Here is a 72,089-nt window from a genome sequence, read left to right on the forward strand (position 1 = left end):
TACAGGGACCCGTCCCATAGGTAAAAGAATGTCTAACTGGATTCAAGTGTCCGGATAGCCACGGGTGTCTAGATGATGAGGGTTCATGATACTCTAAAGGAATGGAGGTAAATTTGGGAGTTATGTCCGTAATCACCCAATTAGCGGGGGTTGTGAACTCACTACAACAAAAACCCTCATAGACATCGGTTTTCCACCGGTGTCTATTTCATTTTCGACCGATGTCTATGAAGCCGATGTTAAAAGTCTGCCATTTTAGACATCGGGTTAAAACCGGTGTAGTATCACTTAACGACACCGGTCTTCGAATCGGTTATTAACCGGTATAGTATCACTTAACGACACCGTTTCATCAACGGTGTAAAACCGATATAATATTGTATGTTAATAACACCGATTTTACAGCGATGGAAAACCGATGTAATATATATATTTTTTAACAGCACAAATTTGATTTCCGAAATAATGAAAAATCGACAATAATAAAAAAAAATGCACAAATATTCACAAATTATACAAATATTCTTCATTCAACAATATCCATAAAATACACAAATATTCACAAAATATATAAATAATCTTCTTACAACAGTATCCATAAAATACTCAAACATTCTTTTTACATCAAAAGCTAGCTAATAGATATCAAAATCAAGGTAGAACATTCTTTTAACACATCAAGGTAGAACCGTACTTCAAATGTAATCTAACATGCATTCAGCCCACTCGAACCGTACTTCATCAATTTCAACTCTGGAATACTTGAGATTTGTAAACTGTAAAAACACATAGATCCATCATATGTCAAATAACTAAAACAAATGTGTACATGTATCAAATAAAATAGAATACTGAGTTTTTAAAGGCTGCTGTGGAAGATAACAAATATAACATAGAATCTAAAACTTTCATATATGACACTTAGTATATGCTGCTTAGAATATAACATAAATAATTTGCTCCTTCTAATTCAAGTGTACAGATTGATGAGGAGCAGTAGACAGAGTGCAACAACCACGCTAGTGTTACTGGCAGAGCAAAGAATTGCCATCTGATAAAAAAAAAATGTTCTAACATGAGCAATGCTCCAATTCGATCTAAGAAATTCCAAGAATAACAGAGGAACTCAGATCGACCTGCAAGGAAAAGATAAAGGGGAAACACTTGAATGCTTCTGATATGGAAAAAAGGTAGTGGAACACAAAGAAGGGAGATCAGATACGTAGAAAACTCAAAGAAAAACTAGTTTTTAAGAGATGAAATGTAGAATTAGACCACAAGCATAGGTTATCAGATAAGTTCTGCAGTGACTAAACACTTAAGGAAAATGTCATATCAGATATCTTACATTCAAACAAATTTTGCCGTGAAAACTGGAAAGCTAGGTATTTTCAAATGCTGTGCTTTCCAATACAAGCTAAAAGATATGTGACCTCGTGCGTGTATTTCTTGAGGGGAATGGTGAAAGCACGACTGAGTCCAAGATCCGCAACTTTTAGCATCATAGTCTTACGGTCGATTAAAAGATTGTGAGGCTTAAGATCCCTGCAAAATTAAGGAGCAAATTATTCAACAAGATCTTATCTTTAACATACTGAAACAAGATGGTGAATGAGTTTTTTCCAACCTGTGCAACACTCCATGACCATGACAGAATGAAATTCCTTTGCAGAGTTGATACATCAAAATCTACAGCAAGAGACCTTGTGAGAATCTAAAAGTACCATAATTTATCAAATATTTAGTGTCCTATCCCTAGTGGAAGCAAAGAAATTTTCTGCCCTAAAATTCATGTTGTTGATGCACAATTGACATCTTTTAAAGAACCTTTCAAGAAACAGAGAGAAATCATGATGCTCTTCAACAACCTCTTGGTAACGAGGATTTCAACAAATTTTGATGCATCATATTGGGTGGTAGAAAAAAAAATCAGCTCTTAAATTAAATTTTACCTTAACAGTCATTGGTGGCATCATTTCATGGCTCTGGCGGAAACTTATGATGTACTTTTTCAGATCCGTGAATTCACATAAATCTTCCTTCATTCTTAAACCTCATTAATCTAAGCAGCATGGAGGAGGCATGATTATAATTAAACTTCCACATAATCAATAGATGTGAATTCACATTCTGTGATCCGAATACATTAACACTAATTTATTGAAAGGTTCATTGAACATGAGATTGAAAAGGAACATGAATTCTTACAAAAAAAAAACAATGCTCCAGCTCAAAGGAGGTGCAAAATGTGGGCTAGAGAGCACCTCGAACCTTGGCCTGCATATTCCTTGACCTCTTAGATATAACTACAATCTTGGTAAAAATTAAACAGAATCAAAACAAAAGGAATAATATTTATCCAACTCCAAGGCATCAAAAGAAAATCAGAATATCAATGGAAAAAGTAACACATGAACAATAGAACAATGTCATAACCAATTCCAAGGAAGCCCACATATTACTATAATGGCCTCAAGTAACTAACATGAATTACTGATGATATACCGGCATCAATTAAACAAAAGATATGGCAAAAAATTTCTGGACGTGTACAAGAAAAATCTTGCAAATTTTAAAAAAAAATTGAAAAGTGTCAGAAAGATCAGCATGTACCTGTTAAAGCAAATGTGCCACCAAGCACGGCACATAGCCGAGTTAGGAAATGAAGAAAACTATGTCGTTCTTCTCTTATTGTCACCGTAATAGGTGACAGATCATACAAGAAGAAAACAGCTGTTCAAAGGAAAATGGAAAAATGGGGTTAAAATTCTACCCAAAAAAAAAAAAAAATCATTTTGTATGTTAAATCAGTATGACGCTTGAGACATTGACCTGGCCATGACCTATCAAAGTCACGCATTGACACAAAGTATTCTGTGACAGAAAACTAGTTTGTAGGCAACACTTATTTAGAGAGGTATCTGTATTCCGTTGGAACAATCTGCATTGAATTACCAATTAACCTCTTTCTTGTCTTTTAGAAGGAAAAGGTAGTACTACAAGATTGAATCTAAAGACAATCGAAAACTAGTGTTCTGCATATTATATTAAGTAAAAGAGCAAAATAAAAAAGGTTATAGATCACTACACAAACTGTGTAGAAAATAAGATGTGGCTAGAGTTTGACAAAATCATAACAGACTAAGTAGTAATGTAAACGCCAGGACGTGAGGTTTAACAGTATATATTTATCTCACTACAGGGAGAGTAAATTTCTCAGTTGAAATCACAGAAAAATACAAGTAAATGAGTGCTACTTTTGCTAATGCAGGTTAATCCAATAAATGAAACCAAAAACGGTAGGTTGAAAAACCAAAAGATAAAATTTTTGTTTAATGAGATATAAGAAAAGCCTCAGATGTCAAGAAAAAAAAACATCCTAGTACAATCATGCAATTAGATGAAAGGGCAGAAACAACCTTTATATAATACTTGAACGTTCCACTTGTATCATCTAGTATCCTTGCATTTCCATTAAGAGGATTATGGATCCCTGGATACTTTGGTCCAAAAGACAAATCATGAATCACATGACTTACATTCACCTAGATCAATATACGAGAACGGAAAGATATTAATATGCACGTTACTATAGGAAGACATTGAATCTACTAGCATAGTTGGATCCATATAGAGTCTCTTCCTTTGACCAACTCCACTTAGTTGGAGTCTCTTGCTTCGTACCAAGGGGTGTTAAAAATTAATGAAAAACCGTTTGGATCTAGCAACAATTGTTAATTTAGCTATTTGATGACTATTTATTTCTTCATGAAAGTTTGGATCTTTCTAATGAGAAAATGCCACATGTATGAATGCTTCAGAAATTTCAAAATTAACCTTGCGAAATTAACAAGAAATTGAGATTTGATAGGTCATGAAAAAGATTATGAACATGAAATTGAATCTGATTTAACATTATTAGACGTTCAGGAAGATATTTACAGCAGATCAAATTCAAGCAGCTGGTTTTGATTGAACATCTTGCCCCTGTTTGAATCTATATCTACAAGAAGAGGAAGAAGAAAGGCGCTTTGGGGAGGAATAGATTCAAGAGAAACATGGACAAGATGTCGATCCGTGAAACTCGTTAAAAAAAAATTTGCACCTTTGTGCCAATTCGAAACAGAAGAATGTCGACGGAAACAATCAAGAAAGGCATTGAAAAGCTCCGCAGACCACTAACCAGATCGCGAGCATCGTGAGGCAGAGCAGCACGTCGACGGTGGCTACGATCTTCACTCGGCGCCACCACAACTTAGTCGCGCGCTGCTGCCCCGTGAGCCTGGAGCTCAAGCTCCGGCTCATTGAGATCACGCCGCCCGGAGACCCCGGGAACGCCTCGATCTTGAGGGCTCCATCGTTCTTAGACCCGTTCCTGGGTTTCCCGCCGGATCCGACCCGGAGGACCCAGTTGAGCACCTCTCCCTCGATCTTTCCCTTCCTGTGAGCGTTCTCGTAGGCCTCGCGTAGGCGCTCGAGGAAGGCGAGCATCTCGGCGTTGTCGGCGCCGGCGTCGTCGTCGATGGCGAAGAAGGTGTAGCCATCGCGCATTAGGAAGCCGAACGTCTTGTCGGCCTCGGTGTGGGACCTTTTTCTCCCAAAGGAAGTTCCTGATCTCAATGCAGCTGTTGTTGGGAGTGATGGAGGCGTTGATGGGAAAGTGGGCATAGACCAACCGCATTTTGTAGCGGTACCCCTTTGTGACCCCCGTGATCAGGTTATCGATGTGGCTTAAGGAGGTGCGGATGGCGGCCGTAGTCTTCCGAGATCCGAACCAAGCGTCCACCTTCAGCTTCTTCCCGCCCTCAATGAGCTCGAAGTCGAGATTGAGATGCTTGAAGTCGCGGGTGAGCTTGCCACGCGGGCCCTCCACCTCCACGATCTTAGCGTTCACCTTCACAGTGACGCCCTCAGGGATATCCATCGTCTGCGAGGACAGGATGGTCTTCATCTTCGCCGGCTGTCTCACGATCCGCCGCTGACTCGAGAACGAACGAGTAGAGAAACCCTAGTCCTACTCAAAACCCCTCAAAAGAATAAAAGCTTAATTTAACAAGAATAAAAGTAAATACTAAAAAATATTAATAGATCTACACCATCACCTTAATTTAACAAGCTTTAAACCCCTCAAAAGAAAGTCTAGCCATCAAAACAACCAGTGCAAAGAAATTCCAACAAGGAACTAAAAAATCCCAACAGATCTAGCCCAGAGCCGACCGATTTCCTCCAAGAAAACACTAAGAAACAAGCTAAGCACACAAGGATCAACAAGGGATCACCTTTGCGTTTGACGAGAGCCGCCATGAGTGCAGACGACGAAGGAGCAGCCCCGAGGAGCCAAATCCGAGCACCAACAGCGAAAACAGCAACGGAATCAAGATGATTTCCGGGGAAAAGTCCGCCAACGAATCAACGGAGAAACCAGAAAGCATGAGGAGAAGAAACCCTAAGAGATGGAGCAACCCGCAGGAGGGCAAAGACAGAAGGGAGAGGAGAAGAGAAGGGGAAAGAGGATATGGATGTGGTCGTTTGGGAAAGCGGGGCATTCCGCAGACCTCACAAGGGAGGCGTGTGTTGATCCTGATCGGGAGAGGATGGGCGTCGATCTAGGAAGGGGAAGGACGGCGCGATCTAGGAAGAGGAAGGTTTAGGTTTGGAGGGAAGAGGGAAGTGTTGTAAATTTTGGTTAAGTATTGGTGGAAAAATTAAATTATTTTATTTATCATAGACACCGGGTTTTAAAAACCGCTGTTAAAATCGGTGTCTATTAACGAAAAAAAGGCGCTCATAGACATCGGCTAAAAAACCGATGTCTATGGGCGAAAATCTGCCCTCATAGATATCGGTTTTTGGAAAAACTGGTGTAAAATACTCAAAGACATCGGTTTTTGCTTAAGACCGTTGTTGTTCCACCGATGTCTATGAGGGTTTTTCTTGTAGTGACTGTAGTACATTTAGGATGTTGTAGAGGTAAGGGAAATCCATTCCTTTTAGGAAAGGCAAAAATGTTCTCATCTTGGCATATCATTCTCATGGCAAGACATATATTAATATCGATTTTGTAATTTCCATGAGTAACAGCTAAACCATCGAGTTTGTAATCTAAATTTAAAGCAATCTAGGTTATCAATTTGCCAAAAACTATTGATCCTAAAGATGCCTTCTCAAATCTCGTAAGTGTTTGCAAAAAATATAACCCGATATCAAAGTTAACTTTATTTAACATTCCCCAAAATGAATAGAGATCCATCTTTCTAACCACCCTGTCACTTTCTCCTTGATCAAAAATAGTTTTACTCATCCCATGGTGAAGGTAACAGAATACAGGATTTTGCATGTGGAAAGCTTTAGATCGAGAAAGGTCATAGGGTTCATTTAATTGAGTAACTGAATTTCAGAAAGTAATGCTATTGAAATTATAGTCAAACTTGAGAGCTCCTCCTGTAGGTAGGCCAAAATAATTATTGAAATCACTTAAAGTCCACTGAAATTCTTGATTCATTAGTCTAAAGCTGATTTTACCATTATAATCTTCATCAAAGGAAAAGTGTGTCTATATTGAGCTAAAAAGCTCTAGGGTAAGGCAGAGATAAGTAGGTTGGTGCGAGTACATCATGTCATTCCAGTGAAAGATACTAATTAACCAATCTATATCCTTTTTAATTCCCAAGACTTCCATAATAGTAGGGTCCAAATATCTAGTGCACACTAATTTTCGGGTAACAAGATAATTAAATCTAAACTTTTGTTCATTATTTACCATATTTGTTGTCGTTACTTTTGTCGCGTGAAATCTGTTTGCCATTGTCCTTGGAAGAAGCCTTCCCTTTGCCTTTGTCCTTTCTTGGATCGTTTCCCCCATTAGAACCTCTACTTACATATCAGATCCTTTTCAAAATGTTAGACATAATTGAAAGAAAAGTAGGGGAAAGTGATTATTAAAGAATGAAGGGAGTGTTCTTGAAGAAATAAGGAGGGATCTTGAGAGAGAGAGGAGAAGATCTTGGAGAAGAATGGAAATCTTGGGGAAAAGAAAGAGTCCAGAACTATTAGATCTAGATCTAGATCTAGGTATTAAGAAGAAGAGATCTGAGAATTTTGGAGGAGAAATATGAGATAGAGATGTAGAGGAAGAGGAGGATCGTTATCTCTTGCTTAGGCTTGAGGAGAGAGGAAATTTGGGGTTGGAAAGGGGAAGAGAGAATTGAGGAAGAAGAAAAGAAGAGGAGGTGTGGCGGTGAGCACGGTTGCCCACACGACCATGTCTTATAGACATATCCAAGCCATGTTAGGCTCGGCTGGTCTGACACGGCCATGTCAAGATGACACAATCATGCCTTGTTTTAATTTCTTTTTTAAAAAATATGAAGCATGGCTTCATACACAACCGTTTCAAATGACATAGCCATAGCTTGAATGCCCTTTGCCAAATTCACACGGTTGTGTCAAATGCCACGACCTCTCCTCGAATCCTCTTGGCCAAATCAACATGGCTGTGTCCAATGACACAACTGCACCTTGAATAGGCTCGGCTAGCTGCACATAACCGTGTTAGTTGACACGACCATGGCCTGTTCTTCTCTAGAGAGTAGACACGGCCGTGTCTAAAAGGCACGACCGGTTCTTGAGGTGTGTATGTTGTTAAGTTTCTCCATGGTCTTTCTCCTTTCTATCTTCAATGGTGCCTCCATGCCCATGGGAGGGTCATGGCAAGTGTAGGGATCTTATGCGAAAAATAATTACATGCACAGTGGAAAAAGGATCCTTCTAGAGATTCTTGTGCATACCATATACTATGTTCTTGCTACTCTATCACATAGAATTGTTACTTTTGTTGTGTGCCCAAAGCAATCCCGACAGCAACTTGTCTTTAGATGTAGACCTCAGCGCGATCAAGTATTTGTACCTCTACGGTATCCACATAAACACGCTCTTCCGTTTATCTCACGAACTCACTATTCGGAGAGAAACCATCTTCATGGTGCTATCCACTTTAGGAGGTTCGACCAAAAGAGGATCAAGAGGAGAAAGAAGAATAAAAAAATTTCATCTCATGAAAAGAATTCTAAAAGCCTTTTGTACTCATCCAAGGAATACCAAAGGCTTGTGTCTCTTAATCTTCTTTTGATTAATGATGAGTTAATATCTATTAATATTCATTAATCTTAATGGGTTGGATTTAGTATATTAGATTAATTATTAACCCAATAAGTCAATCAATATCCATTAACCCAATAATATTAATTATTTTATAATTGACTCTTAGGGCTAATACAACAATCTCCCACTAGTAGTAGTGTCAATTACTACAAAGATGATACCAACACTTTGGATTAGGGGCGAGCATTCGATTAATTAGGTTAATTTGATATTAATTTTGTTTAAATTCTTTTTATTATTTTTAAATAAATTTAGTTAATTTAGTGTTAACTGAAATAACCGATTCAGTTAATTCGATTTTAGTAAAACTTTGATTTGATTCGATTAGCTAATAGTACATCGATTTTTGATTAATTTAGTTAATTTATAAACCGAATTAACCAAATGTTCACCCTACTTTGGATTAACCTATTATTCTTAAAGCCCATAATAATTTAGTCAAACTAAATTAAACCTATCTCCAAATCAATATATTATTTGTGTATGACCCAATAGACTCTCGTAACGTTGATAATGTATCTAAAACCGCTTTAGATATATAAGCAATGAGTGACATCTAGTAATGTATCATTATTGCTACCCAAGTGACGAGAATGTCGAGATTCGACCTAATATTTCTGTGTCTATTATCTTATATAACTTGGTCCTTCTATCCTTAATATTTAGATTGATCGATGAGGCATAGACTATGTCATCCTCTTATCAATCTTTGTGTTTCTTGATCCCTGCGTAGACACACTTAATCAAATAAGCTTAATATCTCATATTAACTAATTTGAGCATGACCATGCATTCTTGTGTCCTACTTAATCAAGGGACTCATATATATCATTTCTGTCATATAAAAGGGTTAGATCTCATCTACATTACTCACATCCCTCCACATAACTTATTGCATACAAGTGATCGACTTTATAGTCCACCTTATTACATGTGATGTTTTCCAATATCAAAGTACACAACCCTTTATGTAAGAAATTATAGTGATTTCAAGTCCATTTATACCATTAGTCACATGAGAATATTTATGACACTCATATAATGATCCATGAAACATCTCATGGCCGATCAATTTAGTACAGATTCTCTAATATATGCTCATGTGTCAACTTGATATCTTATGTTCATGATTTATGAGATTAAGCCATTAGTTGACATATATGCTAGTCTTTACGCATTAATATTGCCCATATATATTAATGCTTGACTAGGAATAGTTAAGAGTAGTGTTATTATATATCTATAGTCTCCCACTATCAATTCAATCAATTGATATACTGTAGAGTAGAATCTACTACCCTAGGATATTATTATACTTATTCATCTAACACAGATCTAAAGTAAATATAATAACCATTGTCTTTTATTAATGAAATATGATATAATATATCCTAAGTCAATCAACTCTTGATTGTCTCTTAGGGCTAATACTAACAATCTCATTATGTCATTAGTGTCAATCATTGAAATATCTAATATTCAGTGAGCTAGTGCGACCATCATGCTTCCTCTATGTAAAACCCTTTGTCAAAGGATCCGTAATGTTAGTATCGATCGATATTTTGCATTGTCTTACATCTCCTCTATTGATGATTTCTCGAATGAGATGGAACTGCCGTAGTATCTAATACCTAACATCACCATTTAAGTAAAATACATACCCTGATTACGATCTAGAATCATCCTTGTCAGCTTGGAAGCTTGCATCGCCATAACCCTTTACAACGAGCTCCTCATCACCTCTAAATATCAAGAAATACTCTTTCATTCTTCTTAGGTACCTAAAAATATTCTTAACTGCTATCCAATGGCCTTCACCTAGATTTAACTGGTATCTATGCACATCATGTATAATGCATATGAGATATCAGAGCAAGTAAAACCATGGAGTACATGATAGATCCTATAGCAGACATATAAGGAATCTGATTTATGTGGTCTCTCTCTTCCCTAGAAGAGGGGCATTGAGTCTTCGAAAGGCTCACATCATGTGATATTGACAGAAATCCCTTTTTGGAATTCTACATGACGAAACGATTAAACACCTTGTCAATATATATACTATGACTTAGACCAAGCAATCTCCTAGATCTATCTCTATAGATCTTGATGCCTAAAATGTACACTACTTTACCTAAGTCTTTCATTGAGAAACAATTTTCAAGCCATATCTTCACATATTGCAATGTAGGGATATCATTTTTAATGAGAAGTATGTCATCTACATACAAAATGAGAAAGATAATTGTGCTCCCACTAACTTTTTTGTAGACACAAGGTTCATCTTCGTTATTTATGAAACCAAATGTTTTGATTGCATTATCAAATTGAAGATTCCAACTTCTAGCTTGCTTTAAACCATAAATGGACCTTTACAACTTATATACCTTTCCAACATCCTTTAGATTTACAAAATTCTTAGGTTATGCCTATTGGATCATGGCGGCCAGCTAGAAGGGGGGTTGAATAGCTTGAAAAATAATAAAACGAAACCTTTCTCGACTTATCTTAAACTAACACTTGCAAAATATAGAAGCAGTAAATTAAAATAGAAAGGAAGAGGCATATAGGGATTTACTTGGTTACAACCGGGGAGATTGTTAATCCAAGGAAGATGTTGCACTAGTATCTCCTTCAGGCGGAGAAGCCTCTGACTACGATGAAGCACAAAAAAGAAAGAAGCTAACTAAACTGAAGTGTACAAGTGTTGAAATTACAATTCTTGAGTTGATGTGAAGCTCTAGACTAAGGTTGTATTTATAGCCTTGGTCGGGGCACCCTGGGGGGATAAAATTTTATCCCCAATACAACAGATCGTGCTTGATGCGATCCGGTCAAAAATCAACCTTAGGGCGCCCGGAATGGTTCCGGGCGCCCGAACGGTCCGGGCACTCGAAATGGATCTGTGCGCTTGGACCACTAAGTCAACCAAGTTGACTTTTTGGTCCGGCCCTCTACTCCGGTGCTACTCGCCTTGGTCCGGGTCTTCCGCTCCTGCTCTGCTTGCTTGGGTGATCTCTGCCATTCAGAATAGGGCTCACCCGAACCCAACTTCCGATCTTCTCGAGCAGGCTTCCGCTCCGGCTTCTCATCCCTCGGAATCATCGCATGCTTCCTTCTCGTCTGCTAGCGTACTCATCCGTAGTCTTCGTCCCTTGGTTGCACCCCGTGCTGACATTCTCGCTAGCTACGTCTCTTGCTCCCCGAGCAGTCTTCTGCTCCGGCTTCTCGTCCTTTGGAACCACCGCACGCTTCCTTCTCGTCAATAGCGCCTTGTCCCTCGGACGCACCGCGTGTCGTCCTTCTCGCTAGCTGCGTCTTCCGCTCGACTACCTGTGCTTCTAAGCTCCTGCACACTTAGACACAAGGTTAAAAATCAACAGGACCTAACTTAACTTGTTGATCACACCAAAATAACCTTGGGGTTCTAACAATCTCTCCCTTTTTGATATGAGCAACCCAAGTTAAGTTAGGCTAAATAGACATAAAGAGTAAACTAACTAATTTTGCAATAAAGTACAAAAAGATAGAAAATTTAAATTTTGGTCTACCTTTTTAGGATGTATACTAAAAGCCTAACTTTTTGTATGAATATTTATTTTGTAATAAGAATCACATTGGTCAAATGTCTGCATTTAGTTAAATGCAGTTATCTATTTAATTTATATTGTAGATAACACGGTGTGTGGTGTCACACAGAAGATCATGTTATCATTTTCTTAGAAATTATAAATAGTAGCTCACAACTAAGATGAATTGGGACAAACCATTGAAATGGTTGTAGTGTAATTTGGTATTAGTTTGTCTTGACTATAAAATTACACTAGTACACTATGTGTGTATTGAGTAGGACCATTTGAGGTTGTTTCTTTTTATACTGACTGCATAAAAGAACAGAAGCTTTGTTATTATAGATGTGCGTACTCTTAATTCCGATATAATAACAAGCACATATATTTAGTATTTATTTCTTTAATTTATCAATGGGTGAGATTTATTCGTTAAATCAATAGGCCCGATAAGTTGGAAAATAATATTATTTATATGGTGTGTTGTTGATTATAGAAGGAAACTGTGCCCTAGTTATCTATGTTGATGGTGTCCCCTTAAGGAGCTCATAAGGATTCTCATGTAAACCCTGCAGGTGAACTTAGTCCGGCATGATCATAAAGTTGAGTGGTACTACTCTTGGAGCTAGATATTAATTAAGTGAGTTGTCAGTAACATATTTAATTAATGGACATTCGATATCTTAAACACAGGGAGACTAATGCAATCATAATAATAAGAAGCCCATAATGTAATATGGGATTGGTGCGGTAGTTCAATAATAACTCTTTAGTGGTATGAGTTATTATTGATAAACTTGAGTTGGGTGTTCGGGTCGAACACAGGAAGCTTAAGTCCATCAGGAGGCCAAAACCAATTCCTCCTCTAGGTCCCTGTTGTAGCATCTTATTAAAAGCCTTTTTTATCCACCCAAAGCCCAGCTTCTTACCCAAGCTAGGGGCCGACCACATCCTTGCTTGGTGCCCAAGCAAGCGGCCGACCAAGCCCATCTTGATGTCCAAGATGTGGTTGGCCAAGCCTTGCTTAGTGACCAAGTAAGGGGTTGACCACTAAAGAAATAAAAAGTGAGATTTTTAATTTTTGTTAAAATATTTCCTTTTATAGCAATCTACAAAGGATTAAAAGAGATATTTTAATTTTAAAATCTTTCCTTTTTTGAAGCCATCCACATGGTTTTAAAAGAGAGTTTTAAATTTTAAAATCTTTCCTTTTTTGTTGCCATCTATAATGGTTTTAAAAGAGAGATTTTAATTTTAATAAAACTTTCCTTTTTTGTAACCATGATTTAGAAAAGAAGTTTAATTTTAAACTTTCCTTTTGTAGCCATCACAATATAAAATTTAAAAGAGAAAGATTTTAATTATTATTAAAATTTCCTTTTTTACCATGAGCAAGTATTATAAAAGAGGAGTAGAGGGTGCCTTATGGGAATAACAAATAACACATAACACATCTCCATATTTCTCTTATTCCCTTAGGGCCAAAACTTAAGCTTTCCCTCTTCTCTTTTCCTTGTGACCGACCCTTCTCTCGTTCTATTCTCCCTTTGTTTCCTTCTCTTAAGGTCGGCGGCACATCAAGCTCCATCTTCTTGTGGCTGATTTGCTTGGAGGGGAAGAAGAAGAGAAGGAAGTTTCCTATTTTGACATTTCTTGGGTGGTCGAAACTTGTAGGCAAAGAAGAAGGTTCCGGTGGATTTCATCTTAGTAGATCGTCGCCCACACGATGTCCAAGAGGAGGAGAGGAATGCAACAGAAGATCAAGAGATTTTTAGTTGCAAAGAAAGGTATAACTAATTATTTATTTCCACTGCATAATTAGTTTGTGTTCTTTGTATGGATCCTGAAATACCAACACAAGAGGTTATCGATTTTGTGTTTCTATTGTGGTCTCTATAGTTAAACCTAAGGTTACTATAAGAAGTTTAAATATTTAATTTCTTTGAAAGGCTTTGTCTAGGAAATGGTGGATGCCCCCATACCCAAGAAGGCTGAGTGCCTCGCCATGTTTAACCTGGAAGCTAATCTTTGAAATAGATATTTAATCAATTTCTGTAATATGGTTGAACTTCTGAAGAACACATGGGTTGAACTTGGAGTAAAAATGTTAAGTTCCATTTCTAATCCAAGTTTAACTTCTGAAGAACAACTTGGATTAAAAATGTTAAGTTTCGTTTGCAATCTAAGTTTAAATTCTGTAGAGCACATGAGCTGTTAGGAAAAGTACTGTTCTTGTACAAATTTTTGAGCAAGGGAAACAGAACGGAATTCTAAGTAGCACCCAACAATTGGTATCAGAGCGAGTTTTCTACCTTTGTGTGTTTGGTTTTCAGTTAAATTATGCACGGTTCATACATAAATTTAGGCAGGATAATAGTAGGATGTGCAAATATATTAACTCTTTGGTTGCAAGCATCCTAGTGCCAACTATTATGACCTTATTGTGTTTGTGTGTGATTGGACCCTCGGGCATGTCGAGGGTATTTTATGTGTGTGCATGATTGTACTTATTAAATACAACAGGAGCTATATTAGTTTTAGGATTTTACATTCTGTTCGATCTAGATTACATGTACATTCCTTCGTGGAATATAAGATCGATAAATGTAAAATTTTATTTTGTTGCGTCTCGTCTCCTTGCTATGAGTGGTGCTACCTTTAGGATCGGAGGTGCAGCGGAAAAGGAAGAAAGAAGGATGCAATGACATAAACCCTAGGGCAGCGGCTAGGGTTAGCGGCATACAGAGGACAGCTATGGATGAGGCCATAATAGTTGGAAAATTATTTTTCATATTTATTGCCTTTTATGCTGTTTATATGTGTTGTGTGTGTGTGCATGCTAAAATTCCTCATTTTAAATAACTAAGTAGGAGAGAAATTATTTAATTAAATTTCACGGTCTCCATTACTGGTTTGTAAGTGATGCATTCAAACTTGCGCGTTGGCTTTAAGTGCCTTCCTCCACATCAGATGAGTTTGTTTACGGATCACTAGATCAAACTTCCTTTATGGATGATTATAGGAAATTACTTAGGTTTGTGCGATCTTCTCCATCTGAAGAACTAGTTATGATGCGGAAACAAATAAGATGAACTAGTTATGATCTTCTCCATCAGCAACCTCTTGTGTTTGTTTTTTCAAGATCTATACAAAGAAGATGAACTAGTTATGATGTGGAAACAAATAACTAGTTATACCTTTCTTAGTAGCTTATAGATCTCTTAATCTTTTGTTGTATTCCTCTCCTCCTCTTGGACGTCGTGTGGGCGACGATCTACCAAGATGAAATCCACCAAAGCTTCTTCCTTTGCTTCTAAGTTTTGGCCACCAACTAACCTTCAAGGGATGCTAGAAAAGAGAGCTTCCTGTTGGTGCAGTAAGCATCCGACGATCGAACCTCAGTTTTGATAATGGCAAAGGGATTCAAAGTTAAGATTCCTTGTTATCTAACGTGGTTAAATAAGGTTTCAGGAAAGTCCTAACTACGGTTAGGCAGGGGAAAATCCTAAGGGGGGGGGGGTAACCTTAGGTCCTAGGGGGCGGTAACTCTAGGTGGAGGAAAACTCTAAGGGGCGGCAACCTTAGGTCCTAGGGGGCGGTAACCCTAGGTGGAGGAAAAACCTAAGGGGCGGCAACCTTAGGTCCTAGGGGGCGGTAACCCTAGGTTGAGGAAAACCCAAAGGGGCGGCAACCTTAGGCCCTAGGGGGTGGTAACCCTAGGTAGAGAAAAACCCTAGGGGGCGGTAACCCTAGGTCCTATGGGGTGGTAACCCTAGGCGGAAAGTCCAGTCAGTCTGGAGGACCGGATTGACATCAGATAAATCTCCTGAGTGGAGTAGGTGAGGACGCGTTCCCCGCAGAGGGAACAATAGGCGTCGGGTCGACCTAGGGTTTCCAGTCGGGAACCCGAAGTTAGACTCGGACAGTCCGGAGACTGTCAAACTTTCACTTTTATACTATCACTTATGTGTTATGAGCTAACTTTGTGCTGCAGAGTATTTTTGTGTTTAACATATCTTGCAGGGACCAAAGTGCAAAATTAGCCTCGGATGAACAGTACCAAGGCGCCTCCATGGAGCTTGGAGGCGCCTCGGGTGCAAAACCTGAGCTGGCTGTGAAGCAAGCTTGGAGGCGCCTTGAAGGAAGCCAAGGCGCCTTGGACAGCTTGATGAAGGCGCCTTGGAGAGGCTGAAGGCGCCTTGAACTTGATAAGGTTCGACCAGTTCAGCGCTTATCTCCGCGGCTGACTCGGCTCATTCAAGGCGCCTTGGTGAACAGTAGAAGGCGCCTTGAACACCCTTTATAAGGGATCTCGACCAGCAGCTCACAATATCTTCTTCCAAGCAATCCTTCTGCGACTAGCTGCTAACGACACGATCCCGAAGTGCTGCGACAACCACCCGACGACCCGGAGCTCCGAATCTTCATTTCTTAATTGTCGTCGATATAATTAATTCTTGTCAATTATTGTACTTCGGCTTGTAATTATTCCGAACTTATAGTTGTTGCCCACGGAAAGCGATCAAGGATCGCGGGCCTTCGAGTAGGAGTCGTCATAGGCTCCAAACGAAGTAAACGATCGTGTTCTTGTGTGTTTGCTTCTTCTTTATTCCGCTGTGAGTTTTAACTCCGATAGTGTTTAATCGAACGATTTACGATTTCGAACCGAGTGAAAGCCACGAGCGCTATTCACCCCCCCTCTAGCGCTTCTCGTTCCAACACTTCCTTCTCTTCTTCTTCTCCTTCAAGAAACCTGCCACCAAGAGAAAACCAAGCTTGATGTTGTCGGCCTCCAAGAAAGAAAATAAAAGGAGAAGAGAGAAGGAAGAGGGTCGGCCACCAAGGGAATAGAAGAGAGGAGTTTCGGCCACAATAGAGAGGATGCAAAGCTTAGGTTGTTCTCAATGAGGCACCCTCTCATTCTCTTTTATAATCCTTGGTGAATCCAAAAAAGGAAAATTTTAAAACAAAAAATTAAAACTTCCTTTTATTCCTTTACATGGTCGGCCACCACTTGTGCATCAAACAAGGAAAGATTTTAAACAAAAAAATAAAATCTCTTTTTTAAAATCCCTTTTGTGGTTAGCTATAAAAGATATGTTTTATAAAATTAAAATCTTCTCTTTTAAATCCTTTTGTGAATGTCTATAAAAGAAAAGATTTAAAATAAAACTCCTTTTATATCATGGTTACAAAAAAAAGGAAAGTTTAAAATTAAATTCTTTTAAACATTATAGATAACTATAAATAAGGAAAGATTTTAAATCTCTCTTTTAATCCTTTGTAGAAAGCTATAAAAGAAAAGATTTTAAAATTTAAAATTCTCTTTTAAAACCATATGGAAAGCATCATAAAAGCAAAGTTTTTAACAAAATAAAAACTCCCTTTTATTTCCTTTTGTGATCGATCTAAAAAGGAAAGTTTTATAATTAAAATCATCCTTTTAAATCCTTTTAATGGATCTCTATAAAAGAAAAGATTTTATAAAAAATAAAACTTCCTTTTTCCATGTGTGGATGGTCGGCCCCTTGCTTGGGCACCAAGCAAAGCTTGGCCGGCCCTAGCTTGGGCTCCAATCTTGGCTTGGCCGGCCCCTTGCTTGGGCTCCAAGCAAGGATGTGGCCGACCCTTAAGCTTGTTTAAGAAGCTGGGCTTTGGGTAGCTATAAGGCTTTATAAATAAGAGACTATAACAGGGATCGAGAGGAGGAATTGGTTTTGGTCTCCCGATGAGCTTGAGCTTCCCATGTTCGCCCCAAACACTCAACTCAAGTTCATCAATAATAACTCATACCACTAAAGAGTTATCATTACACTACCGCACCAATCCCATATTACAATATGAGCTCCTTCTTATCATGAGTACGCTAATCTCTCTGTGTTTAAGATATCGAATGTCCATTAATTAAATAAGTTACTGACAACTCACTTAATTAATATCTAGCTCCAAGAGTAGTACCACTCAACCTTATTGTCATGTCAAACTAAGTCCACCTGCAGGGTTTATATGACAATTCTTATGAGCTCCTTAAGGAAACATCATCAACCTAGATCACTAGGACATAATTTCATTCTATAATTAACAACACACTATATAAATAATATCATTTCCCAAGTTATCGGGCATTTTGATTTAACGAACTAAATCTCACCCTTTGATAAATTAAAGAAATAAATATTAAGTATACGTGCTTGTTATTATATCATGATTAAGAGTACACACTTCCATAATAACAGAGGTCCTATTCTTTTTTACAGTCAGTATAAAAAAATAACCTCAAATGGTCCTGCTCAATACACTCAGAGTATACTAGCGTAATTTTATAGTCAAGATAAACTAATACCAAATTACACTACAACCATTCCAATGGTTTGCCCTATTCCATCTTGGTTGTGAGCAACTATTTATAATTTATAAGGAACTGATAACATGATCTTCTGTGTGACACCACATACCATGTTATTTTTAATATAAATTAAATGAACAACTACATTTAGCATATAAATGTAGACATTTGACCAATGCGATTCTTATTTCAAAATAAATGTTTATACAAAAAGCTAGACTTTTAGTATACATTCTAACAATCTCCCACTTATACTAAAAGACTATGCTATCATAAATGCTGCCATATATTCGATTCACATCCCCTCAACATGCTGATCAAAAACTTTTGCAGGAAGGGCCTTAGTGAAAGGATCTGTTAGGTTATCTGCTGATGCAATCTTGACGATAACAACTTCTCCTCGCTTTACAGTGTCTCGTATCAGGTGGTACTTACGCTTAATGTGTTTACTCGCCTTATGGGCTCGTGGTTCCTTTGAGTTTGCTACTGCACCACTATTATCACAATAAATTGTGATGATTTTTGGCAAACCAGGAATTATATCTAAGTCCATCAAGAAGTTCCTGAGCCATACAACTTCTTTGGCTGCCTCAGAGGCTGCCACATACTCAGCTTCCATGGTGGAATCTGAAACACATTTCTACTTAACACTCCTCCATGCTATGGCTCCACCTCCTAAAGTAACACATAACCTGAGGTAGACTTGCTATTGTCCCTATCTGATTAGAAGTCAAAATCCGTGTAACCTACAGGGAGCAAATCATTTGCTTGGTAAACCAGCATATAATCTCTAGTCCTTCTCAGATACTTTAATATATGCTTTACGACAACCCAATGTCCCTGTCCTGGATTACTTTGATATCTGCTAACCATGCCCACGGTAAAACAGATATCCAGTTTCGTGCATAACATTGCATATATTAGGCTTCCTACAGCTGAAGCATAAGGAACTGCCTTCATTTCCTCTATCTCTTTTGATGTCTTAGGAGACATCTCTTTAGATAAAGATACTCCATGCTGAAAAGGTAGAAAACCTTTCTTGTAGTTTTGCATGCTAAAATGAGCTAGGATAGTATCGATATATGAAGCTTGGGATAAGCACAACATTCTTTTTTTGCGATCCTTTATTACTTTGATCCCAAGAATATGTCCGCATTCTCCCAAGTCCTCCATATCGAATTACTTGGACAACCATACCCTTACTTTTGATAACACTTTGACATTGTTGCCAATTAACAAAATGTCATCTACTATAATACAAGAAATACCACTACATTTCCGTCACACTTCTTGTATACACAAGACTCATCCAGACACTGAATAAATCCATAAGACTAGATTCCTTCATTAAACTGGATGTTCCAAGATCTTGAAGCTTGCTTCAGTCCATAAATAGACCGATTGAGCTTACATACAAGATGCTATTTGTCCTTTGCAATAAACCCCTCTGGTTGTTTCATATGGATGTTTTCTTCAAGACTTCCATTGAGGAAAGATGTCTTAACATCCATTTGCCAAACCTTATAATCCATATAAGTAGCAATAGATAAAAGTATTTGGATAGACTTAAGCATAGCTACCGGCGAAAAGATTTCCTCATAATCGATTCCCTCTTTCTGAGCATACCCCTTGGCAACAAGCCTTGATTTGAAGGTTTCCACCTTCCCATCTATCCCTCTTTTTCTTTTGTAGACCCATTTACATCTAATATCTTTTATACCATTTGGTGGTTCTACTAGCTCCTAGACGTTGTTAGAATACATAAATTCTATTTTTGAATTCATTGCTTTTTGCCAAGATGCTGCATCTTTATCTTGGAGTGCTTCGTCATATGTTCGGGGATCAGGTTCATATTTACCTGGGATCAAGTCTGAAGACTCTCTCAAAAATATGAATATTTCAGGTTACCTAACAACCCTCCCATTACGACAAGGCACTGTTTGTATTTGTGCATCATTTGTGATACGTGTTGTAATTTCTTGTGATATTTCATCTTGCGCTGTTGGTACTAAAGTAGACGTGGCCTCTTTCATTTCTTCTAGAACAATTTCACTCATGAGTTTGTGGTTCATTACAAAGTTCTCTTCTAAAAATCGAGCATTAGTGCTAACAATGACCTTCTAATCTTTAGGACTATAAAACAAACCACCTTTCACTCCTTTAGGATAACCTATAAACAAGCGAACTTCTGTACGAGATTCCAACTTATCAACATCTCCCTTCAGCACATGTGCTGGACTACCCCAAATCCGAACATGTCTTAGACTAGGCTTACGCCCATTCCACAATTCTGTGGGAGTAGAGGGTATTGATTTAGAAGGTACCAAGTTTAGAATGTACACTGCCATTTCTAGAGCATATCCCCAGAATGAATTTGGTAATTCTGAATAACTTATCATCGATCTAACCATTTCCATAAGAGTCCTATTCCTTCATTCTGCCACACCATTCTGTTGGGATGTATCAGGTGCAGACAATTGGGATTGAATCCCAACCTCTGATAAGTAATTCCTAAACTCTCCTGAGAGGTATTCGCCACCACGATCAGATCGTAGTGTCTTGATACTTTTACCATGACATTTCTCCACATCATCCTTGTACTCTTTGAACTTATCAAAGTACTCCGACTTACGACACATCAAGTAAATGTATCCATATCTCGAATAGTCATCTATAAAAGAGACAAAATATTTAAATCCACCTCTCGCCTGGATGGTCATAGGTCCACACAAATTAGAATGAATCAATTATAACACATCTTTTGCTCTATACCCCTTGGCCTTAAAAGGTCTCTTGATCATTTTTCCTTCCAAGTAAGATTCACAGGTTGGAAAGTTTTCCACTACCAATGAACCCAAAAGTCCATCTGCTATTAGCCTTTGAATCCTACTCAAGTTAATATGACCAAGCCTTAGATGCCAAATATATATTTGGTTCATTTCCGAAGGTTCCTTTCTCTTATTAGAATTAGAGGATGTGTTATTAATTTTCATTTGTTGTTTTGTGGGAGTTATTAGATTTAGAGTATATAAATTGCCAACTAATGTACCAGAATAGATAACTTTCCTATTCTTCTTGATAACCACTTTTTCATCAAAAGAAACAGAATATCCATCCAAAAATAGTTTAGAAACTGAAATTAAATTCTTTCTAAATCTTGGTACATAAAGATAATTTCTCAAAATCAAAGTTCTATTCCTATCAAATGATAAGTAAACATCTCCCACTGCAACAGCCGCCACTTTCATAGCATTGCCAATGTAGACGGTTATCTCTCCTTTATATAGTCGTCGGGTTTCCTGGAACTCCTACAATGAATTACAGACATGATCAGTAGCTCCTGTATCTACATACCAGGTACTGATAGATAACACCGCTAAACATATTTCAACTACTAGAGAATAAGATATACCTTTATTGTTCTCTTTCCTACGAGGACAGTTCGCCTTTCAATTTCCAGACTGCTTGCAAATGAAGTACTTGCCTTTCGGCTTCTTCACTCCTACTTTTAGTCTAGTACCTAGAGATCGATTCACTTTCTTTGCCAAGCCAGCTTGTTTCTTTTTCTTCTTCTTGCCTTTCGACTTAGAAGTAGAAACATTTTTAGCAAAGTGGATTTGAGAACTATGACGAAATAACCCTTCTACTGCTTGAAGTTCTATCAGTAGTTCCGTCGATGAATAAATCCTTTTATTCTTATTGTAGTTCAGGCGAAACTGCTCAAAACTTTTGGGTAGCGATTGGAGAATAATATCGACCTGTGTTTCCCCATCGATTTCAGCTCTAAGGATTTGTATCTCGTTGAAGTAAGCCATCATGAGGATATGATCCCTTACGGGTGTCCCCTCTGACATGGTGACTGTCATTAAGTTTCTCATAGCCTCTTTCCTAGCAGTCCGATTCTGGTGTCCGAAGAGTTCCTTGAGATTGTACATCATGTTATAGGTAGTAGGCATGGCCTGATGCTGATGTTGCAGCACATTTGCCATAGAAGCCAAAATGTAACACCGCTCCATTTCATTTACCTTGACCCATTTCTTATGATACTCAATCTCCTCTTCACTAGAATCACTATTAGGCACATCAGGGTAGACCTCTAACAGTACAAACTTATAGCCTTCAGTAGTTAGGACAATGCCCAGGTTTCTTTTCTAATCTATGTAATTGGTACCAGTAAGTTTATTTTCTTTCAGAATAACAGCAAGTGGGTTGAAGGCCATTTGAAATCCTAAGAATCATAAAATAAGTTTTGGTCAAAACTTAAGAATTTAGAATAATATTGATTCCTCAAATAATATCATTTAAATTCACCAACACCTCAAAACATCATGAATTTAGTATGCCATGATAGTCTGGACATATACAAATTCAAGCATTTGTAAGAGGAGATTTTACCCATTAATTTTATTCTTGTCAACCTAACTTTATGACAAATAAAATTAATAGTTGGTATTCCTTCGATCACACAAATAATAGTAGTGACTCCGATGGAGAGGATACTATTAAATGCGCCTAAGTGTATACTATTACTTGATACTTAATTCATTAAATAAGATTGTGCCCCTTCAGATGGAGAAGATCACACAAACCTAAATAATTTTCTATAATCATCCATAAAGGAAGTTTGATCTAGTGATCCGCAAACAAACTCATCCGATGTGGAGGAAGACACTCAGAGCCAACGCGCAAGTTTGAATGTATCACTTACAAACCAGTAATGGAGACCGTGGAATTTAACATCAATTTTGTGTTTCGATTGTGATCTCTATAGTTAAACCTAAGATTAGTGTAAGAAGTTTAATTATTCAATTTCTTTGAAAGGCTTTGTCTAGGAAGTGGTGGATGATCCCATACCCAAGAAGGTTGAGTGCCTCGTCATGTTTAACCTGGAAGCCAATCTTTGAAATAGATATTTAATCAACTTCTGTAATATGGTTTAAGTTCTGAAGAACACATGGGTTGAACTTGGAGTAAAAATATTAAGTTTCGTTTCTAATCCAAGTTTAACTTCTGAAGAACAACTTGGATTAAAAATGTTAAGTTTCATTTGCAATCCAAGTTTAACTTCTGTAGAGCACATGAGCTACTAGGAAAAGTTCTGTTCTTGTACAAATTTTTGAACAAGGGAAATAGAATGGAATTCCAAGTAGCATCTAACATACCTCTCCCTAGACTTATACTTTTCCTTCTCCCCCTTTGATCACATAAAAAATGGGGTTCAAAGAAAAAACTCTATGGGAATAAAATTTGAAACCTTGAAAAATTTTGCAATAATTTTCAACTAAAAAAATGTTCTAAGTTAAAAAATTTCTAAGTAAAACTTTAGGTAAGAGAATTTTTAACAAAAAATTTTGACTTAGGAAATTTTGTAAAAATATTTTCGAAAATTTTTATAAGTAAAAATTTAAGTAGAAATTTCTAATTTTAGAAGAACTTTTAACTTAGGCAATTTTTAGAATTTTTCTAAGTAAATTTTAAAAAAAAATTAAAAAAATATTTAAAAGACTTTTTAAAGCATTATTAAATTTCAACCTTAATGCTTTATCAAAAAAGTTAATTAAACATTTTATTTCAATATTCTGGCTTCCAGGTCATAGCGAGACACTAGGCCTTCTTGGTTATTGGAGCAACAATCACTTCCTTAGATAAAGCCTCATAAAGAAATTTTAATGTCTAATTTTCTTGCTGAAAGCTCTAAATCCGATTAAAATTTAGATTAAGCAAGACTTAGGAACCCAATATAGGTTCCAGCCAACTAGATTAATTAAAAATTTCTTAGGGACATATCTTTTTGAAATATTCCTAATTTGTCCCTTATGATATCTAAAATGCCAATTTAAATTGTTAAATTTTCTAACATTGGTATTAGATGAGCATACGTGATTTTTCAAGTTATTTACTTATACTTTTAAACTATCATTTTCTAATTTCAATTTCTCAATTTCTAATTTTAATTTTTTAAAATCTTCTACCAGACAAGATTTATCTAGAATTAATTTCAATTCTTTATTTTCTTTTTCTAGCATGTAATAGTCTTTATTTAATAACTTTATAAATTTGAACATTTGGTCAGGTGGTAGGGAGCGTACCTAACTTACCATATCACCTGTTAATGCTCCTCTGTTGAGCTGCTTTCTTCCGAAGACTCTCCCCTTTCATCGATGCTTTTGATGTTCATTGAGGATGAGCTTGCTTCATCTTCTGGTAGATACTTAGCTATTAAGGTTGTTCCAGCGATTTCCTCGGTTTCAGATTCTTCCGATGATGACTGGGTGTCCATTGAGGAGTTGGATGTGACTTCTTTTGGTTCTTCATGGAGCTTTAAGAACTTTTCCCAAAGTTCTTTTGCACTTTGATAGTCATCGATTTTATCGAGATCTTCAACCGATAGTACGCTTAAAAGGTAAAATTCAGCCTTACCATTTGATGTAAAATCATCATGCTGCTTTTTAGTCCAGAGGCGTTTTTTGATTTCTTCTCCGTTCACATTCTTCGGTGCTTCATAACCATATTTCATAATTAATAAAATACTAAAATTTATTTTAATAAATACCTCTATTTGTCGTTTCCAAAATGCGAACTCCCCCTCGAATGTTGGTGGGTAACTGTTAGCTCCGGCCATTGATTCAGTGCTTCATTCGGCGGTTAGTCCTCCTGAAGCAACTTGGCTCTGATACCACTTGTTGGATCGCGGTAGCCGGCTAGAAGGGGGGTTGAATAGCTTGAAAAATAATAAAACGAAACTCTTCTCGACTTATCTTAAACTAACACTTGCAAAATATAAAAGCAGTAAATTAAAACAGAAAAGAAGAGGCACCAGATGTTTATTTGGTTACAACCGGGGAGGTAGTTAATCCAAGGAGTGGAACACACTAAAATATCTCCTTTAGGCGGAGAAGGCTCTTACAACAATGAAAGCGTAAAAAGAAAGAAGCTAAACTCTAAAGGGAGCACACAAGTATTGGAATTATAATTCTTGAGTTGTTACGAAGCTTCTGGATCAAGGCTGTATTTATAGCCTTGGTCGGGGTGCCCCGAAGGGTTCCAGGTGCCCTGGGGAGGATAAAATTTTATCTCCAACGCAACGCGTGATCCAATCAAAAATCAACCTCCGAGTGCCCGGAATGGTTCTGAGCGCCCGGACGGTCCGGGCGCTCGGAATGGATCCAGGTGCCCGGACCACTAAGCCAACCAAGTTGACTTTATGGTCTGGTCTCTCTGCTCCGGTGCTGCTCGCCTCGGTCCGGATCTTCCACTCCGGCTCTGCTTGCTTGGGTGATCTCTGCCATCCGGAATAGGGCTCACCCGAACCCAACTTCCGGTCTTCTCGAGCAGGCTTCCGCTCCGGCTTCTGATCCCTTGGAATCGTCGCGTGCTTCCTTCTTGTCCGCCAGCGTACTCATTCGCAGTCTTTGTCCCTTGGCCGCACCCTGTGCCAACCTTCTCGCTAGCTGCGTCTCTTGCTCCCTGCGCAGTCTTCCGCTCCAACTTCTCGTCCCTCGGAACCACTGCATGCTTCCTTCTTGTCCGCCGGTATACTCTTCCGCAGCGTCTCATCCCTCAGACGCACCGCGTGCCATCCTTCTCACTAGTTGCATCTTCCGCTTAACTACCTATGCTCCTAAGCTCCTGCACACTTAGACACAAGGTTAAAAACCAACAGGACCTAACTTAACTTGTTGATCACACCAAAACAACCTTGGGGTTCCAACAATACCATGCATACATCCTCGAGCAGATTTCCATTCAGAAATGTAGTTTTGACATCCATCTACCAGATCTCATAATCATGGTAAGCTGTAATAGCAAGCATGATCCGAATAGACTTAAGCATTGCTAATGATGAAAATATTTCATCATAGTCTATACCATAAATATGCTTGAATGCTTTAGCTATCAATTGCCCCTTATAAGTATGCATATGACTATCCATGTCAGTCTTTCTCTTAAATACTCACTTACACCCAATGAGTTTAAGCCCTTCAGGTGGATCAACCAAAGTTCAAATTTGATTAGTGTACATGAATTCTATTTCGGGCCTCATGGCCTTTAGCTATTCCTCAGAATCTGAGCTCATGACAGCTTCTTGAGGCTCGTTGAGGTCCACAAGCATTACATCATCATGGTCAGATAAGAGAAAAGAATGTTTCTCAGATTGACAATGTGTCCTATCAGATCCGTGTTCTACTTGAACAAGTTGTTGCTCCACAACTTCTTGAGGTATAATAGATTTATGATCCACAATACTTTATGGTGCCTATTCAATTTCCATCAAGGCCTCAGTGCTAATTGTTGGTGCAACCTTAGGTCAAGGTTGACCTGGTTGACCCGACTCGAGTTGACCTGACTCGAGTTGTATTTTGATGTTTGACGAGAATAGAAAAGTTGTATCTTGATGTTTGACAAGAATATAAACTTGGGGGATTGTGGGTGCAACCTTCGGTCAAGGTTGACCTGGTTGACCCGACTTGAGTTGACTTGATTCGGAAAAGTCCAAGTATGGAGACTTGGCACGGAAAAGTCCAAGCAGGGAGTTTGGCACGGGAGAAGTCCAAGTATGGAGACTTGGCACGGGAAAAGTCCAAGTATGGAGACTTGGCATGGAAAAGTCCAAGCAGGGAGCTTGGCACGGGGAAAAGTCCAAGTATGGAGACTTGGCACGGAAAAGTCCAAGCAGGGAGCTTGGCACGGGAAAAGTCCAAGTATGGAGACTTGGCATGGAAAAGTCCAAGCAGGGAGCTTGGCACGGGAGAAGTCCAAGTATGGAAGCTTGGCATGTGAAGTCGGAGAGGGCTCGGTAGCTCGTTCTCCGGACTAGGTCAGAGAGGGCTCGGTAGCTCGTTCTCTGGACCGGATGAAGTCAGAGAGGGCTCGGTAGCTCGTTCTCCGGACTAGGTCAGAGAGGGCTCGGTAACTCGTTCTCTGGACCGGATGAAGTCGGAGAGGGCTCGGTAGCTCGTTCTCCGGACTAGGTCAGAGAGGGCTCGGTAGCTCGTTCTCTGGACCGGACATGGAAGTCTAAGAGGGCTCGGTAGCTCGTTCTCCGAACTAGGTCAGAGAGGGCTCGGTAGCTCATTCTCTGGACCAGACATGGAAGTCGGAGAGGGCTCGGTAGCTCGTTCTCCAGACTAGGTCAGAGAGGGCTCGGTGGCTCGTTCTCAAGACCAGGAAGGCCTTAGGATTTAGGGATGAGAAGCTCTAAATCCACATGGGCATTGGATCGGTCTGGTGACCGATCCAGTGATACTCAGGGTTATCTGATCGGTCCACAGACCGATCAGAAAACAATCAGGAAGCTACTGATCGTTGCCTGATCGGTCCACAGACCGATCAGGCTTTAAAGCCAACCCTCACAGAGATGGCTGACCGGTCTGGGGACCGATCAGCCTAGGGCCTGATCGGTCCACAGACCGATCAGATGGCTCCCAGACCGATCAGGGTGGAGCCTGATCGGTCCAGGCCTAGCCGTTGCGACACAACGGCTAGATTTCTGTGTTGCTCTTTGTCTTCTTCACAGGTGCAGCAGGTGCAGGATATATATCGAGGTCGAGGGCCTTTACAGGAACACTTCTTGCTCTTCCTCACTCTTGCGATCTGAGTTTTGCTGAGCTCCCTATTCCTGAAGCTTCGTGTGAGCTTCCCTCGACTGGGTGATCAGCTGCTGTTGCATCGTGAAGTTGCTGCTTCATCGAACTCCAGTCGACGAGAAGGCAAGCAAAGTGTTTTTACATTTATATTGTTCTTGTTTTCTTTCTCTATTGGTTGTTCTCCATTCTTACTGTTGCAAGAGAGATTGTGGCGAGGTTTCTCCACCCAGAAGGAGTTCATATTAGCCGGTTATCTGGGGTCTCATCCACCGACGGATTGATAGGCTTCGTCCACCTTACAGACACACCGAGGAGTAGGAGTATCATCTCCGAACCTCATTACATCATCGTGTTTGAGGTTTGATCTTCTCCACTTTCGTTTCTACATTGTATTTCCACTGCGCTAACCTAAATTGTAGGAAGAAATGAAAATTTGAGGTCGGCTATTCACACCCCCCCTCTCTAGCTGCATCCGAAGGTCCTAACAAGTGGTATCAGAGCAAGGTTGCTCTTCGACAGATTAACACCCGGGGGAGCACAAGCTAGAGAATGGATCGACTTGGAGAAGACATCACGATTCCACCTTTCTACGATTGCGACGACTTCGCGTATTGGAAGGTAAGAATGAAGTATTTTCTTATGACTAACCTAGTAAAATGGAATTGTGTACAAGTAGGTTTTATTCCTCCGGTGGATAAAGAAGGAGAACCTCTTGAGAAGAAGAAGTGGACGAAGGAACAAATCCACCGATCCATGATCAATGACGAGGTAACGAAAATCTTTGAATTTTCATTACCTAATGATGTCTTGCGTAAGATAGGTGGATACAACGATGCCAAGGAGTTGTGGAACAACTTGGCTAAGTTCCATGAGGAGAGCTCCAATTCAAGTCATGAAGAGGAGTCAAGTGAGCTAAGTAGCTCATATCATGGAGGTATGGAATTAGAAGTTGAGGGCTACTCAACATTTAAGGAAGAAGAAGAGAAGAGTTCTTCTTCAAGATTGGAGCAAGAAGAAGAAGTCTCTACCTCCGGAAGGGATGAAGAAGAGAGCTTATGTCCATCCTCAACCCTAGGTAACTCAAGCAACTTAATTTCAAGTAAATTACATATAATGTGCTTTAAGTGTAGGGAATATGGGCATTACAAGAGTAAATGTCCAAAGAGGATTAGGAAGACTCCACCGGCGCCAAAGGTCAAGGAAGCCGGAGTCCCGATACGCAAGGGCAAGGAGCACGTGGTGTGCTTCCAATGCAAGCAAAGGGGACATTATAGGAGCCAATGTCCGAGGGGGAGGCAACCTCACAAGGACAAGAGACCAAGCACATCTATAGGGGGAGCTAAGGCAAACCCTAAGGTACCCTTTAAGGCACATTATTGCAATTCTAATAAGAAACATGCTAGTAGCTTTATTGCAATTGCCAATGATGATAAGCATGATAACCATAGAATCCGATACATGTGCTTAGGTGCCAAACATGTTAGTCTAGATAAGGACAATACTAGAAGTACCAACCCTAGAATTAATTCATCTAAGGTTAAGGAAAACCTAGATAGGAATCCCAAAACAACTAGACATATGCCTAGGAATACCTCAAAGAAAAATGACAAATTAAAACTTGAGGTATTAGAGAAGGAAAATCAAGTCTTGAGGTCAAGACTTGACACCTTAGAAAAGACTCTTAAGAATTTGGAGAAGTCAACTCTAGGGTCTAAGGGTCAAAAGCAAAAGCCCAAGGACATGAGAGGTTTGAGTCACAAACCTAAGTCTCAAGTGGTCAAGCCCACTTACCATAATGTTCCATTCGATTATGGAACAAGACCTAGGGCTAGGAAGACCATCACCAAGGTCACAAGGGGAGTCACCCCTAGAGTTGATCTTGATGAGTCCCAAATGACCAAGGCTTTAAAGCCTAGGAGGGTCATTAGGAGGGTTGCTAGGGAAGTCATCCCTAGTGAATATTTAGTGAACCCAATGAGCTCAAATAGGTTTTGGGTTCCTAGGAGCGTGATTCCATTACGCTAGATGGGTTAGGGTGTGCCAACCTTAATTGGATAGGTAGTTAACCTAATCATGGCAAAAGGTGACATTTTAGGAATTTTCAAGGTGTAATCAAGCCTTGAAAATGAAATTTAAAATTTTACTCATTCCTAAGGTGATTAGGATGTGTCAACCACGCTTGAGGAATTTTCTAGGGTGAATCTAATTGGCTCATAGTGATCTAAAAATCTTTAGTATATGATTTTAGATCTATTACACTTAGGAATATAGAATTTATGGCAAAATGATCAAAATTATCAAAAATGGCAACTAAAGCTAGAATTATGTATTTTCTATACCTTTATATGTTATTTGCCATATATTGTTTGTCATATGCCATGTCATGACATCATATCTAATTTACTATCATTTGAAATGTCATGATAATGCTTAGGTTAGTTATATGTCATGCCTTATTTAAGTTTCATACTTTATGTCATGACATCATGACATTGGCACATGTTTCCACTTATGACGAGCAGATACCAGTCAGATCCAGGTGAGCATCACTGGATAGCAGTCAAGAATATTCTTAAGTATTTGAGAAGGACTAAAGAATATTTCTTGATATTTTGAGGCGATAACGAGCTAGTTGTAAAGGGTTACAGTGATGCCAACTTCCAAATTGACTAGGATGATTATAGATCACAGTCTGGGTTCGTGTTTTGTTTGAATGGTGGTGCTGTGAGCTGGAAGAGTTTGAAGCAGGACACAGTTGCTGAGTCTACAACAGAGGCCAAGTATATTACTACATCAGAAGCAACAAAGGAGGCAATTTGGATCCGCAAGTTCATTATTGAGCTTGGGTCAGTTCCTAGCATAGCCAATCCTATAGAGCTCTATTGTGACAACAATGGAGCAATTGCGTAGGCTAAGGAACCTCTCTCACACCAACAGACCAAACACATACTACGGCGCTTCCATCTCATTCGAGAGATCATCAATAGAGGAGATGTGAAAATTTGCAGAGTACCCACAGAGGCTAACATCGCTGATCTCTTGACCAAGGCTTTGGCACAGAGAAAGCATGATGGTCAGGATTCGATGACTAATTTTTGGAGTGGAAGTGCGAGGAATCTTGTCTGTTCGAGATCTTCATCGGAATCTTTTGATGAAGATTCGTCCCACGTTGCTTGTAACGCCTTTTTCCTTCGTTGCTTTTGTTGCCACTACTCAAAATTCCTTTCTGTTTCCCCTGTACAAAAATTTGTATAAGCACAGAACTTTTCCTAGCAACCCATGTGCTTTTTCAGAAGTTAAATTTGAATTGTAAATGAAACTTAACATTATTAATCCAAGTTCAACCCATGTGTTCATCAGAAGTTAAACCATATTACAGAAGTTAATTAAATATCTATTTTAAGGATTGGCTTCTAGGTCATTGGCGAGACACTTGACCTTCTTGGTTATGGGATCATCCACCACTTCCTAGTCAAAGCCTTTCAAAGAAATTGAATATTTAAACTCCTTACAGTAAACCTTAGGTTAAACTATAGAGACCTCAAGCAAAGCACAAGATCGCTAGCCTCTTGTGTTGGTACTTCAGGATCCATACAAAGGAAAAATAAACTAGTACATAGCGGAAACAATTAACTAGTTATACCTTTCTTTGTATCTTAAAGACCTGTTGATCTTCTGCTATATTCCTCTTCTTCTCTTGGACGCCGTGTGGGCGACGATATACCAAGATGCAAAAACCACCCAAGTCCTTCTTTCTTCCAAGACTTTCGGCCACCAAGGGATCAAAGCTAGGAACACCATCTCTTATTCTTCTTTCTTCCTTGCAACCCGTCGGCCATAAGATGGTTGAAGCCTCTAGATGCCGCCGACCTTAGGTGAGAAAGCAAGGGGAGAATAAGAATATAAGGGGGCTGGCCACAAGGAGAATAGAAGAGGAATAGAAATTGTGTAGGTGATTATTTCCTCTAAGACACCATCTATCCTCTTTTATAATCCTTGGTAATGGCTAAAAAGGAAAGATTTTAACAACAATTAAAATCTCTTTTTTAAATTTCCTATTGTGGATGGTTATAAAAGGAAAGTTATAAAATTAAAAATACCTCTTTTAAACATTGTAGATGGCTACAAAAAGGAAAGATTTTTTAAATTAAAACCTCTCTTTTAAATCATGATTACAAAAAAGGAAAGTTTTAACAAAAATAAAATCTCTTTTTTAAACCATTGTAGATGACTACAAAAGGAAATATTTTTTTAAATTTAAAACTCTCTTTTAAAACCATTTGGATGGCTTCAAAAAAGGAAAGTTTTTAAAATTTAAAATCTCTTTTTTAAACATTGTAGATGGCTACAAAAAGAAAGATTTTAAAAATTAAAAACCCACTTTTAAACCCATCTTGGTTGACCCCTTGCTTGGGCACCAAACAAGGATGTGGTCGGCCATAAGGATGACTTGGGTGGATGTGAGGCTTTATACATAGAGGTTACAACAAGGACCTAGAGGAGGAATTAGTTTTGGCCTCTTGATGAGCTTGAGCTTCCTGTGTTCGTGTCACGCCCCGGGGGGTCCCTGTCCGAAGAAATTTCGACAGCACCTCCCCTGTACGGTGGACAATATGAAACATTACTACATACAAAATATACATCAGCCACACTCGGCTGGAATATATATAGAATATAACTATCACAACCACGTAGTTTAATAAGCCTACACGGCTGAATAAAAATAATAATTGACATACCAACATCATCCATAACCATCAGCCTACACGGCTGGAACAACATAGAAACAGACACAGCGGAAGACAGAACAATAAATACTCAGCCCGCACGACTGGATGAGAAAGCTTGTCCTCTGGCGCCGGCTGTGGCAAGAGGGAGAGATCGCCGGCTGGTGCTCGCGTGAGAGGGCCGATTGTGTGGTGCTTGCTCGAGAGCCGACGGCTGCTAGGCGCTCGCAGAAAAGTGGAGATTGCCGGTCGTGTGGCTCGCGTGAGGGAAGAAGAGGTCGGCTGTCGTGTGGTGCTCGTGGGCGGGACAAGGAGGAGGTCGGCTGAGCTCGGTAAAGGAGGTGAGTCGCGAGAGGGAGAGGGCTAGGGAAGAAGAAGCCCGGCGCCGTGTGGGGAGCTAGGGCACGGGCAAGGGTGAGGGCGAGGGCGAGGGCGAGGTAAGGGTTTGGCGCCGAGGGCTCAAGGGAAAATCCAGCTTTAATAACTTAGGCTTTTTAAAAATTTAACCCTAGATAAACCTCTCAATCAATTCCCACTTCCGGGTATTCCAAACAGACTTTTTCTCGCCCATAAGTGCATCCCCTCTAAATACGTCACACAAGCTCCGATTAAATCCCAGAAAATTTCTAAAAATTCCTAAAAATTCCATTAGGATTTTTCGTCCATTAAATCTTATTATTTAATTTTTATTTGGGTGTCGAATTTTATAGTTCGACCCGAACACCCAACTCAAGTTCATCAATAATAACTCATACCACTAAAGAGTTATTATTGAACTACCGCACCAATCCCATATTACATTATGGGCTCCTTCTTATCATGAGTGCGTTAATCTCCCTGTGTTTAAGATATCGAATGTCTATTAATTAAATGAGTTACTAACAACTCACTTAATTAACATCTAGCTCCAAGAGTAGTACCACTCAATTTTATTGTCATATCGGAACTAAGTCCACTTGCAGGGTTTACATGACAATCTTTATGAGCTCCTCAAGGAGACATCATCATCCTAATAAATAAGACACAATTTCCTTCTATAAAAAAACCATATAAATAATATTATTTCTCAACTTATCGGGCCTATTGATTTAACGAATAAATGTCACCCTTTGATAAATTAAAGAAATAAATACTAAGTACATGTGTTTGTTATTATATTGGGATTAAGAGTACGTACATCCATAATAACAGAGGTTCTGTATTTTTATACAGTCAGTATAAAAGGAACAACCTCAAATGGTCCTGCTCTATACACACATAGTGTACTAGTGTAATTTTATAATCAAGATAAACTAGTACCAAATTACACTACAACCATTCCAATAGTTTATCCCAATCCATCTTAGTTGTGAGCTTCTATTTATAATCTATAAGGAACTGATAACATGATCTTCTGTGTGACATCACACACCATGTTATCTACAATATAAATTAAATGGACAATTATATTTAACTAAATGCAGACAATTGACCAATGTGATTCTCATTTCAAAATAAATGTTTATACAAAAGTTAGGTTTTTAGTATATATTCTAACAATCTCCAACTTATACTAAAAGACTATGCTACCATATATGCTGTCATACATCTGATCCCCATCTCCTTAACATGCCCATCAAAAGCTCTCACCAGAAGGGCCTTAGTGAAAGGATCTGCCAAGTTATCTTTTGATGCAATCTTGGTGACAACAACTTCTCCTCGCTTTACGATGTCTCGTATCAGGTGGTACTTGTGCTCAATGTGTTTACTTGCCTTATGGGCTCGTGGTTCCTTCGATTTTGCTACTGCACCACCATTATCACAATAAATTGTGATAATTTTGGGCAAACCAGGAATCATATATAAGTCCATCAAGAAGTTTCTGAGTCATACAGTTTCTTTGGCTGCCTCAGAGGTTGCAACATACTCAGCTTCCATGGTGGAGTCTGAAACGCATTTCTGCTTAACACTTCTCTATGCTATGCCTCCACCTCCCAAAGTAAACACATACTCTGAGGTCGACTTACTATTGTCCCTATCTGATAGGAAGTCTGAATCCGTGTAACCCACAGGGAGAAAATCATCTGCCTAATAAATTAGTATATAATCTCTAGTCCTTTTCAGATACTTCAATATATACTTTACAATAGTCCAATAACCTTGTCCAGAGTTACTTTATATCTGCTAACCATGCCCACAGCAAAACAGATATTCGGTGTCGTACATAGCATCGTATACATTAGGCTTTATATATCCAAAGCATAAGGAACTGCCATCATGTCCTCTATTTCCTTTGATATTTTAGGAGACATTTTTTTAGATAAAGGTACTCCATGCCGAAAAGGTAGAAAACCTTTCTTGGAGTTTTGCATGCTAAAACGAGGTAGAATAGTATCGATATATGAAGCTTGGGATAAGCACAATATTCTTTTCTTACGATCCCTTATTACTTTGATCCCAAGAATATGTCCACATTCCCCCAAATCCTTCATATCAAACTGCTTGGACAACCATACCCTTATGCCTGACAACACTTTGACATTGTTGCCAATAAGCAAAATGTCATCTATGTATAATACAAGAAATACCACCATATTTCTATCACTCTTCTTGTATACACAAGACTCATCTGGACACTGAATAAATCCATAAGACTGGATCACTTCATTAAACTGGATGTTCCAAGATTTTGAAGCTTGCTTCAGTCCATAGATAGACTAATTGAGCTTACATACAAGATGCTCTTTGCCCTTCTCAATAAATCCCTCTTGTTGCTTCATATGGATATTTTCTTCAAGACTTCCATTAAGGAAAGCTGTCTTGACATCCATTTGCCAAATCTCATAATCTATATGAGCGGCAATAGATAAAAGAATCCAGATAGACTTAAGCATGGCTACCGGCGAAAAGGTTTCCTCATAATCGATTCCCTCTTTCTGAGTATACCCTTTTGCAACAAGCCTTGCTTTGAAGGTTTCCACCTTCCCATCTGTCCCTCTTTTTCTTTTGTAGACCGATTTACATCTAATAGCTTTTACACCATTTTGTGGTTCTACAAGCTCCCAGACCTGATTAGAGTAGCTAGATTCTATTTCAGAGTTCATTGCACTTTGCCAATATGCTGCATCTTTATCTTGGAGTGCTTCATCATATGTCCAGGGATCAGGTTCATGTTCACCAGGGATCAAGTCCAAAGATTCTCCCAAAAATATGAATCTATCTAGTTGCCTAACAACCCTTCCACTACGACGAGGCACTACTTGTAATTGTGGATCATTGGTGACACGTGTTGCAGTTTCTTGTGGTATTTCATCTTGTACCGTTGGTACTAAAGTAGACGTGTCTTCTCTTATTGTAACGACCCGCCTTCTGGGTACTAAGCTGTAAGGCGAATCGCTACAATACTGCTAAGCTATACTGCGCGGAAAGCTGGGCTAATTAAAATTTTTGCTAACTAATTGATTCTTATAAACTAATCGCCTTACAGACCGATCTACTGATACTGGTACGGTCACAAGACCCTGGATCGGTCTGCTGTCCGATCCTGAAGCTTCATTGCTTCTGTTCCTGGCTGGATCGGTCTGAGGCCGATCGAGTGCCTGATCGGTCGGTGACCGATCGGTGGCTTCAGTGCTCTTGTTACTTTGGATCGGTCGGTGACCGATCCTTAAACCTGCGAAATCTGGGTTCGCTCTTGTCCGTCTTTGGATCGGTCGGCGAACCGTCGAGCAGCTGATCGGTCGGCGACCGATCGGTATAAGCTGGATCGGTCGGTGGCCGATCCGGTACTAATCTCTTGAGGCTCTTGTATCGTCTTTGGATCGGTCGGTGGCCGATCCGAGGAGATCTGATATCTCTGTATCTCCTTTGGATCGGTCGGTGGCCGATCCGATGCTTCTTCGAGCGATCGGTGCAGGCCGTCGATGTATTCGGCCGGGAACTACGATTTGGGACTCGGTGTGCCAAATACAATCCAACAACTACCTACTGCATAATAAACTATTCTAATAACAGGTAGTGGCAATTCTAAACTGGTTCATGGCATTTCACTCACTAAAACACATTTTAACAACTTAACGTGCATGAAAACGACAGTATCAAACTAATAAACTGAAAGTGCTGAAAGTAAATGCTAAAGAGTTCTAATGTATAAATGAAGCTCGTTAGATCCCTAAGATCTTTCATTCCAGTTCCTGCCACACACACCATCTCCGCATTGCCCTCCAGCCCCCACTGCTAGTCCACTTTTCCTTTACCTTTATCTGCAGTATAAGAAAAGTAGTATCTGTAAGCTAACAAGCTTAGTAAGAAACCATCTACCTCACAAAAACATGCAACGATGCAATCATGGATTTAAATCATGCTATTTGAAAACATGCACTGAAAAGCTAAACCATGGCATCCTGAAATCTAATGGCATAACATATAAGCATGGCATATACACTGGAATCATGGCATAGCAAGTAATAACACTAAGCTAATCATAAGTTAAGCTAACTGGAACTAAAGCTGTAACTGAAACAAACTCCACTAGCATATCTGATTTTGAGTTTGAAACTAATACATAATAAGTGAAAATAATAAACATCTTGCTTTGAACTCCTCTTCATGCGCGCATCCCTACTAGACCGGGGTTGCAAGTCCGAATTTAGGAGGTTTACTAGGTTATCTGAACCTAGGGACGGCTGTGGGAGTCAACCCAATGGATATCTAATCGAGTGCACCACTGAAAATAAAATACTAATATCTTTAGCTAACCGATATAACATGCTGATTCTAGGTTATCGACCTAGAGCTAGGTTATCTGAACCTAGAGGCGTGTGGGAGCCTACCCATTGGACCATAGTCCCATATAAGTGTAGTGAGCAAAGTTACTAATTTAAATGCTACTAATGCATTTAACTGGGCTAATAAACATAACTGAAGGGTAATTAGCTAAACTAACCCCTTTTTCGAACACTTGGTGTGCTTCAACCCCTCTCTGCATTAGGAAAGACACCTCTAGGCACCCAACCGCGTCTATGATCTCCAACTGAAGGAGAATAAACGTGTCCGGCCCATCTAAAGGTGCTAACTAAATTCCTAATCTTTGAGAAGGGTTAAAACACATCCTAGGTGCCGGAAACTACACATATAGCTAATAACTAATGCATATAAACGAACGGAGCTATTATACCGCAGGTGAGGGGTTTCTTACCTCCTGATCTTAATTTCTTACGATTCTATTCGCTAGAGTTCCGGTGGAGATGATCCTCTCGATGATCCGATCACGTCTTCGCGTTCCTCTCGCGGAGAAGAACCTCTTTCGTGTTGGAGTCGTCGCCGGAAAGTGAACCTATGGACCCTTGCCTTGGTGTGCCGTGCGTGAGGAAGAGGAAGAGGAAGAGGAGTGGGCGGCGGTGAGGGTTTGGAGAGGATCGGCGTGAGTTAGGGTGAGGAGAAGGAAGTTGCCGAACCAAAACTAAAATAAACCAAACCCCACTTAAACCCTCTATTTATATTAAGTGGGTAACCCGAACCAACTCTAATATAAATTTAATTGTCTCCCTTTCCTTTCAGCACGGCCATGCTGGGTTCAACTGGTTACTAAACGATAGGTCTCGGGTTCGATTCCCGCTTAGGCCGTTTTCGTTTATATTTATTTTTGCTACTTCCGCTACTCGGAAAATTCCGGAAAAATATCTAAAATTCCAGAAAAATCATACTATATTTCTAAAACAGTTTTGAGAATTTTCGTTACAATCCCCATACCTTATAAAAGTTAGTCCTCGAACTTAGAACAGTTACGGATACATGCTGGCCTCATCTCCCAAGTCGCCTCTGCTGTGTGATTTTGCCGGTGACTTTAACTAATGGTACTTCCTTGTTCCAATTTCTTTCTTGCTCGGTCTATTATCCGAATAGGCATTGTCATCATTGAGATCATCACGGACTGTACCAGCTGGGGCTCAATCACACAGGTGGCGTCTGGAATATGCTTCTTGACATGGAGACATGAAATCGTTGTGGACGGTGACATCTCCTGAGGTAGCTCTAGCTCATATGCTACCTTGCCCACTCTCCTCGTGATAAGGTATGGTCTCACATATCGGGGCTAGCTTGCCCTTCTTTCCAAAATGACTCGCAGAACTACATGGTCGCCTGTAGAGAACTCTAGGGGTCTGCGGCGTGTATCGGCATAGCTCTTCTGGCTCTGTCTTGTCTCTATCCTCTGGCGAATCTGCTGTATGGCTGCTGTGGTAGCTGCTACTAGATCTGTCTGAGGCTCTAGTTCCTTCTGTTCACCACTCCCATACAGATTGGTGATCTGCACCTCCGCCCATAGAGTGCCTCATAAGGTGCCATCCGATGGTGGTGCGATAGCTGTTGTTGTATGCAAATCTGCTAGACTCGGATATTTGCACCAACTTCCTTGAAATCTAGGGCACAAGCTCGGAGCATATCTTGAGTGCACAGTTTACTCGCTCGCGACCATCATGCGAGGATGGAAAGTCTTGAATTTTAACCGTGCCCAATCTTGTTGTACACACTCCCGAAGTGTGATGTGAATCTGCTGTCTATGCGAAATGATGGTTCGTGGGACTCCATGTAGTCGACGATCTCCCGGAGATATAACTGAGCTAGCTTCTCCATGGAATAGGATACCTTGATAGCTAAGAAGTGGGCTGATTTAGTCAACTGTCAACTATTACCCAGATGGCATCAAAACCATTTGTGGTTCAGGTAGCCCCACTATGAAGTCCATCGAGATATCCTCCACTTCCATTCGGAATCTGTATGGTGCAGAACTCCTCCAGTCGTGATGTTACGCCTTGACCCTCGGCGGTGAGGCGGATGCTAACATATCTGGCGATGTCTCGCTTCATCCCGGACCACCAAAAGTGTTTCTTCGGTCTTGATACATTTTGGTGGAGCTGGATGCATCGCGTAGGAGTCCTGTGAGCCTCACCTAAAATCTGTCTCCGTAGCTCCTCCCGATCTGGAACAGTCTGTCGCCAAAATACAACACCCGCTATCGGACACTCTGAATTCTCTACTTTACGATTACGCTGGCCCTTGCTTGATTCTCTGAATCTCGGGGTCCTGATCTGACTGAATATCACCAAGCAAGGTAGACTCTAGGGTCATAGAGAGAGCTGTCCCACGATGAGTTCGAGACCGAAATCCACGATCTCCTTCGTAGGGCGGTGACATGGCTGTAAGAGCTAATAAGGTAGCACTAGATTTCTGCTAAGTGCATCTGCTACCTTATTGGCTTTCCACAGGTGGTAGAGGATGTCTATATCGTAGTCCTTGACCAGCTCAAGCCATCTGTGTTGTCGCATATTCAGATCCTTCGGTGAAGAAGTACTTCGGACTACGATGATCTGTATACACTCTGCTTGAGCTCCATATAAGTAATGTCTCCAATTTTGAGGCGAACACTACTGCTGCAAGCTCGAGGTCATGAGTAGGGTAATTCTTCTCATAATCCTTGAGTTGTCTGGAGGCATAGGCAATCACCTTGCCGTTTTGCATCGATCTTGCTCCTAGTCCCAACTTAGAGGCATCACTATAGATGTCAAAGCTGCTGGTGTCGTCTGGTAGAGCCAAAATAGGAGCATTGGTCAATCTCCTTTTTAGCTCATTGACATTCTCACGATCCTCATCCTTTGGAATTTCTGTTCTTTACGGTAGAGGCATCGGTGGGAGGCTACCTGGAGAAATCCTCTACAAACTTCTGTAATATCTGCTAATCCCGAGCTCACGATTTCCTTTGGCGTTCTTTGGTTGCTTCGATTACTTCGCTTCTATCTTCTTTGGGATCCACCATAACACCATCCTTTGAGATGATGTGACCCGGAAAGGACACTGATCTAGCCAAAATTCACATTTCGTGAACTTGGCGTAAAGCTGGTTCTCTTGAAGTCTGCAATACTAGTTTTAGGTGCTCTGCATGTTCTTCCTGAGTTCTGAGTAGATAAGAATGTCATCGATAAACACAATAACAAACTTATCTAAATACTCACTGAATACTCTGTTCATGAGGTCCATGAATGTAGCTGGAGCATTGGTCACGCCAAAGGGCATGACCACGAACTCGTAGTGTCCGTATCCGGTTCTGAATCTGTCTTGGTATATCCCTTCTTTAACTTTACGATGATAACCTGATCGAGATCTACCTTAGAGAACACTGATGCCCCTTTGACTGATCGAATAGGTCATCTATTCGGGAAGAGGATACCTGTTTTTGATTGTGACTGGTTCATGATCCGTAGTCTATGCACGATCGCATGCTTCCATCCTTCTTCTTCACGAACAACAGGCGCTTCCCATGGTGAGTGACTCGGGCGTATGAAACCCTTGTCAAGGAGCTCCTGTAATTGCTCCTGAAGTTCCTTCGATTCTGCTGGAGCCATGCGGTATGGTGCCTTGGAAATTGGATTTGTGCCGGAATAAGCTCTATCTCAAACTCAATCTCACATGCGGTGCTAAGCACTGGTAGCTCTTGGGGAAGGCTGGCTGAGTAGTCACAAACGACTCGGACCTCTGCTATTTGTTGGTCCACTGTCCGTAGTCTTGACTCGTGTCTAGGAATCCGTGCATCTGAATCCATAACCATTGCCTTCATAGTGAGAGAAACCTCTTGGCCTTTCTCCTTGGTTCCCAGCAATTGAGCGTGCTTCCGCTTGAGGTTGGGCGTGACTTTACATTTCTGACTTCGATAGAGCCGTATTTGACCAAAAGTCCATTAGAAGATAACGTCATAGTCGGTCATTTCTAGCACTATCGGATCAAAAGAGCTCACATGCGCTATAATGGCCAAGCCTTTGCTCGAGCCGGTCGTGGGCGCCATGATCTCTCTGAAGGTGGCGTCAAAAGCCGGAGTATCTCAGGGGTACCTCTAATTTTCGGAGAACATCACGGCTATATATGAATGGGTTGCCCGAGTATCAAATAGAACGGTAGCACTATCTGAAAAGCTAATCGACCTGTGACAACCGTCGAGGCATTGGCTACGTCCTCTCGGTGAGTCGTAGATCCTCGCGTTCGCTAAAGGAGGGCTTCTAATGCCTGGCGATAAGTGGACCTTCTAGGCGGCTGCATCGATGTGGCGGTGGCTGGCTGCATCTGAATCTGCTGTGGTGAGGAAGACTGGTCTTGCTCGGGCACTGCTTGACCATGTGCCCTTCTTGTCCACATTCAAAGCATCCTCGTGTGCCCTTGCGACAAACCCACAGGTGGAATTTCCCACAAGTGACACACTTTGGATAACTGGGTCGCTTGCTAGATGGTCCTCCTTTTGAGTCACTCCACGATTTGCGCTTGTTGTTGGAGTTCCCTTTCCAGTTGGAGCTGTGCCTGCTGTTTCGAGTGTGAGAGCTTCCTTGGCCTTTGGACTCGAGGAGACTTGCTCTGTTGCTTCATCTTTGTGCAGTAATGCTCGTGGTCGAGGCCTGCTCACTAGCTCCTCCGGTGTGCATGGCCTATGAATGCCACTGCCACGTTCACTGCGATCTCGGGCCTCGGCATCTTGAGCATCAGCCGGACTCGTTCCTTCTCGGTGCTGACTAACTCTGGACATAGGCGAGCCAAACTGTTGAATTTCTTCACGGCTTCCTCCTTTGAAAGGTTGCCCTGGCGAAACTCAGTGAACTCGTCGTGGTGGCGGTTTGTAACCCGTATGTGAAAGAACTCCTCGAAGAATTCCCTCTCGAAGTCCCCCATGACATCCGATTCACGGGGCGCTCTGATCCTTTCCCACCACATGCGTGCATCCCCTGTCAGGCAGAAGGAGGCACACTTCACCTTCTCGTGTTCTGGCCAGTCCAGAAGCTCCATCGTACTCTCCAGTTTTTTGAACCAGGCTTGTGCGTCCCATGGTTCACTAGTGCTTGAGAAGTTCTCTGGCTTGACTCTCTGCCACTGGATCAGATAAGCTTCTCTCCTTGCCTCTGCTGCTGGGGCTGCTAGTGCTGGTGCTGTAGGCTGGACTGGTGGAACCTCTATAACTACTGGGGTTGCTATGTTTGGTTCCGAGGTGACGGTGGGGGTACTTTGCTGATTAGCCTTTAAGGTGGCTATCTCCTGTTGCTGTTCAGCTAGCTGCTGCTGTAACTGAGCCACTAATGCTGTAAGGTCTGGAGGAGGCACTGAACTGCCTGCCTCTTGCTGGGGCTCAGTAGCTAGTGCCCTTCTAGCTGGGCGTCCTCGTGCCATTTCTAATGACATAGAGAACATATGTATAACTAATACTATCACAGTTATATAATTTCTGACATCATGTTTAAACTATCATGTACTAATCGGCAATAAGCATATAACATGAACTGTAACTATAAACAAGAACAATTAAGAGAGTAGAGGTATTCTTACTTGGAAGCTGCAGGTACAATGCTGATGTGTGTGTAGGAAGTATGGAACACTGCTCTGATACCACTCTGTAACGACCCGCCTTCTGGGTACTAAGCTGTAAGGCGAATCGCTACAATACTGCTAAGCTATATGCGCGGAAAGCTGGGCTAATTTAAAATTTTTGCTAACTAATTGATTCTTATAAACTAATCGCCTTACAGACCGATCTACTGGTACGGTCACAAGACCCTGGATCGGTCTGCTGTCCGATCCTGAAGCTTCATTGCTTCTGTTCCTGGCTGGATCGTCTGATCCATCGATGGCCTGATCGGTCGGTAGACCGATCGGTGGCTTCCGTGCTCTTGTTACTTTGGATCGGTCGGTGACCGATCCTTAAACTTCGAGAATCTGGGTTCGCTCTTGTCCGTCTTTGGATCGGTCGGCGAACCGTCGAGCAGCTGAATCGGTCGGCGAACCGATCGAGCATAAGCTGATCGATCGGTGGCCGATCAGGTACTAATCTCTTGAGCTCTTGTATCGTCTTTGGATCGGTCGGTGGCCGATCGGAGAATCTGATATCTCTGTATCTCCTTGGATCGGTCGGTGGCCGATCGATGCTTCTCGAGCGATCGGTGCAGGCCGATCGATGTCTATTCAGCCGGGAACTACGATTTGGGACTCGGTGTGCCAAAATACAATCCAACAACTACCTACTGCATAATAAACTATTCTAATAACAGGTAGTGGCAATTCTAAACTGGTTCATGGCATTTCACTCACTAAAACACATTTTAACAACTTAACGTGCATGAAAACGACAGTATCAAACTAATAAACTGAAAGTGCTGAAAGTAAATGCTAAAGAGTTCTAATGTATAAATGAAGCTCGTTAGATCCCTAAGATCTTTCATTCCAGTTCCACACACACACACCATCTTCGCATTGCCCTCCAGCTTCCTCTGCTAGTCCATCTTTCCTTTACCCTTATCTGCAGTATAAGGAAAAATAGAATCTGTAAGCTTAAAGCTTAGTAAGAAACCATCTACCTCACAAAAACATGCAACGATGCAATCATGGATTTAAATCATGCTATTTGAAAACATGCACTGAAAAGCTAAACCATGGCATACTGAAATCTAATGGCATAACATATAAGCATGGCATATACACTGGAATCATGGCATAGCAAGTAATAACACTAAGCTAATCATAAGTTAAGCTAACTGGAACTAAAGCTGTAACTGAAAACAAACTCCACTAGCATATCTGATTTTGAGTTTGAAACTAATACATAATAAGTGAAAATAATAAACATGCTGTTGGGCCCGGCAACTGTACTTGCTGTGCGCGCATCCCTACTAGACCCGGGGTTGCAAGTCCCGAATTTAGCAGGGTTTACTAGGTTGTCTGAACCTAGGGACGACTGTGGGAGTCCAACCCAATGGATATCTAATCCAGTACAGTGCCACTGAAAATAAAATACTAATATCTTTAGCTAACTGATATAACATGCTGATTCTAGGTTATCTGACCTAGAGCTAGGTTATCTGAACCTAGAGGCGACTGTGGGAGCCTACCCATTGGACCATAGTCCCATATAAGCTGTAGTGAGCAAAGTTACTAATTTAAATGCTACTAATGCATTTAACTGGGCTAATAAACATAACTGAAGGGTAATTAGCTAAACTAACCCCTTTTTCGAACACTTGGTGTGCTTCAACCCCTCTCTGCATTAGGAAAGACACCTCTAGGCACCCAACCGCGTCTATGATCTCCAACTGAAGGAGAATAAACGTGTCCGGCCCATCTAAAGGTGCTAACTAAATTCCTAATCTTTGAGAAGGGTTAAAACACATCCTAGGTGCCGGAAACTACACATATAGCTAATAACTAATGCATATAAACGAACGGAGCTATTATACCGCAGGTGAGGGGTTTCTTACCTTCTAATCGTAATTTCTTACGATTCTATTCGCTAGAACTCCGGTGGAGGTGGTCCTCTCGACGATCCGATCACGTCTTCGCGTTCCTCTCGCGGAGAAGAACCTCTTTCGTGTTGGAGTCGTCGCCGGAAAGTGAACCTATGGACCCTTGCCTTGGTGTGCCGTGCGTGAGGAAGAGGAAGAGGAAGAGGAGTGGGCGGCGGTGAGGGTTTGGAGAGGATCGGCGTGAGTTAGGGTGAGGAGAAGGAAGTTGCCGAACCAAAACTAAAATAAACCAAACCCCACTTAAACCCTCTATTTATATTAAGTGGGTAACCCGAACCAACTCTAATATAAATTTAATTGTCTCCCTTTCCTTTCAGCATGGTTCAACTGGTTACTAACATTATCCTCTACATGATAGGTCTGGTTCGATTCCCGCTTAGGCCGTTTTCGTTTATATTTATTTTTGCTACTTCCTACTCGGAAAATTTCGGAAAAATATCTAAAAATTCAGAAAAATCATACTATATTTCTAAAGTAATTTGAGAAATTTCGTTACAATCCCCATACCTTATAAAAGTTCGTCCTAACTTTGGATACTTCTGTCTCATGCTGGCCTCTGTCTCCCAAGTCGCCTCTGCTGTGTGATTTTGCCGGTGACTTTAACTAATGGTACTTCCTTGTTCCATAATTTCTTTACTGCTCGGTCTATTATCTGAATAGGCCGATTGTCATAGCTGAGATCATCACGGACCTGTACCATCGGGGCTCAATCACCTGGGTGGCGTCTGGAATATGCTTCTTCATGGAGACGTGAAATACGTTGTGGACGGTGACATCTCCTGAGGTAGCTCTAGCTCATATGCTACCTTGCCCACTCTCCTCGTGATAAGGTATGGTCTCACATATCTGGGGGCTAGCTTGCCCTTCTTTCCAAAACGCATGACTCCCTTCATGGGAGCTACTCTGAGGAAGACTGTATCCCCAACTGAGAACTCTAGGGGTCTGCGGCGTGTATCGGCATAGCTCTTCCTCTATCCTCTGCGAATCTGCTGTATGGCTGCTGTGGTAGCTGCTACTAGATCTGTCTGAAGCTCTAGTTCCTTCTGTTCACCACTCCCATACCAGCAGATTGGTGATCTGCACCTCCGCCCATAGAGTGCCTCATAAGGTGCCATGCCGATAGTGGCACGATAGCTGTTGTTGTATGCAAATTCGCTAGACTCGGATATTTGCACCAACTTCCTTGAAATCTAGGGCACAAGCTCGGAGCATATCTTGATGCACGATTTACTCGCTCACGACCATCATGAGGATGGAAAGGCATGAATTTTAACCGTGCCCAATCTTGTTGTACACTCCCGGAAGTGTGATGTGAATCTGCTGTCTCTGTCTGAAATGATGGTTCGTGGGGCTCCATGTAGTCTGACGATCTCCTGGAGATATAACTGAGCTAGCTTCTCCATGGAATAGGATACCTTGATAGCTAAGAAGTGGGCTGATTTAGTCAACCTGTCAACTATTACCCAGATGGCATCAAAACCATTTGTGGTTCTGGGTAGCCCCACTATGAAGTCCATCGAGATATCCTCCCACTTCCATTCTGGAATCTGTATAGGCTGCAGAACTCCTCCTGGTCGCTGATGTTCCGCCTTGACCCTCGACAGGTGAGGCGGATGCTAACATATCTGGCGATGTCTCGCTTCATCCGGACCACCAAAAGTGTTTCTTCGGTCTTGATACATTTTGGTGGAGCACGGATGCATCGCGTAGGAGTCTGTGAGCCTCACCTAAAATCTGTCTCCGTAGCTCCTCCCGATCGGAACACAGTGCATCGCCAAAATACAACACCCGCCATCGGACACTCAATTCTCTACTTTACGATTACGCTGGCCCTTGCTTGATTCTCGAATCTCGGGGTCCCGATCTGGTGGTGAATATCACCAAGCAAGGTAGACTCTAGGGTCATAGTAGAGGCTGTCCCACGATGAGTTCGAGACCGAAATCCACGATCTCCTTCTAGGGCGGTGACATGGTGTAAGAGCTAATAAGGTAGCACTAGATTTCCTGCTAAGTGCATCTGCTACCTTATTGGCTTTCCCTGGGTGGTAGAGGATGTCTATATCGTAGTCCTTGACCAGCTCAAGCCATCTGCTGTCGCATATTCAGATCCTTCGAGTGAAGAAGTACTTGAGACTCCGATGATCTGTATACACTCTGCATGAGCTCCATATAAGTAATGTCTCCAAATTTTGAGGGCGAACACACTGCTGCAAGCTCAAGGTCATGAGTAGGGTAATTCTTCTCATAATCCTTGAGTTGTCGGAGGCATAGGCAATCACCTTGCCGTTTTGCATCGATCTTGCTCCTAGTCCCAACTTAGAGGCATCACTATAGATGTCAAAGGCTGGTGTCGTCTGGTAGAGCCAAAATAGGAGCACTGGTCAATCTCCTTTTAGCTCATTGATTTCTCACGATCCTCATCCTGGAATTTCCTGTTCTTTACGGTAAGAGTCGGTGGGAGGCTACTGGAGAAATCCTCTACAAACTTCTGTAATATCCTCGCTAATCCCGAGCTCCGATTTCACTGGCGTTCTTTGGTGCTTCGATTACTTCGCTTCTATCTTGGGATCCACCATAACACCATCCTTTGAGATGATGTGACCCAGAAAGGACACCTGATCTAGCCAAAATTCACATTTCGTGAACTTGGCGTAAAGCTGGTTCTGCTGAAGTGTCTGCAATACTAGTTTCAGGTGCTCTGCATGTTCTTCCTGAGTTCCTGAGTAGATAAGAATGTCATCGATAAACACAATAACAAACTTATCTAAATACTCCCTGAATACTCTGTTCATGAGATCCATGAATGTAGCTGGAGCATTGGTCACGCCAAAGGGCATGACCACGAACTCGTAGTGTCCGTATCTGGTTCTGAATGCTGTCTTCGGTATATCCCCTTCTTTAACCTTTACCTGATGATAACCTGATCTGAGATCTACCTTAGAGAACACTGATGCCCCCTTCAGTTGATCGAATAGGTCATCTATTCTGGGAAGAGGATACCTGTTTTTGATTGTGACTTGGTTCAGTGATCTGTAGTCTATGCACAGTCGCATGCTTCCATCCTTCTTCTTCACGAACAACACAGGCGCTCCCCATGGTGAGTGACTCGGGCGTATGAAACCTTTGTCAAGAAGCTCCTGTAATTGCTCCTGAAGTTCCTTCAGTTCTGCTGGAGCCATGCGGTATGGTGCCTTGGAAATTGGATTTGTGCCGGGAATAAGCTCTATCTCAAACTCAATCTCCCTGTCTGGTGCTAAGCCTGGTAGCTCTTCAGGGAAGACTGCTGGGTAGTCACAAACGACTCGGACCTCTGCTAGCTGTTGGTCCCTGTCCCGACTGGTGCTGACTACGTGTGCTAGGAATCCCGTGCATCCTGAATCAACTCCGTGCCTTCATAGCTGAGAGAAACCTCTTGGCCTTTCTCCTTGGTTCCCAAGCCAATTGACGTGCTTCCGCTTGAGGTTGGGCGTGACTTTCTTTCTGACTCGATAGAGGCACCGTGTTGACCAAAAAGTCCATTCCAGAAGATAACGTCATAGTCGGTCATTTCTAGCACTATCGGATCGCAAAAGAGCTCCCATGCGCTATAATGACCAAGCCTTTGCTCGAGCGTGGGCGCCATGATCTCTCCCGAAGGTAGCGCCAGTCACCGAGTATCTGGGGGTACCTCTAATTTTTCGGAGAACATCCGGCTATATATGAATGGGTTGCCCCGATGTCAAATAGAGCACTATCTTGAAAATGCTAATCGACTGTGACAACCCGAGGCATTGGCTCGTCCTCTCGGTGAGTCGTAGATCCTCGCATTCGCTAAAGGCGGAGGGCTTCTAATGCCTGGCCGATAAGTGGACCTTCTAGGCGGCTGCATCGATGTAATCGGTGGCTGCATCTGAATCTGCTGTGGTGAGGAAGGCGGTCTTGCTCGGGCCTTTGCTTAACCATGTGCCCTTCTTGTCCACATTCAAAGCATCCTCGTGTGCCCTTGCGACAAACCCACAGGTGGAATTTCCCACAAGTGACACACTTTGGATAACTGGGTCGCTTGCTAGATGGTCCTCCTTTTGAGTCACTCCCTGATTTGCGCTTGTTGTTGGAGTTCCCTTTCCAGTTGGAGCTGTGGCCCTGCTGTTTCTGAGTGTGAGAGCTTCCTTGGCCTTTGGACTCTGAGGAGACTTGCTTCTGCTGCTTTATGCTGTTCTGGTAAGGCTCTGCTCACTAGCTCCTCCGTGGTCTGTGGCCTATGAATGCCACCGCCACGTTCACTGCGGGCTCGGGCCTCAGCCTCTTGAGCGTCCTCCGGACTCGTTCCTTCTCGGTGCTGACTAACTCTGGACATAGACGAGCCAACCTGTTGAATTTCTTCACGGCTTCCTCCACTGAAAGGTTGCCCTGACGAAACTCCGTGAACTCGTCGTAGTGGCGGTTTGTAACCCGCATGTGAAAGAACTCCTCGAAGAATTCCTTCTCGAAGTCCCCATGACATCTGCGTTCTGATCCTTTCCCACCACATGCGTGCATCTCCTGTCAGCGAAGGAGGCACACTTCACCTTCTCGTGTTACGGCGGCCAGAAGCTCCATCGTGCTCTCCGGTGTTTTGAACCGGGCTTGAGCATCCCATGGTTCACTAGTGCCGAGAAGTTCTCGGCTTGACTCGCTGCCACTGGATTAGATAGGCTTCCTTCCTTGGCTCAGCTGCTGGGACTGTTGGTGCTGGTAGGTTGGGCTGGTGGAACCTCTAAGACTACCGGAGTTGTCAAATTCGGTTCCGGGGTGACGGGGTATTCTGTTGATTAGCCTTTAAGGTGGCTATCTCCTGTTCCTGTTCAGCTAGTTGCTTCTGTAACTGGGCCACTACCTCTGTAAGGTCTCGGGGAGGGCCCTTCTAGGTGGGCGTCCTCGTGCCATTTCTAATGACATAGAGAACATATGTATAACTAATACTATCACGGTTATATAATTTCGACATCCTGTTTAAACTATCATGTACTAACCGGCAATAAGCATATAACATGAACTGTAACTATAAACAAGAACAATTAAGAGAGTAGAGGTATTCTTACTTGGAAGCTGCAGTACAATCTTGATGTGTGTGTAGGAAGTATGGAACAACCCCGATACCACTCTGTAACGACCATACGGGTACTAAGTCGTAAGGCGAATCGCTAATCTTGCTAAGCTATCTTGCGGAAAGGGGCTAATTAAAATTTTGCTAACTAATTGATTCTTATAAACTAATCGCCTTACAGACCGATCTCGTCTTTGATACGGTCACAAGACCACGGATCGGTCTGTCCGATCTGAAGCTTCATTGCTTACATTCTGGTGGATCGGTCTGAGACCGATCGAGTGCTGATCGGTCGGTAGACCGATCGGTGGCTTCAGTGCTCTTATTACTTTGGATCGGTCGGTGACCGATCCTTAAACTTCTGGGTTCGCTCTTGTCCGTCTTTGGATCGGTCGGCGACCGATCGAGCGGCTGAATCGGTCGGCGACCGATCGAGCATAAACTGATCGGTCGGTGGCCGATCCGGTACTAATCTCTTGAGGCTCTTGTATCGTCTTTGGATCGGTCGGTGGCCGATCCGGAGGATCTGATATCTCTGTATCTCCTTTGGATCGGTCGGTGGCCGATCGATGCTCTCGAGCGATCGGTGCGGAGACCGATCGATGTCTGATTCGGCCGAACTCGATTTCGGGACTCGGTGTGCCAAAATACAATCCAACAACTACCTACTGCATAATAAACTATTCTAATAACGGTAGTGGCAATTCTAAACTGGTTCATGGCATTTCACTCACTAAAACACATTTTAACAACTTAACGTGCATGAAAACGACAGTATCAAACTAATAAACTGAAAGTCTGAAAGTAAATGCTAAAGCGTTCTAATGTATAAATGAAGCTCGTTAGATCCCTAAGATCTTTCATTCCAGTTCACCACACACACCATCTTCGCATTGCCCTCCAGCCTCCTCTGCTAGTCCATCTTTCCTTTACCCTTATCTGCAGTATAAGGAAAAATAGAATCTGTAAGCTTAAAGCTTAGTAAGAAACCATCTACCTCACAAAACATGCAACGATGCAATCATGGATTTAAATCATGCTATTTGAAAACATGCACTGAAAAGCTAAACCATGGCATCCTGAAATCTAATGGCATAACATATAAGCATGGCATATACCCTGGAATCATGGCATAGCAAGTAATAACACTAAGCTAATCATAAGTTAAGCTAACTGGAACTAAAGCTGAATGAAAACAAACTCCACTAGCATATCTGATTTTGAGTTTGAAACTAATACATAATAAGTGAAAATACTAAACATGCTGTTGGGCCCGGCAACTGTACTTGCTGTGCGCGCATCCCTACTAGACCCGGGGTTGCAAGTCCCGAATTTAGCAGGGTTGTCTAGGCTATTTGAACCTAGGGACGACTGTGGGAGTCCAACCCAATGGATATCTAATCCAGTACAGTGCCCCTGAAAATAAAATACTGATATCTATAGCTAACTGATATAACATGCTGTTTCTAGGTTATCTGAACCTAGAGCTAGGTTATCTGAACCTAGAGGCGACTGTGGGAGCCTACCCATTGGACCATAGTCCCATATAAGCTGTAGTGAGCAAAGTTACTAATTTAAATGCTACTAATGCATTTAACTGGGCTAATAAACATAACTGAAGGGTAATTAGCTAAACTAACCCCTTTTTCGAACACTTGGTGTGCTTCAACCCCTCTCTGCATTAGGAAAGACACCTCTAGGCACCCAACCGCGTCTATGATCTCCAACTGAAGGAGAATAAACGTGTCCGGCCCATCTAAAGGTGCTAACTAAATTCCTAATCTTTGAGAAGGGTTAAAACACATCCTAGGTGCCGGAAACTACACATATAGCTAATAACTAATGCATATAAACGAACGGAGCTATTATACCGCAGGTGAGGGGTTTCTTACCTCCTGATCTTAATTTCTTACGATTCTATTCGCTAGAGTTCCGGTGGAGATGATCCTCTCGATGATCCGATCACGTCTTCGCGTTCCTCTCGCGGAGAAGAACCTCTTTCGTGTTGGAGTCGTCGCCGGAAAGTGAACCTATGGACCCTTGCCTTGGTGTGCCGTGCGTGAGGAAGAGGAAGAGGAAGAGGAGTGGGCGGCGGTGAGGGTTTGGAGAGGATCGGCGTGAGTTAGGGTGAGGAGAAGGAAGTTGCCGAACCAAAACTAAAATAAACCAAACCCCACTTAAACCCTCTATTTATATTAAGTGGGTAACCCGAACCAACTCTAATATAAATTTAATTGTCTCCCTTTCCTTTCAGCACGGCCCTGCTGGGTTCAACTGGTTACTAACATTATCCTCTACACGATAGGTCTCGGGTTCGATTCCCGCTTAGACCGTTTTCGTTTATATTTATTTTTGCTACTTCCGCTACTCGGAAAATTCCGGAAAAATATCTAAAAATTCCAGAAAAATCATACTATATTTCTAAAACAGTTTTGAGAATTTTCGGGCGTTACACTTATTTTCTCAAGAACAATTTTACTCATGGGCTTGTGGTTCATTACATAGTCCTCTTCTAAAAATCGGGCATTGGTGCTAACAATGACCTTCTGATCTTTAGGACTATAAAATAAACCACCTTCCGTTCCTTTAGGATAACCCACAAACAAGCAAACTTTTGTACGTGATTCTAACTTATCAGCGTCTCCCTTCAGTACATGTGCTGGACTACCCCAAATCCAAATATGTTTCAGACTAGGCTTACGCCCATTCCATAATTCTGTGGGAGTAGAGGTTACTGACATAGAAGGTACCAAGTTCAGAATATATACTACCATTTCCAGAGCATATCCCCAAAACGAATTTGACAATTCTGAATAACTCATCATTGATTTAACCATTTCCATAAGAGTCCTATTCCTTTATTCTGCCACACCATTCTATTGGGGTGTACTAGGTGCAGACAACTGGGATTGAATCCTGGTCTCTGATAAGTAACTCCTAAACTCTCCTAAGAGGTACTCGCCACCACGATCAGACCATAGTGTCTTGATACCTTTACCATGACGTTTCTCCACATCAGCCTTGTATTCTTTGAACTTATCAAAGCACCCAGACTTGCGGCGCATCAAGTAAATATACCAGTATCTCGAATAGTCGTCTATAAAAGAGACAAAATATTCGAAACCACCTCTTGCCTGGATAGTCATAGGCCCATACAAATCAGAATGAACCAATTATAACACATCTTTGGCTCTATACCCCTTGGCCTTAAAATGTCTCTTGGTCATTTTTCCTTCCAAGCAAGATTCGCAGGTTGGAAAATTTTCCACCACCAATGAACTCAAAGGTCCATCAGCTATTAGTCTTTGAATCCTACTCAAGTTAATATGACCAAGCTTTAGATGCCAAAGATATGTTTGGTTTATTTCTGAAGGTTGGTTTCTCTTATTAGAATTAGAAGACGTGTTATTAATTTCCATTTGTTGTATTGTGGAAGTTATTGGATTTAGAGTATACAAATTGTCAACCAATGTACCAGAACAGATAACTACCCTATTTTTCTTGACAACTACTTTGTCATCAAAAGAAATAGAATATCCATCCATAAATAATTTAGAAACTGAAACTAAATTCTTTCTAAAACATGGTACGTAAAGATAATTTCTCAAAATCAATGTTTTATTTCTATCAAAAGATAAATAAACATCTCCCACTGCAACAACCACCACTTTTATAGCATTGCTCATGTAGATGGTAATCTGCCCTTCATGTAGTCGTTGAGTTTCCTGGAACCCCTGCAATGAATTGCAAACATGATCAGTGACTCCCGTATCTACACACCAGGTACCGGTAGATAACACCACTAAACATGTTTCAACCACTAGAGAATAAGATATACCTTTATTGTTCTCCTTTCTGCGAGGACAGTCCACTTTCCAATGTCCAAACTGCTTGCATGTGAAGCACTTGCCCTTTGCCTTATTCACACCTGCATGGGGCTCAGTCCCTAGAGATTGATTCACTTTCTTTGCTGAACCAACTTGTTTCTTTTTCTTCTTTCTGCCTTTCGGCTTAGAAGCAGAAACATTTTCAGCATGTAAATTTGAGAACTTTGACGAAATAGATCTTCTGCTGCTTGAAGTTATGTCAGAAGTTCTGCCAATGAATAAACTCTTTGTTTCATGTTGTAGTTCAGGCAGAACTGCTCAAAACTTTTAGGCAACGTTTGGAGAATGATATCGACCTGGGTTTCCCCATCGATTTTTGCTCCAAGGACTTCCATCTCATTCAAAAGAGCTATCATTTTGAGGATATGATCCCTTACGGGTGTCCCCTCAGTCATGATGGTCGTCATCAAGTTTCTCATAGCCTCTTTCCTAGCAGCCTGATTCTGGTGTCCAAAGAGTTCCTTGAGATTGCGCATCATGTCATAAGTGATAGACATGGCCTGATGTTGATGTTGCAACACATTTGACATAGAAGCCAAAATGTAACACCGCGCCATCTTATCTGCCCTGACTCATTTCTTATGATACTCAATTTCCTCTTCACTAGAATTGCTATTAGGCAGGCTTGGACATATCTCAAAAAGTATGAACTTGTAACCTTCAACAGTTAAGACAATGTCCAAGTTTCGTTTCCAATCAATGTAATTGGGACCAGTAAGTTTGTTTTCTTTCAATATAATAGCAAGAGGATTGAAAGCCATTTGAAATCCTAAGAATCACAAAATATTTGGTCAAAACTTTAGAATTTAAAATAATATTGATTCCTCAAACAATATCATTTAAACTCACCAACACCTCAAAACATCGTGAATTTTATATGCCACGATAGTGTGGACGTATACAAATTCAAACATTTGTAAGAAGGGGTTTCACTCATTAATTTTATTATCTTGTCAACCTAACTTTATAACAAATAAAATTAATAGTTGATTTTTCTTTGGTCACACAAATAATAGCAGTGACTTCGATGGGGAGGATACTATTAAATGTGCCTAAGTGTATACCATTACTTGATCTTAGTCCATTAAATAGGATTGTGCCCCTTCAGATGGAAAAGATCACACAAACCTAAATAATTTCCTATAATCATTCATAAAGGGAGTTTGATCTAGTGATCCGTAAACAAACTCATCTGATGTGGAGGAAGGCACTCAGAGCTAACGTGTAAGTTTGAATGCATCACTTACAAACCAGTAATGGAGATCGTGGAATTTAAATAATTCATCTCCCATTTAGTTATTTAAAATGACGAATTTTAACATGCACACACACAGATCACATATAAACAGCATAAAAGGCAATAAATATGAAAAATAATTTTCCAACTATTATTGCCTCATCCATAGCTGTCCTCCGTGTGCCACCAACACTAGCCGCTGCCAATGGGTCATGTCGTCGCGTCTATCTTGTTTTCTTCTCTGCTGCGCCTCTGGTCCTCAAATAGCACCACGCCTTGCAAGGATACAATCCGTGACAAAAATAAAATTTTACATTTATCGATCCTATATTCCACAAGGAAATGTACATGTAATCTAAATCGAACATAATGTAAAATCCTAAAACTAATACATCTCCTGCTGTATTTAATAATTACAATCATGCACATACATAAAATGCCCTCGACATGCTCGAGGGTCCAAATCACACACAAACACAATAGGGTCATAATAGTTGGAACTAGGATGCCTGCAACCACAGAGTTAAGCTATTTGCACATCCTACTATTATCCTGCCTAAATTTATGTATGAAAAGTGCATAATTTAACTAAAAACCAAACACATAGAGGCAGAAAATTAGCACCGATACCAATTGTTGGCGCTACTTGGAATTCCATTCTGTTTCCCCTATACAAAAATTTGTACAAGCACAGAACTTTTTCTAGCAACCCATGTGCTTTTCAAAAGTTAAACTTGGATTGTAAACGAAACTTAACATTATTAATCCAAGTTCAACCCATGTGTTCATCATAAGTTAAACCATATTACAGAAGTTGATTAAATATATATTTCAAGGATTGACTTCCAGGTCGTTGGTGAGGTACTTGGCCTTCTTGGGTATGGGATTATCCACCACTTCCTAGTCAAAGCCTTTCAATGAAATTGAATATTTAAACTTCTTACAGTAAACCCTAGGTTAAACTATAGAGACCTCAATCAAAGCACAAGATCGCTAGCCTCTTGTGTTAGTACTTCAGAATCCATACAAAGGAAAAATAAACTAGTACACAACGGAAACAATTAACTAGTTATACCTTTCTTTGTAACTTAAAGACCTCTTGATCTTCTGTTGTATACCTCTCCTCCTCTTGGATGTCGTGTGGGCGATGATCTTCCAAGACAACACCACTCGAACCACTTCTTTGCCTCCAAGATTTTCGGCCACCAAGGGATGCTAGAATATGGAGCCTCCTTCTCTTCTTCTCCTCCAAGTAACCGGCCACAAGAAGATGGAGCTTCTTGATGTCATCGGCCCTTGGTAAAGGAAACAAGGGGAGAATAGAAAGGGAAGAGGGCCGGCCAAAACAAGGATTAAAAGAAGAGACTTAGGTTGTGTTCTACCATAAGGTACCATCTACCTCTCTTTTATAATCCTTAGTGAATGCAATAAAAGGAAAGATTTAAAATTAAAACCTTCCTTTTAATTCCTATTATGTGTGGCCGGCCCTTATTTGGGCAACAATTAAGGAAAAATCTTAAATTAAAATCTCTCTTTTAAACCATTGTGGATGACTACAAAAAAGGAAAGATTTTAAAATTAAAATATCTCTTTTAAATCCCTTTATGGATGGCTATAAAAGGAAAGTTTTTAAAATATTTCTTTTAAATCCCTTGGAGGATGACTATAAAAGGAAAGATTTTAAAAATTAGAATCTCTCTTTTAAATCCCTTGGAGGATGGCTATAAAAGGAAAGATTTAAAAAAAAAATAAAACTCTCTTTTAATTCCTTGTGGATGACTTCAAAAAAGAAAAGTTTTTAAAATTTAAAATCTCTCTTTTAAAACATTGTAGATGACTATAAAAAAAGATTTAAAAAATTAAAAACTCACTTCTAAACCCATCTTGGCCGACCCCTTGCTTGGGCACTAAGCAAGGGGTGGTTGGCCCCTTGCTTGGGTACCAAGCAAGGATGTGGCCGACCGTAAGGATGACTTGGGTGGATGTGAGATTTTATACATAGAGGCTATAACAGGGACCTAGAGGAGGAATTGATTTTGGCCTCCTGATGAGCTTGAGCTTCCTGTGTTCGACCCGAACACCCAACTCAAGTTCATCAATAAGAACTCATACCACTAAAGAGTTATTATTAAACTACCGCATCAATCCCATATTACATTATGGGCTCCTTCTTATCATGAGTGTGTTAATCTCCCTGTGTTTAAGATATCGAATGCCCATTAATTAAATGAGTTACTGACAACTCACTTAATTAACATCTAGCTCCAAGAGTAGTACCACTCAACTTCATTGTCATGTCAGAACTAAGTACACCTGCAGGGTTTACATGACAATCCTTATGAGCTCCTCAAGGGGACATCATCATCCTAATAAATAAGATAAAGTTTCATTCTATAATCAACAAAATACCATATAAATAATATTATTTCTCAACTTATCGGGCCTATTGATTTAACGAATAAATCTCACCCTTTGATAAATTAAAGAAATAAATACTAAATACATGTGCTTGTTATTATATCGGGATTAAGAGTACGCACATCCATAATAACAGAGGTTCTGTTCTTTTATGCAGTCAGTATAAAAGGAACAACCTCAAATGGTCCTGCTCTATACACACATAGTGTACTAGTGTAATTTTATAGTCAAGATAAACTAGTACCAAATTACACTACAATCATTCCAATGGTTTGTCCCAATCTATCTTGGTTGTGAGATTATATTTATAATTTATAAGGAACTGATAACATGATCTTTTGTGTGACACCACACACCATGTTATCTATAATATAAATTAAATGGACAATCACATTTAACTAAATGTAGACATTTGACCAATGTGATTCTCATTTCAAAATAAATGTTTATACAAAAATCTAGGCTTTTAGTATACATTATAACAGCTTCTTTGCTTCCTTCAGGTTTAGACAATTCACCTTGATATATCCCTTCTTGTTGCAGCCATAGTCGGAGACTTCAGACTTGGCTTTTGTGGTTGGACTTAGTTGCATCATCTTTGACTGAATTACTTTCTTGATCTCACATTTTGTGAAGCCCTTCTTTTCTTATATAGTTTTCGTACTAGGTTGACAAGCTCGGTGGTGATCTTGTCATTGTTTTCTGAGTCCAATTCATCTTTGGACTCGATTTTAGTTTGACACTTGTTCCTAGACTCCTTTGTCTTGCTTGTACATGCAACAAAATCAATACCTTTCTTGACTACACGTGCATTAGTCTATTCATGAAGTTCAAATTATAAGAACAATTTATTTAACCTAACTAGAGAGAGATCCTTAGAAACTTTGTAAGCATCCACCATGGATGCCCACAAAGTATTCCATGGAAAAGCGTTAAGGGCATACCTTATAACATCACAATTTTCCATCTTCTGACCAATTGTGTGAAGACCGTTGAGCAGGTCTTGGATCCAAGCGTGGAGTTGACTCACTGGCTCACCATCCTACATTTTAATATGGCATAACTTATTTAAAATTAAGTACTGTTTGCTTACTTTAGTGTCAAAGGTGCCCTCGTGTAGCTCAATTAGCTTTTCCCATAACTCCTGCCGCTGTTGAAGGGACCAACCCGGTTCAACTCTTATTTAGTTAAGCCACATTGGAGGGTTTAGGTTTCCTTTGCATCAGCTTCAATCTTCTTCATTACACTTTAGTCCTAGTTTTCACATGATACTGGTTTTCCAGTGTCGTTGAGTGGAAGTGAGAAGTTGGTTTGGATGATAATCCATATTTTGACTTGTGTTTTGAGATGGTACTCCATTCAGTTCTTCCAATAGCTGAAATCTTCGCCAGAGAATAGTGGTGGTTATGCGGTTCTATAGCCTTCTTGGTGTGTCATTTGAAAAAATAAATCTAGCACACAATAAAATAAGAAAACTTGTCCCAATACTTGGTCTTGGATTAGAAGTACGGAATAAAGAACTTATGAAAAAACTAAGAGAACTCGAGTGGTGTTACACCAACTTCAAGAAATAAAAAAAAAACTTGATTGCACGAATGATGATCAGAAAGGGCAAATGTACTAATTTCGATCGACTCCAAAAAAATTTAAAAATAATACCATGAAAAAATTACTTGAATGGTGGTTTCACCAATTTGAAGCAGTGCCGCGCTGATACTAATTATAGGATCGAAAGTTCTAGGGGTGAATAGTGCTCATGACTTTTTTACACTTTTCATAAAGCATTCGAGTAAGAGTTCGTGCAATGGAAATATAGAAAGAAGGAAAAAGCAACCAAGCTAGCACAATCAAATTTTACTTAGTTCGGAGCCTGTGATGACTCCTACTCCAAGGCTCATGATCGTTGATCCATTTTATTGGACAATCACTATAGTTTCAAAAAAAAAACTTTACAAATAGAGTACAGAAATGACTACAAGTATTGCAATAAAAATAAAGTTTACCGACGATAAGAGAATTGACAGTTGGTGATCAATTATCGGAGTAGCGTTTGGACGTTTGTCGAATCATTCTAGAGTGGCGCGCAAGAGCGAAGCTTGTTCTGAATGATATATTTTTGAAGTTGTTGGTCGAACCCTTTTTATAGGTGAGTTGAACTTGATCCAATCCACTGATCTCAGGATCACTGTATGATTTGACGTTGATTGGTCAACCGATCCTCCCTGATCAATCGAATGATCCTTTTGAATCCACCCAACTTTCCATCCAGATGTTGCCGCTTTGAATAGAAGTCTTCGTTCAGTTGACCGATCTAGCCGTTCGGTTGACCAAACCTTTGATGCTCCATGGCTTATCTGGTCCAATCAACCTGGTCTTTGTCCATTGATGTTTATCAACCTGTTCGGTCGACTGAACCCAAGGTCTGGTTAACCGATCCCTTGGTCGAACCTTCACTGTGAGCTGTTTTGATTTCTGGGGTTCATTTGACTGATCTCGACGTTCGATTGACTGAACAAGATAAAAATCTTAACCTATAAAATGTTAGTTTCCTGCAAAATAGAGTTAAAATAATAGGCAGATAAGGTATTTTGACAGTATCTAGACTATTCAGTTCCGACTTTCGGATTTCCTGAAAACCCTAGGTCTAACAGACACCTACTATTCCCTCTTTGGGGAATGCGTCCTCACCTACTTCTCTCAGGAAAGTTTACTTTTTGCCAAACTAGTCCTCCAGATTGTTTGGACTTTTGCTCAACATCTAAAACTTTAGGACTTTTTTGCTGGACATCTGCTCCCCAACCCCTCTAGTCTTCCGCCTGGTGTCCACGACCTTGGGATTTTACCTGACATCCTTAACCTGTTAAGACTTTGTCCAGTCCCCCGGACTAGGACTTCGTTGCCTAACCACAACTAGAACTTTTCACCTACCTAGACTCAACTAGGACTTTCCTTTGCCTAAGATTACTCCGGAATTTCCTACATACTTAGTTTAACTTGTTAGACCAATAATGACACTCAACATTTAACCCTTTTCCATTATCAAAACTCATATTTGATTGTTTGGTACTCTCTATACCAACATATAGTATACAGAGTTTGATAGAATGGCTATGTTTGTTGCATGAACAGTACCATCCTGGCAACAACTTTGATTCGGCAAATCACAACACTATCAGAATGGTCACACCTCTTCGATATCCACATGAACATGTTTCATGTTCGTTACACGAACTCAGTTTCGGAGAAGAGCCACCTTCATTGTGATAGCAACTTGGTTGGTTTGGCCAAGAGAAGAGGAAGACTAGAAAAACATCCATCCAAAAATGCATTGCAAAATAGCTTTTGTACTCATCCAATGAATACAAAGGGTTTTTGCCTTTTGGTCTTTTTTCATTAATGGCATATTAATCTCTATTAATGAACATTAATTCTCTTTAGTAGTTGAGTCTAATCTAATGAATCTAATTCAGATTAGACTTAATTTAATAATCTAATAGTTGGATTTATTTAAGTCTAACTCAATGAGTCTAATTTGGATTAGACTTAACTCTATAATCTTAAGGTTCATCATATTTTAGTCAAACTAAAATAAACCCATCTCCAAATCAACATGTTCTTTGTGTATGACCCAATATATTCTCGTAATATTGGTAATATCTCTAAAACTATTTTAGATACATATGCAATGAGTGACATCTAGCAATGCATCATTTCTACCCAAGTGACGAGAATGTCAAGATCTAACCTAATATTTCTGTGTCTATTATCTTGTATAACTTGGTTCTTCTATCCTTGATATCTAGATTGATCTATGATGCATATATCATATCGTCATCTTATCAATCTTTATATTTCTTGATCTCTAAGTAGACACACTCAATTAAATAAGCTCAATATCATATATTGACTAATTTGAGCATGGTCATGCATTCTTGTGTCCTACTTAATCAAGGGGCCCACAGTTTTCACTTCCATCATATGGAAGGGATAGATCCCATCTATATTACTCACATCCCTCCGCATAATCTATTGCATACTCAGTGATCGATTTTATAGTCTACCTTGTTACAGGTGACATTTGCTGATACCAAAATACACAACTCCTTATGTAGGAAACTATAGTGACTTCAGGTCTAAAGACTATTCATACCAATAGTCACTATGAGAATATTTATGACACTCATGTAACGATCCATGAAATATTTCCATAGCGGGTCAATTCAGTATATATTCTCTATTATATATCCATGTGCCAACTTAATATCTTATAACATGACTTATGAGATTAATTCATCAATTGACCTACATACTAGTCTCAACACATTAATATTTTCCTTATATATATATATATATATATATATATATATATAGTCTCCCACTATCAATTCGACCAATTGATATGTTATACACTAGAATCTACTATCCTAGGATATAGAATATTATTATACTTATTCATCTAGCATAGATATGAAGTAAATATAATAAACATAAACTTTATCTTTTATTAAGGAAATATGATACAAAAGTTTCCTTGTTAATCATCTCATAATTGGCTCTAAAGGCTAATACTAACATAAACCTCTTACAGTCCAAAGAGATTCCAATAAATGATTATTATATCTCATGAAATGCAATGTGATAATCGACAAGTAGAGATTCGAAGCTCGATGAATTGTGTCAGAGAGAAATTAAGCTCAGTAGAGAATAATTCAAGAAAGACTAGCTGCTTGAAGGCTTTGAATTATTGTGATTGATATATTGAATCATCTGAGTCGAAGTCTTTTTATAGTGGTTTTCCGATCGACTGAACAAGCTCATTTGGTCGACTGAACCAGATTAGTTTTATCATCAATCGATCAATAATTTTGGTCGACCGAACTATTGAAGATTGGTGGCCTGCTAGAAGGGGTTGAATAGCTAGGTCACCTTAAGTCTATCGCTTTTTACAAGTTGTTAGTTGCACAAGAAAAAACACAAATATAATGAAAGCAATAAGAAGACAAACACTAACATGTTTCCTTTTACTTGGTTTAGAGATTGCTTATTCCTACTCCATGGCTTGTCCTTGAGATGGACGAACCCTCAATCCTTTGGTGGATTTGTCCCCAACAATCTCCAACTAAATGAGCTCCTTCTTGATGGAGAAAAACCTCCCACAAAGAAACTCTTCTTCTTTACAAGACTGGGAATTAGGTGTAGGAAGAAGAGTGTAGACTTTGGAAGCTTGGAGGCAAAGACTAGGAGTATTTCAATAATATCAGTAATCTCCTTCAATGCCCCAAGCTCCCTAAATATAGAGAGAAAAGGGTTGATCACACATCAACTCATTTCCTGCTCACCAGTCGAGGTCGACTGGTACTATCGTTGGATGTAACCAATGACTACTTCGCAGAATCAGGGATTCTGCCAATGGTCACTAACGACCACTTATTAGTCGACTAGTCATTGCTGACTTAACAAAAAAAACTCTTCTGTTTGCTCCTAGTTGACTGGATTAGTCGACTGCTACTTTTATCAGTTGACTGGTCCTGGTTACATACTCATCCTCTCCAGAGTCGCCCTTTGAAGCCCTCTTCCTTGGCCTTCATCCTCAAATGCACTCGAGCCCACGACTTCTCTTCATGCATCTTTCACATTACCTTGAAGTCCACTTCCCTCAGCTGCACTCCATTGCTCCTCGTTCGGCGATCCCTCAGATGCCTTCCACATTATCCTTCACCTTCTCAAGGACCTGAGCCCTAGGATGAGCTTCCCAAGTTTAGCCACACTAAGCTCCTTATGTGTGTTTCACAAAGTCTTGCATAACTCAAACACACATATCAAACCAATATGAAAGTCTAACTTAAACTCTTTGACACACACATCAAAACTATGATTGTGCCTGATCAAACCTAGGTTGATTGCTCCCACAATCTCTTCCTTTTTGATGCGTGATAATATGTTTAAGTTAGGCATAAATAATACTTGAAAATTGAAATCAAAATATAAACATTGAAGCATAAATCCAATCTCCTCCTTAACATATGCTCTATCAATTTAATTTTTCAAGCACTTACATAGATTGGGAGAACTACAAGTTTCTAACTTAAACTTTACCAATTCTCCCCCTTTGACATCATCAAAAAAATTGCCACCAACAATTATACATACTATGGTATCAATTTTGACTTAAATTTCACCCAAAATCAACTTCTGAAAATACAAGCAGAAAGATGGAAAATAGACACGAGTCGACTGCTATCTGATGCAGTCGACTGGCCCATAGTCGATCCAAATTTCAACTTTCTGAAACCAACTTTAAAAATGCATAGAAAGTTCTAAAAAAATTCAAAAAATTATGAAATTTTGAAAATATATTTCTTATAATGTCTTCTAACCAGGAAAAATATATTTTTATGAAAATTTATTATATTTTTGAAGTTTTGATAAAAACTCAAAAACTTTGAAAATCACTCAAGTTTGTATTAATTTTAAGACTTGTTTTGAATTCATATGCTTCAAAATAACTATACCACTGTAAATAAAATATAGAATTATTTTTAAAATATCCAACTATGATCTATGGGTAAGATGTCCATTAATTAAACATTTACTTTCTCTATAGTTGGCTTATGATCATTATTTTGACACATTTCATGATTCAACAATATGCCATAAACATAAATGAATTATGAGTATCATTCTATCATCTCACATCTATGTTAGAAATGTAACGCAAGTCATTGTGAGATGAAATGAAGGTAACCTCTACTTAGCCCTTCTTATCATAAACTTCTATCAAGGCTAAGTGTTCCCCCTTAAGGTCTTAAATCAACCATTTTTCAAAGATTTAAATATGACTTCAATGGTTGACTAACCCAAAAATCCTCTAACCCTTGAGGATTGACTTTGGTATCCAATAGAAGTTCTTCCTAATTGGGTTATCCAAATACTCCTTAAAAATCTATTTTCTATTTATGGTCTTTGTCTTGGGTTACCCCCTAGCAATTAGATAATGATAAGATTTTTCATTGTTGGATTCCTTATACCTTAACTCCTTTTTGTTGAAACTTGCCCTTTGACTCCCAATGATCATGTTTAGGATTTTGGAACCAATTTTAAATTTTTCAAGGGCTTTACTAAGGTATTCTATCTTTTCCCTTAATCACTTATTTTCTTCTTCTAAACATGAATCATTTAAATTAGAAGAAGCATGCATACTAGAGGAATTATTTAACTTAGAAAACATGGATTCTAATTTTTTTTTCTAAGATGCTAATCTTATTTTTCAATGATTTGTTTTTCTTTTTAGACTTAAACAAATCTTCATTTGTACTTGAAATAATTTTAACTAAAGTATGAGTGGGTAGATTGTATACCTCACTTACCGAGAAGTCTGAATCCGAAGTTTGATCTCCCCCTTTACTTGAACTCTTTCCTACTTCATTTTCGGATGAAGTGGAGGCAATGCCATCAATTCCCATTAGAGCAAAATGGGATACATGGTGCTCTTCTTCCTCCGATAATGATGGATCATTCCATGTTACTTTTAGATTGTGAGCCTTCTTCTCTTTTTCTTTTGTCTTTTTCTTTTCTTCATTCTTCTTCTCTTCCTTTTTCTTCAAGAGAGGATATTCATCCCTCATGTGTCCTTCTCCTTGACAATTGTAGCATTTTACCTTCCTTCTTCTACTTTTACCCCTTGAACTTCTCTTAGCATGTGATTTGTTGGAATTAAAATTTTTAAATGTTTTTCTCATCTTTCTTACCATATATGCGTCTTGATCACTATTCATTGAGACACTTAACTCCTCAGAATCGGAAGAGGGTGGAGATGGAGATTTTTTCTTCTTATCCTTTCCCTTGTTTACCACAAGAGCTACTCCTCTTGATCTATGGGTTTCTCCATCTAATCCTTTAACTCTAGTTTCATGGAGCTCCATTGTTGAGAAGAATTCATCTAGAGAAGATTTCTCTAGGTCTTTTGAAATGTAGAATGAATCTACAATTGAGCTCCAAGTTATGATTCTTGAGAAAGCATTGATGGCTTTCATCATAATATCTTGGTTGAAGAGTTTCTCACCTACACTTGTTAGTCCACTCAATATTATTTTAATTTTAGCATGAAGTGAAGATACCTTTTCTCTTTTTTCAAGTTTGATGTTGTTGAGTTGAGTTCGGGGAAGATCCCTTCTTGCTAATTTTGCTTCCGATGTGCCTTCATGAAGCTCTAATAGTTTTTCCCATAAATCCTTAGCACTCATGTAGTTTCCAATTCTTGTTACTTCTTGTTGAGGAAGAACATTTAGTAGATGATGCGAAACCTTTGAATTTTCTAAGTGTTCTTTCCTTTGCTTCTTGTTCCATCTTGCTTTATTGATTATCATGTTATTTTCATCCCTAGGTATCTCAAAACTATTTTTCATACTTAGCATAATATCAAAATTGGTATCAATGAATATCTCCATTCTCTTCTTCCACCAAGAGAAATCTCCTTCGAATTTTGGTGGCTGGATGTGTCAGCCGACAATTTTGATGATATTGCTCTTCTTGGCAATTAGTTCGTTGGAGGGCATCCTTGCTCTGATACCACTTGTTGAAGATCGGTTGTCGGCTAGAAGGGGGTTGAATAGCTAGGTCACCTTAAGTCTATCGCTTTTTTACAAGTTGTTAGTTGTGCAAGCGGAAATATAGATATAATGAAAGCAATAAGAAGACAAATGTTAACACGTTTTCTTTTACATAGTTCGAATATTTCTTGCTTCTATTCCACGGCGTGTCCTTGAGGTAGACAAACCCACAATCCATCAGTAGATTAGTCCCTAGTAATCTCCGGCTAAATGAGCTCCTTCTCGATAGAGCAAAACCTTTCACAAAGAAACTCATCTTCTTTACAAGATTGGGAATTAGGTGTAGGAACAAGAGTGTAGGCTTTGAAAGCTTGGAGGTAAAGACTAAGAGTATTTCAATAATATTAGTAATTAACCTCCTTCAATACCCTAAGCTCTCTATATAGAGAGAGGAAAGAGTTGATCACACATCAACTTATTTCCTGTGCACCATTCAACTGGCACATTCATCAGTCGACAGATGCTACCGTTGGATGTAGCCAACAACCACTTCACAAAATCAGGGATTCTGCCAACAATCACCAACGACCACTTACTAGTCGACTGGTCACTGCTGGCTGAGCAAACAGAATACTTCTGTTCACTCCTAGTTGACTGGACCAGTTGACTGCTACTTTTATTAGTCGACTGGTCCCGGTTACACATTCACACTCATCCTCTCCGGAGTCGCCCTTTGAAGCCCTCTTCCTCGACCTTCGTCCCTTAGATTCACCTAAGCCCGCGACTCCTCTTCATCCTTTGTATTGCCTTGAAATTCGCTTCCCTCGGCTCCACTCCATTACTCCTCATCCAGCGGTCCCTCAGATGCCTTCCACATCATCCTTCACTGTCTCAAGGACCCGAGCCTTAGGATGAGCTTCCCAAACTTGGCCGCATCAAGCTCCTCATGTGTGTTTCACAAAGTCCTACATGACTCAAATATACATATCAAACCAATATGAGAGCTTAACTCAAACTCTTTGACACATGCATTAAAATCATAATCGTACCCGATTAAACCTAGGTCGATTGCTCCCACACAAACAACATCCATGCCAGCTTCTCTTCCAAGTTCATTTGCTAACTATAAGGATGGATCTAGGAATTTAGGAATTAGAGTTTGGGGTGGGGTGGGGTGGGCTTGAACTTAATATAATCAATTTTGTACCTAAATACTTTAACATATCTGATTGATAAGACCTCATCTTTAGATATGAATATCTTATCTCATCTCGTACATTAAAATGTTATTCACATATATGTTTTCATATTCTGGGATATCATTCAATATAAGTAGAGGATGGCGGGGAATTGTAAGACTTTTACTAGATTGAGGTTGCATTGTAAATACTTTAAGAATTGAAGTACTTTTACTTAGTTTGATGATCTCTTTTTTTAAAGGAAGAGGATATCAGTGTCTTTTCTTTCTTTAATGCATATTGATGCCCATTTTGCAATAGTTCAAGTTATATCCCTAAACAAATAAAAAATCAAATAAATAAACAAATAATAGTCAGTCAATTTGGTTCAACTATTTGGATGAAAGGAAAAGAGAATGGAAGTCTTCCCCTCTTTTCTAATTGTGTCAAGTAGTTCTACAATAATAAAAGGTAAAATAAGGGTTGCTCTTGTTAGAGAGGAAGAAGAACTAGGGTTTTTGTTGGTTGGCTAGAAAACAAAAAAAAAAAAGGAAGGGAGGAAGGAGAGATGTTGCTCTTGAGAAAAGGAAAAACAAAAAAAGGACTTTTGAAGAAGAACAATAGAAAAATAATAATTGGGAAGGAAAAAAAACAAAAGAAGGAAAAAGGCGAAGCAGAAGTCGACACATGGAGGCTTATGTATGAGGCGGTGGGGTGAGATTGTATACGTGGGAAAAAATTAAAAAAAAAGTGAAAAAATATTTTTTTTCATAAAATTCTTAATTTGTTTTAAATCGAATGAATTGATTTAATCTAATTAAACTTGGTTCGAACATAATTTAACCAAATTAAATCTAAATCAACATAATTTTTATCTTCGTAACTACCTGATAGAGTTTGTTTGACACCCATCTAATTTTAATTCAACACTTTCACCTTATGTCGATACCCCATGGGTCATCCGAGTTGGTATGTGACGGATGTTGCCACAATGAGGTTGTAGGATCGATCCTCGGGGCAGCTGGGGAATAAATCCCCTATCCCCGTATTATATCTTGTCCGTCACATGCTCGTTCGGATGTTGCGATTTATCTCCCTCGTGATGGTCTTGGGTCGGGTATAGCGAGGACGTTGAGGGTGAGCGTTTCACCTTTTGTCACAATGATTCATTTATTTATTTTATTAAAAAAATTAATATTTAATAAAATTTATATAGATTAATTTTAAAAAAAGATTCGTCTATAGCCCTTATGTACATCCGTCTCTAGCAGACTGGGTCTGTTCAAACACCCAATTAACTTTCAGTTGCCTGATCCCTCGCCACGCCAACACTCCGCACCTTATCTCCTTGCCATGATATCCCCTCGATGGTAATTATCCTCGACTATCTACAACATCATCATTTAAGTGCTTATCCATGTCATGTTAGATACCTGAAGCTTATCTTTGAGCATATCAGCCACTGCATCAACTCCCTGATGCTTATCTCGGCCACTTCAGCTTCTCAAAGCTTATCCATGACACGTCATAAGTCATGTCACAAACATTCTGCCAACTCAATAATCCGATCAACCAAATCTCTTTGTTCGATGAATGAACTATCCGGTGGACTCAACTTATCTTTCAATCGACCGATCCTACATAATAGAGTTAAATAAATAGATAATAAAATATGATACATGGTCTAACTTTTGACGGTTAATAATATTTGATCTCGATTTTGAAACTCTTGTTGGTTTCATAGCCGGATCACTAATTAACTGTAGGATTACCATATCCTAAGGTCAAGGCACTTTTCACAACCTTCTCTAAAAAGATTCTCTCTTGAAATTACCTTTCTTTTTCTTACCTGGCCAAATGTTCGATTTTACTGATCAATTTAAACTTACTCTATTTAGTGTTTGATCAATCCATCAAAATTTTCTACTTAATACCTGATCCTGTTGATCCATCAAATCTGTTCTGCCAAATGTCTGATTCGTCAACCCATTCAATGTTCTTTTACTTGATGTCTAATCTACTTGATCACTAAGACTTTTCAATATAGTATCTGATCATCCTAACTAAGACTTTTTCTATTAAGAGACCTCCACACTTAAGAACTCAAGTCAGATTCTTAATACTTAACTTTAAACTATTTGTGCGACTTCGATTATCCCATGTTGCTTGCACCAAATTCAATATGGATTTAAATAAAAAAATACAAGAAAATAGTATTAACTGATGTCAATCATAATTGTTTTAGATTTTAGTAGTCCATGTATATATATTTGTATAATTTGTATTTATTGGGGAAAGGTGAAGTTGTTATTTTAGCGTCCCTTTTAGGGCAGTCCTATACTCTAGGGGTAAATCATAGGGCGCATTTACTCTAGCAGAGTGACCTTTTGCATAACAGATATTAGACACTTAGTGAGGTATTATTTTCACCTATTGGGAATTAACCGTAAGACCTATTGGGACAAATACCCATGTAGGTGTTAGGATGTATACTAAAAGTCTAGCTTTTGGTATAAACATTTATTTAGAAATAAGAATCACATTGGTCAAATGTCTACATTTATGATAAATGTAGTTGTTCAATTAATTTATATTGTAGATAACATGGTGTGTGGTGTCACACACAGAGGATCATGTTATCAGTACCTTATAAATTATAAACAGTAGCTCACGACCAAGATGGAAAGGAACAAACCATTGGAAGGTCGTAGTGTAATTAAGTATTAGTTTATCTTAACTATATAATTACACTAGTACACTTAGAGTGTATTGAGTAGGACCATTATAGGTCGTTTCTTTTTATACTGACTTTATAAAGGAACAAAGACATCAGTTATTATGGAAGTGTGTGTTCTTAATCCTAATATAATAACAAGCACATATATTTGATATTTATTTCTTTAATTTATCAATGGGTGAGATTTAGTTCGATAAATCAATAAGCCCGATAAGTTGGGAAATGATATCACTTATAGTGTGTGTTGTTGATTATAGAAGGAAACTGTGTCCTAGTAATCTAGGCTGAGAATGTCCCCAAGAGGAGCTCATAAGGATTGTCATGTTAAACCCTGCAGGTGGACTTAGTCCGACATGACGATGAAGTTGAGTGGTACTACTCTTGGAGCTAGATATAAATTAAGTGAGTTGTCAGTAACTTACTTAATTAGTGGACATTTGTTATCTTAAACACAGGGAGACTAATACACTCATAATAAGAAGGAGCCCAAAATGTAATTTGGGATTGGTGCGGTAGTTCAATAATAGTTCTTTAGTGGAATGAATTATTATTGATGAAATTAAGTTGTGTGTTTGGGGCGAACACGGGATGCTTAATTTCATCGGGAGACCAAAACTAATTCCTCCTCTCGGTCCATATCGTAGCCTCTTGTATATAGAGATTTATACCCACCACATACCCACATTCTTACCCATCCAATGGGGTCGGCCAAGCTAGCTTGGAACCCAAGCTAGGGCCGACCAAGACCAAGTGGATGAGCCAAGTTGGTGGTCGGCCAAAGCTTGGGTCCCAAGCTTAGGTGGCCAGCCACTAGAATATTAAAAAGGATTTTTATTAAAATTATTTCTTATGTGGATACCATGGTTCTAAAAAAAGTTTAAAAATTAAAAATTTCCTTTTATAGCTTTCTACAAAAGATTAAGAGAAGAGATTAATCTCTTTCCTTATTTGTAGATTAAAAGGATGATTTTAATTTTTTTTTGGTAAAAACGTTCCTTATTTGTAAATCATCTACATGTTTAAAAGAGAATTTAAAAATTGAAATATTTCCTTATTTGTTGAGTAAAAGGTGGATTTAAAATTTTAAGAAAACTTTCCTTTTTAACCATGTTCATGATTTAAAAGAGAGTTTAAAAATTAAATATTCTCTTTTATAAGTTTCTACAAGAGATTAAGAAAAGATTTGATATCTTTCCTTATTTGTAGATTAAAAGAGATTTTAATTTTTAGAGATAACTTTCTTTTTATCCACATGTTTAAAAGAAAGATTTTAATTTATAAAATTTCTTTTTTATTAACCAATCATGAAGGGATGAAAATTATTGGAGAAATTTTTATAAATTTCTGGAGACAAATTAGGAAGTTTTAATTAATTAAAACTCTCCTTGTTTGTAGCTTTAATATGGCCGACCATTATAATTGATGAGAAGAAAATTATTTTTAATTAAATAAATTTTGTTTTTCAATGGCAAAAGAATTAAAGAAGTTTTTATTAAATTTTTATTATTTTCCAAGACCAAGGATTATAAAAGAGGGGGTAGAGGAGGCTTTATTGCGAACGACCCTATTCTATTTTCTCCCTCTTTTCTTCCTTGGTGTGGCCGACCCTTCTCCTTTTCTCTCTTCCTCTTGTGTGGCCGAAATCCTTTATCTCTTGGAGCTTGGAGGAGGTGGCCGGATCTAGCTTGAGGAAGAAGGAGAGAAAGCTTGCATCCCTTGGAGTTTGGTTGGTGAAAAAGGTTCTTCATCCTTTAGAAGATATGCTTGGCCGAAACTTGAAGGAAGGAAGAAGAAGGTGCCTTGGTGGTTCTCGTCTCGGAAGATCGTTGCCCACACAACGTCCGGGATTAGAAGAGGAATACGGTAGAAGATCAAGAGGTCATTATCTACTATGTAAGGTATAACTAATATAGTTTTCCGCATCATGTTAGTTTTATCTTCATGTAAAAATACCAAATACAAGAGGCATGCGATTCTAGTATTTCGAATTAGTTTTCGATGTTGTGTTCTTTTGTTTTTCTTTTTTTTGTGATTTGATTGTTCCTTTTGGTTGACCTAAAGTTATTTAAGGAAATTAAATATTAGCTTTCCTTAAAAGGCTTTGTCTAGGCGGTGGTGGTTGTTCCCATATCCAAGAAGGTCATGTGCCTCGCCATGCAGTCTTAGAAGCCAATTTTGGAAATTAATATTTAATGGAATTAATAACTTTGGTGATTTGGATCGAACGTGTTAAGTTCCGCAGGAGATCCAAGTCTAAATCTAAAGGAACAAATAAATTAAACTTAGGATCAAACGTGTTAAGTTCCACAGGCGATCCGAGTTTAATT

The 72,089-nt window shown here is 39.7% G+C and overlaps 2 protein-coding genes across 7 annotated transcripts; both read right to left on the reverse strand.

The window, feature by feature from the left end:
* Positions 1–874: 874 nt before the first annotated feature.
* Positions 875–4,325, reverse strand: LOC122024995 (cell division control protein 2 homolog D-like). Of its 6 annotated transcripts, XR_006123570.1 has the most exons (7): positions 4,184–4,325; positions 3,420–3,500; positions 2,614–2,733; positions 2,209–2,313; positions 1,953–2,062; positions 1,628–1,689; positions 875–1,545 (listed from the first exon to the last, which is right to left on the reverse strand). XR_006123570.1 is itself a non-coding variant. In XM_042583751.1 (4 exons), exons 2-4 carry the CDS (start codon positions 2,043–2,045, stop codon positions 1,392–1,394), a joined length of 309 nt encoding a protein of 102 aa, XP_042439685.1. In that variant the 5' UTR covers positions 2,046–2,062; positions 2,209–2,604; the 3' UTR covers positions 875–1,391. The 6 variants fall into 6 exon arrangements, 1 of the variants encoding a protein (XP_042439685.1); XR_006123574.1 differs by lacking the exon at positions 3,420–3,500 and having other exon boundaries at positions 4,184–4,220; XR_006123573.1 differs by lacking the exon at positions 4,184–4,325 and having other exon boundaries at positions 3,420–4,127.
* Positions 4,326–4,363: 38 nt separating this feature from the next.
* On the reverse strand, positions 4,364–5,023 carry LOC121997995 (60S ribosomal protein L9-like). Its single transcript, XM_042552706.1, has one exon. It carries the CDS (start codon positions 4,949–4,951, stop codon positions 4,364–4,366), a length of 588 nt encoding a protein of 195 aa, XP_042408640.1. The 5' UTR covers positions 4,952–5,023.
* Positions 5,024–72,089: the final 67,066 nt, after the last annotated feature.

This window comes from Zingiber officinale, chromosome 1A, assembly GCF_018446385.1.
Source record: "Zingiber officinale cultivar Zhangliang chromosome 1A, Zo_v1.1, whole genome shotgun sequence".
NCBI lineage: Eukaryota > Viridiplantae > Streptophyta > Magnoliopsida > Zingiberales > Zingiberaceae > Zingiber > Zingiber officinale.

Excerpts from the sequence above, each read along its gene's own strand:
- LOC121997995 (XM_042552706.1), bottom strand. The coding sequence starts at position 4,951 with ATGAAGACCATCCTGTCCTCGCAGACGATGGATATCCCTGAGGGCGTC.
- LOC122024995 (XM_042583751.1), bottom strand. The coding sequence starts at position 2,045 with ATGAAGGAAGATTTATGTGAATTCACGGATCTGAAAAAGTACATCATA. Across the intron at positions 1,690-1,952 it reads TGCCACCAATGACTGTTAAG|ATTTTGATGTATCAACTCTG; the intron begins GTAAAATTTAAT and ends CTCTTGCTGTAG. Across the intron at positions 1,546-1,627 it reads GGTCATGGAGTGTTGCACAG|GGATCTTAAGCCTCACAATC; the intron begins GTTGGAAAAAAC and ends TTAATTTTGCAG.